The sequence below is a fragment of the Myzus persicae genome, unplaced genomic scaffold (genome assembly GCF_001856785.1).
Source record: "Myzus persicae strain clone G006 unplaced genomic scaffold, MPER_G0061.0, whole genome shotgun sequence".
Classification (NCBI taxonomy): domain Eukaryota; kingdom Metazoa; phylum Arthropoda; class Insecta; order Hemiptera; family Aphididae; genus Myzus; species Myzus persicae.
In genome coordinates, this window is record NW_019102620.1 from 1,026,700 (window position 1) to 1,080,828 (window position 54,129).

General features: G+C 28.9%; 4 protein-coding genes and 1 long non-coding RNA gene across 9 annotated transcripts; 1 reads left to right on the forward strand and 4 right to left on the reverse strand.

The window, feature by feature from the left end:
* Positions 1-11,389: 11,389 nt before the first annotated feature.
* On the reverse strand, positions 11,390-15,714 carry LOC111032778 (myotrophin-like). Its single transcript, XM_022313235.1, has 5 exons — positions 15,473-15,714; positions 15,271-15,410; positions 13,061-13,171; positions 11,993-12,076; positions 11,390-11,929 (listed from the first exon to the last, which is right to left on the reverse strand). The coding sequence occupies exons 2-5, from the start codon at positions 15,394-15,396 to the stop codon at positions 11,828-11,830; spliced, it is 423 nt and encodes a 140-aa protein (XP_022168927.1). The 5' UTR covers positions 15,397-15,410; positions 15,473-15,714; the 3' UTR covers positions 11,390-11,827.
* A 2,874-nt stretch (positions 15,715-18,588) lies between these two features.
* On the reverse strand, positions 18,589-26,510 carry LOC111032750 (protein msta-like). Its single transcript, XM_022313197.1, has 7 exons — positions 26,218-26,510; positions 25,059-25,640; positions 20,721-21,086; positions 20,347-20,641; positions 20,193-20,288; positions 19,832-19,914; positions 18,589-18,923 (listed from the first exon to the last, which is right to left on the reverse strand). The coding sequence occupies exons 2-7, from the start codon at positions 25,551-25,553 to the stop codon at positions 18,834-18,836; spliced, it is 1,425 nt and encodes a 474-aa protein (XP_022168889.1). The 5' UTR covers positions 25,554-25,640; positions 26,218-26,510; the 3' UTR covers positions 18,589-18,833.
* A 1,293-nt stretch (positions 26,511-27,803) lies between these two features.
* On the reverse strand, positions 27,804-34,549 carry LOC111032763 (rho GTPase-activating protein gacK-like). 3 transcript variants are annotated; one of them, XM_022313217.1, is made up of 8 exons: positions 33,810-34,549; positions 33,427-33,579; positions 33,054-33,361; positions 32,050-32,334; positions 31,529-31,975; positions 29,732-29,984; positions 28,941-29,077; positions 27,804-28,858 (listed from the first exon to the last, which is right to left on the reverse strand). In XM_022313217.1, exons 1-8 carry the CDS (start codon positions 34,306-34,308, stop codon positions 28,781-28,783), a joined length of 2,160 nt encoding a protein of 719 aa, XP_022168909.1. In that variant the 5' UTR covers positions 34,309-34,549; the 3' UTR covers positions 27,804-28,780. The 3 variants fall into 3 exon arrangements, with proteins under 3 accessions (XP_022168909.1, XP_022168908.1, XP_022168910.1); XM_022313216.1 differs by having other exon boundaries at positions 27,804-29,077; XM_022313218.1 differs by lacking the exons at positions 27,804-28,858; positions 28,941-29,077 and adding an exon at positions 29,305-29,671.
* Positions 34,550-34,679: 130 nt separating this feature from the next.
* Positions 34,680-37,959, forward strand: LOC111032764. Of its 3 annotated transcripts, XR_002604340.1 has the most exons (7): positions 34,697-35,101; positions 35,617-35,833; positions 35,901-36,020; positions 36,712-36,810; positions 36,975-37,126; positions 37,193-37,280; positions 37,356-37,959. It is a non-coding gene; the product is annotated as an uncharacterized LOC111032764 (long non-coding RNA). The 3 variants fall into 3 exon arrangements; XR_002604341.1 differs by lacking the exon at positions 35,901-36,020 and having other exon boundaries at positions 34,680-34,788; XR_002604339.1 differs by lacking the exon at positions 35,901-36,020 and having other exon boundaries at positions 34,703-35,101.
* Positions 37,960-39,086: 1,127 nt separating this feature from the next.
* On the reverse strand, positions 39,087-40,372 carry LOC111032786. The gene has a single exon (XM_022313242.1). It carries the CDS (start codon positions 40,362-40,364, stop codon positions 39,105-39,107), a length of 1,260 nt encoding a protein of 419 aa, XP_022168934.1. The 5' UTR covers positions 40,365-40,372; the 3' UTR covers positions 39,087-39,104.
* Positions 40,373-54,129: the final 13,757 nt, after the last annotated feature.

Genomic DNA, 54,129 nt, shown 5'->3' on the forward strand with positions numbered 1-54,129 from the left:
TATAGATAAAGTTCTGTTTATAACTTTCAGTTGTATTGTAGTTTGTGATTCATTAACTAGTTTGATTTTTAAATGTCTTTTAGCTATGTTATTTCGGCGACCCCCCTCGCAAATTCTTGCAAATCAAAACGAAGCTTTAGGCATTGGTTTGGTGAAAATCGGGTGAAGTGGGTGGGCTCCATGAAGTTGGCCCACTCGCCATTGAACTGTGTAAAAGTTACTCGCAAATTCTAGGAGTATGCTCTCAAATTACTCAAAATTTTAATACCATTTTCAGATTGATATTATGATGTCAAGTTCATGGACGTATGTTATTTTATTGTAGCTATTAGTTATTTAATTATGCTTAACCATTTCAATTGTATAAGATAGTACTTTAAGTCTTTAAATAATAGGTACCTATACCTAAATAGCTATTTAAAATGATATAATTATAAAAAAAACCATGGACTCATCTCAGACCAAACAATTCGTTGGGAAACAATTAACTCCCTGCCGGACACAGCAGTAGACGAGGAAAAGAGGGTGATCTACCAACCATGTGCTCTCACGCTGAAGAACCAATAAAGAGTTAACAACTAGGATGTCGTGGGTTCGGTGCCCGTGGAACCGCATCTTGTTTTCTGAGAAACTTTTCAAAGCCCATGGATTAAACATCTCTGATCTAGTGAAAATAAACTTGTATATTCTGAAAGACACTCTTAATATTATAAACTACACTTAATTTCGTAAGACTACCACTTTCTGGCACACCTGCAATAAACTGTGTTATTATATTTTTAATCTTTTTTTTTTTATCAATTTTCATATTTTATATATAGGTAATCTGTATTTATCTTATGTTCTCAATCCTACCTAGTTGATATTTTATTATTTTATATTTTTATAATAATTATAATTATATTTATATAGTTATTTTATACTTACTATAATTTTATAATTGTATAACACCTATGTATATTAATATTGATTATGACGTATACTGTGTCTTTTGGCAACCCACAAAGTAGGTAGTCCGCTCAATAAAGTTGTTATGTAATATATTTATAATATTTTTCAAAAAATAAATAATATTGTGTAATAAAAAAGTGGGGCTTTTATAAAAAATGTTGGGCAAACCATAGTTTATAAAATTATATGTGTATAAATCTATTTCTATTGTATTCTTAGTAGTTTTAGTTCCTATATTTTAATCATACTCATTTCCTCAAGACTTTAGTTTGTAATAAATGTAGTAAATTTATTTAAAATTTGTATTGGTACCTGCCTACATAAAATGTTAAACATTACGATTTGTCATTAGGTTTAGATAGATAATTATTAAGTCGGTCAATGAAAATAAAATTTAAGAATAGGGAAAGTATAGATAACCGCTCTATTATACAGTAGTAGTTAGTAGGTGTCGGTTGTACCTCGTCATTGAGTCAGTCACTATTAAGTATTATGTTTTTATCTCATTGCATTCGAAAAACGATTCTGAGCAAAAATGATGTGCCGGCCTATATCTATTAGTTCATTACTAAATACTAAGTACATTTTATTATATTAATCTTATACTGCTTTTATATATATTAGTATTAATAATCAATGCTATTAGTTATTACCTGCTATACTAATTTATTAAGTAATGCATAAGGAGTTTTTCGATATGCATATTAAAAGTAAGATATAAAATTTATCTAAATATTTTGAAATAGTAATTGCATAGAGAAAAATAACAATTATTATACGTAAAAGCTATTTTTTGCGTATGTACTTAATCCCCAGGAATAATATTTTTGAATTACAATTTACAAAAAAATAACTAAAATATTTATACCTACATATATGTCTATATATATATATATTAATTATTATGTAACATGTAACTTAAATGTTTTTGAATAGGTAACTATAATAATAAATTATGAGGAATCTTTTATTACATCTTTAATAATTTGCTCTTTGCAAAAATGTTTATCTGCATATAAAAAAACAACTAAGGAATTAAACAAAATAAGAATACTTCAAATGTCAATATAAGTAGCTTAAAATTATTCAAATTATTTTAAAAATTATACCGTGTTTAGAAAATTCTAGTATAAACATTTGGTGAATCATTAATATAAAAGTGTATGTCATCATTTATTACAATTATTGGTTATTTGCTTTTAAGTTATACCAAAAAGACAATATTGTAAATTTCGTCAGAACTGATGCTGGGTAAAAATTCGTATTTTTTCTTAATTGTAGATTTTAGATTTTCATAAAATGTTTAAGCAACCATATTTTTCATTCAAAATAAAATGTTCAAAATATTTTCTCTGTGTCAAATAGCTTAAAAATTTAGTATATAAGGTTCCTAGTAAGTTGTTATAAATTATTATGATGGCAGATCCGAAATATTAAAGATACTATTATAGATGCATATCCATGTTTTTTTTAAATTTATAAAATGTTCAATTTGTATTGCTATAAGGATTTAAAATGTAATTCATGGTTATTTGAAACTTTTAAAGTATAGATATATCGTTATATTTTAAACACACAATGACGTGTTCAAATGCAATGGTTTCACCAAAAATGAATTCTACTGTATTTTTACTAATTATTATTAATTATATATTACTTATTTGCAATATACTAAACCTATCTATGCTGACAAAACATTTTCACTCAAAATCATTTTTCGTATACAATGATTTTACATAGCTGAGTTATATTAATACATTATTATAGTGACCCACATGAAACCTAATTCATAATAGATATGTCATATGTATCCATTTGGCACTTACCCACCTTTTATTAAATTATTTTTATTTATAATTTCAATCATTTTTTACATTTCACACCATTTCATAATTCTTATTTCTAGTTGAAAAGTAAATCTAGTTGTTACATTTTTTTAAATTTTTAAATTTTTTATAAGAAATATACCATCTGTACCCAGAGACACAACAAGAATATGGGCTAATTTACAAAGACGTGAATGGGTTGTTGGAAGAAGCCACCCAGTAGTGACACTTCCTATTGACTTATTATTATTTTTTTTTTAGTTAAGGAGATCTCTGCACCATTTTCTTTTTAGTCGTCGATGAGGATTACCAGGAATTTCATTTGACGCTAATTGACGGATTAATAGTTGTTACATTCGAGTTTTTAAAATTGAAAATTGCAAGTAATTTTTAATAGCGTCGGGAAAAAACAAAGATTCATCATACGTTTTTCTGCCTTAAACAAAAAGAAAGTTTATCGAAAAATCAAATTAATTTTTTATAAGCGTTTGAAGTTTTCACGATTTCCTTATTTTGTTGTAATTCAAAAACTAATGATCGTAAATAGATACCAACTTGAAATTATTTTAAACATTTTTATTAGCTTTTTTATTAGGTATACATCGTATATAATATAATTTTAAGAATATTTTGACTCTTTTAGCTATTTATAGACATTTTAAATTTTTTTCTATAACTATGGATACGCTTTCCAAAAAAATGTTTATACATTTCTTGTTATATCCATATAATTTTTTTTAATTTTTTTGAAAAGTAAAAGACATTTTCTATTTTGATCTCTCAAAAGTACCAATTAGATCATAATATTATATATCAAAAACTAGTAACTACCTTTAATGTTTTCAATAAAAAAAAAAATATTTTCACAAAAAATACCACATTCACACATATCATTGTAAGATCATTTATAACTCCGCTTAGCATCTAAAACTAAAGGAGAAAATCTAAATAAATATTTTTTAGTAGTGGTTAGGCCATTTAAAAAAAAAAAAAACAAATCAATTTTAAAAATATTGGAGTCTTAACTTTGAAGAATAACATAAGTACACATCTAAACAGTTTTTGTATAATTTGTAATAACAAATTATGGAGTTAGTGAGTTAGTCTCAAATTTAGTCAAATTTTGAGTGAGTAACTAACATAATAGTCTATCTTCAGGGTGTCATTATAAATGAGATGATAATCGATGTTTAGCAACGAACCCGGACATCTCGCGGCGACCGATTCGCCGCAGCCATTTTGCAGCGACCGTTTCACCGCTGGACTATTCACCGCAAACCCGTTTAGCAATGTTCTTAATCAGTCACAAAAAAAAACTATCTATGATCTGTGTTATTGCCACTTTACAATTGATTTTATATGGTTCTACGTACTTTGTATGTTCGAATATTAAAAGTGCGAAACGCGGACACTTTTATTACATAAATTTATTTATAAAATACAATTTGACATAAATTATTCTTGTTGGTTTTATATTTTTAGCTAATTATAAAATATAGATTTCTTTACCCAAATATTGAATTAGGTAGGCATCTTATAGAAATAAAAGTTAATTTGTTTGATAAATATCCAGAATATAAGAAATTCATGCATATATATATTTTTTTATTGAGCTAAGGCTTCAAAATGTATGGTCATCACTCATTAGTCATTACTCATTAGCCTGTAGGTTATTTGTAGGTTTTTAACCTTACAGGAACATACAGTTGGTAAGATCAAGTGTATATATGGCGAGGATTTTGTCACTAAAATCCGGGTATTCATCCATCCGGGAATTAGTTGCACCGGCTGATGGTTGGCCTCAGAACACTTATGTGACTGAAGCCAACCACCTGGACCACATCTGTCCACAGTTCAATATTTATACATACATTTATTTTAAGTAAAACCTCGTTAAGACGCTCTCGGAGGGAAAATCGTAAAACCGCGCATTATGCAGGATAGCGTTATAGGCGATATCCCGCCTATTAAAAGCGTTTTAAATGTGAAAATAGATAGAATAAATAAGAAAAATTTTCATAATGTGACTTCTTATGTATTATACAGTAACATAAGTTGTACATATGTATTTAAAATTAATAAAAAAAAACATCAAATATACATACAAAAAAATTATTATTAGGAACATATTTTTTAATTATTATTTTTTTATACTAAAAAAAGTGGTAATGGTTGGTTGTTCTAGTACATTATTTCTATAATTATTCAAAAAGAAATCGTCCATCCTGCCTGCATATAGAACCATGTTTTCAGAGCCATCATTTGCAGTAAGTACCTGTCTCAATGTAGATATTGATTGTACAGTGCTAGCGATTGACGGAAGTGGTGGAAAATATTCTTCCTCATCATTTGGCTCATCTGGTTTATCGTTAACTGCAGCCTGATTGATAATTTCTTCAAGTTCTAGGGCCTCGTTCGTTATCAATTGGTCGTCAATGGATGTGTAGCCTGGATAAGCCTCTTCAAAGTCCCGAAATTCGAGTTCAAAACTTGGGGATCTTCTTGTGAGACGTTACCAAAGTAGGCTTTGTTGAAACAGTTTTTAATTACTTCTGGTTTTATCTCATCCCACGTGATTGAAACATAATGAATATTGAATACCATCTAAAACATTGATTTTGGAGATTTCTTCATCGATCACAGATTCCATTTCTCGTAAATACCGTTGAACTAATTTCTTACTCTAAATAATTTATTAATCAAATTATGATGTTAATAATAAATATCAATTTCTCTATCGATAATAGATAAACGGTTCAACAGAAGTTAGAGCATGTTATGCTGGATTTTGTATTATGTAGTGGCTTATTAAGCGTGTTTTTTCAATGTTAAAAGTGTACAAGTACCTGGGACTGGGAAAAATCCACGTGTTAAGCGGGATGGCGTATTAAGCGGGAGCGTCTTAACGAGGTTTTATTGTAGTATATAGTACTGTATGTATAATGTATAATTTATATTGCATAATATACATCAATAATCCCAAATGTATAACTATTAATTATTATTACATGTGGGTGGGTATTACACTGGATATACGGCTACAAAATTGAAAATACCTATATGTATATTGTGTATACATCAAAGTATCAAACTCAACCGGTAGTAATAATTATTTATTTATTATACATTTTCTCATTTATTTTCTATGATATCTAATGTTTCTCAAGCCAACAAAGTTATAAATCAATGGGTTATATTAAATTTAAAATTTAACTTAATTTTAAGAAATCTGTGCAAAATTGATTTGAAGTTAACACGTTAAATATGTTAAAATTTAGTTTAAAAAAAAAAGTAACTAGTTACTTAACTTAGTTAAAATTAACTTGACTTTTTAACTCTTTAATGCCCAGCCTCGTGTACAATACCTACAGCAATATTTGAATATGGCTATATACACAAAATATGCTTATAAAAAGTTAAAAAATAACCTTCTTCATTTTTGTTAATAACACATAGACAAATAGCCATATAGGTATCACTTGTGAATTTTAATATTACAGTAGAATAGTTTAACACCATAGAATAGTAGGAATAGATTTGTGGTACCTATAAATAACTTTAAATAATTGAACATAATATTTAAGACCTATACTTAGGTATGGGGAAAGTTCTAAGTTTCTGCGATTGTTATTTTTTGAATTAGATACAAGAAAACAACTGAGAGTTTTATTTTGTCGAAATTGTCTCTCCCAGCACTGCGACTGTACCTGGTTTGAACCTCCTCTCCGTCCGGCCAACTGGCCAGGCTGCACAGAGACTCATTCAAACCACAGGTTCCATCACGGCCCCTTTTTTGTCATTTACAGCTGTGATTATTATCGAACGAGTATTGAAAGCTTTAGGTACTTAATGGCTATTATATTATAGTAAACAGTCGATTAAGTTAGACTCGTCGTATCTATATACTATATACTAGCGAGCAGGGGTGGCTCCAGAGACATGTTTCTGGGGGTCTAATTTATTTTGTTCTTTTCGATTAGGTATTTTGTAAAGAAGTTCGTGCAATAAATATGAAAATTAAATTTATTTCAGGACTTTAAAGTTCAAAAGTACTTGTTTACAACTTAGTTGAATGTTAAAAAAATCAATTTTTTTTAGAATGCTGAATTTTAGTTTACAAACATTTTTTTCAATATCGATGTTACCCAAAAAATAGCTCTTAGGTTAAATAGGTCGTAAGAAGGTACTACTCACCATTCACCATCCATTACAATATTTACAAAAAAATTTCTTTGTCTAAAGTAAACAAAAATAAAACAAAATAAAATCAATAAAAAAAGAGGGTAAGTAGATGTCGCTCTGCTGTACAGTATTATAAGTGTCTATAGAAAGACGCTGTAATGGATGGTATTAAATTTGAATTCGGTGATATAATATCATTGTATACGAAAAACGATTCTCAGCGGAGACGGTATGATCAGTCTAGGATATTTTTTATTTTGTTATTATACTTTGTATTAATATGGTAGCCGGTAAGTTGAATTAATATTATATTCATAATATTATTCTTAAATTATCAGTGATGCTGGAAAAATATTATGTATACTTATGTAAAATTGGCATGTTTTGGAACCAAACTACGACAAAATGATAAACGTTATTCTTTGTGTTAATGTGCAATTTTGTAAAATTAGAACTTAAAATGTCTGTAAAAAATAACTCTACTTATAAATATCTTAGATTTTTTAATTATGAAAAAAATTGCTTGAGTGGAACCTTGTTTTAAATTTTCAATCCTTAGCTTTAAAAATTGAAAATGTATACTTTTTTAATTACAAAATCATTTTCAATTTTCAATTTGATAAATATTGTCAAAATTTGAACTTTAAATTCTTATAAAAAAAAATCATGATTATGTTTTTTTTAATAATTTTCAACTGATATTGTAACAATATATCAACAGTCAAGTATTAAATGTCATGCTTTTTGACCCAACCAATAAAATTTGATTGACATTTATAAAGGAAAAAAATGAAAAAAAAAGAAAAATTGAAAACGTCCGTCGACAACTTAAAACGAGCTAACATATTTTGAAAAATTTATTAAGTTTATTAATTGATGAAATAAACATATGGTGTAAATTCCAAGTGTCCACAGTAATTCATTTTTGAATTACAACAAAATAAGAAAATCGCTACAAGAGAAATCGAGTTAATATCCAATGTTGTAGAAATTTGAACTTAAAATGCTCATAAAAATTTAATTTGACTTTCCGGTAGAAATTTGTATTTTACTAAAGGTAGACAAGCCTATAAAAATTTTAACATGAGTCAAAATATTTTGAACATTTTATGGTGTATAGAAAATGCTAACACAAATATTAAGTGAAAATTATATGTATCTACTGTCATTTTTTTTACAGTTACATTAAAAACCAAAATTGATTTTTTTTCAAAAACTGGTTTTGCGTAAAAATGTCAGTTTTTCTTAATTTTTTGTTTGTTTTTCCTGTCTTTTTTTTAAAACTATTGGGAATCAAAAATGTTGACCTCCCGAATTGCCCTATTAGATTCACTTTCCTACCAGAATAGTTGCTGTTAAAGAAAATCGAAGCACTTTTACTGTCCCAAACTGTGATGACAGACACAAAAAAAACACACATCGTTGTAAAATCAAAACATTCATCGATCCGTTCAGAATCCAAAATATTTGTTTGTGAGTGTGTACAAAGTTGTGAACAAAGCGGGTGAAGTGAAATACTTTTTAGTTTTTTCTGAGTTGTTGAGTTGGAAGTATTTTATATGTTTTAAGTACATAGCAGTGGCGTAATTATGGGGGGGGAACATATTGATATAGGGATATATTAATCCCCAAAGCTTTTTTTTAAAACTATTAAATTCTTGTGAGCACCTGATTATAAAATATTTTAAGATTTAAAAATAAAAATTAGTAGATGTAGTTTGATGTAATTATGATGTAACTTATCACAGTTAAAAGATGCAACTGATAAAAACGTACAACTTACAACTTCTGATATAATTTTTAACCGTTTATAGAACTATTACTTATACCTTCTAATAAAACTGTTGATATTGTTAATAATTATTATTTTTGATTGCCTAGATTTAGATAACAGTTCAAAGTGCATAGGAATCTCAGCTAAATTATGATTAATAATTATGAATTTTACTACCTAACTTAATAGGTGGACTACCACTACTTAACAACGATGCCATTTTATCGGGACATAAAATTGAACTCTCAAAGACCCCAAAAAAAGATGAACTTTATAATATTATGAATAAAATATTTTATTAAATTGTTTACCTTATTATCTTTGAAAACCATGAGTGAATCATTTATCTCATTAGTTTATAGTAATAAATTAAAATAATATCATAGTGTTCTATGAAATTTAACGACCTTACGATTATAAAAACTTATTATATCATCCCACCCTGGAACAGATTCCTTATTGGGCCACTGGTGCATAGTATAAGTAATAAAAACATTCAAAATCACATAGATACCTAGTATTTGAGTAAAAAAGAAATGTTTATTATGTATTCGTAAGTACATTTATTTTAGTATTTTAAGCATTTACGATTTACATGAGATATGAAAAAAACCAAAACATATTACATTCAAATACTTCTGTATTTTTTTCTTTTATTGGATTGGCCAATTAACAAATTTCTAATCCAACTAAAATAATTCGATAATTATATTATTTTAATAATTTAGGATTTAGTTTTAGATGTGAAACATCTAATACGATGGGTGAGACCGGTTGTTGGCATGGCAACACTCGCATGAGCGGAAAACACTCAACACGCTTGTAGCCACACCCTATATGAGTAGGTAATGACAATGAGCCTTTAAAGTAAATAATAATTTTTCTTAAACATATCTGAATTGTTTTGTAAATAATTATGCCATGCTTATTTCTTAATAAGCCATCCTTTCAATTTTAATGCATATTTTTCATACAAAATAATTTTTATGTTTCACATCTGCCAGGCATCCGACGACGGCTAATTTTTTATTGTGAATGTAAATAATGACTTAGTTATTTTTCAATTTCCTTCATGGATGATATTATAATAGTTTTACACGTGTGCTCAAAAAACCTATTAAAAATGTCAATCGCAACAATATGCAGGCCCATACTTAGATAAAGCGAAGATTTACTCTTTTACTAGTTAATATTTATTTAATTTTGCAGTCTCCAACTTCTTTAAAAATTGTATGCTGCCCTAACGCAATGCATGACTTGTTTGTCCCTTATAATAAGGCCGTGCTAATGTACTCCGCCCAATTAACCGAGGCATGGTAATTAATAATTCTATTATTATATTAAATTGTTTTCTTAGAATTCTGTGTTCCATGGGTGTGTGTAACATTAGTTAAAAGATGCCAAATTAAACGACTAAATATTTTAGGGTATAAATTATATACTGTTTATAGTTTACACTTAACACATTTAATCTAACATTCCTGTATACATAATGTAAAATAATGTGCACTTTGCTGAGTTCTAAAGATAAATAAAAAATTTGGATTATACTTGGAATAGTAGATACTTCAATAATAATAAGCCAAAGAATACCAGGAAATCCAAAAACATAATTTACAATAATACAAAGATTCTAACTTCTGAGATGTTAATTTTATTTTTACTAAATAATTTTCCAAATCCTCATGTGAATGTTACCATATTAATATAGCTAAAAATCCACAATTAAATAAATTAAGTAAATACATATTTTCAGAATGATTATATTGAAAATATGCTAACTTCTATTTACATTTGTAATAATATTGTGTAAATTAAAATAATATAGAAATGCTGATACTATTTATATTTCGATGATATTATAAAACAATTAAATCAATATCAGTTAATTGAAAATGAGCTACATTGCTACAAAATGATTAAATGTATACTAGCGATAATTTAAACACATGTGTAACAACAAGAATAATAACATACGTTCAGACATTAAAGAAAATATAAAAAACTCAAAAATATTTAGATGAAATAAATAGATAGATATATTAAAAAAAATGAAATAGTGTAATATGAAGTAATGACAATAATAATTTTAAAAAAATACAGTAGGATAAATGTATTATATGAGTGCTTCTAAATACTAATATTAAACAATATTCATTTATATAATAATAATAATAATAATAATAATAATGTTTATAATAAATAATACAGCATTATAACATATAATTTCAACAATAATTTTTAATTCGTTCACTATCAAGTATCAATCACAAATCCTATTCATATTAAAGGTATATATACTTAAAATTATGTTTAAAAGTGCTATGCTTGTATTAATAAATATATAAATGTATCGTCAAAACTTAAACATGCAAAGAATAAATAATTTCTGTAAACAAGCGTAATATATTAATATCTTATATAGATAATTAAATATTAATTACCTATAACAAAACAAACTGCTGGAAAAAAATTAGCATTTGATTTATATTTAAACATAAATAAAATAAATAGTAATTATTTATAACAATAATAATTTGATTATAATATTGTATTACTTTAAAATGATTAACATATCTATTAATATAAAAGTGTACGTATCTAAACATGCTAAAAATTTAATTTTAATATTAAAATACTTATAAAACTGTTTCAAACTTCACAAAAATTATTTATTGGATTAATTTTAATTGATCATTCATTACTTGATTGACACACAATAATAATTATGATAATAACAATGAAAACTTTATCACTTATTGTCAAATTATTCCACCAACAATTTACTATAGGAACAAGTGTTTATAAATATTATAATTCCAGTCATTATTTTATAATCGTTTCATTCATGAATCTAGAATATTTTATAAGGATAGTAGATGAATAAATGTGAAATGTTATATTATAAGTCTAATAAATAATAACAATGATAACTATCCATTAAAAAAGTTATTTTAAATAAAAGGAATTTTTAAATGTAATTAGTTATTATGTTATTTAACTATCCCAAATAATATGTGAATAACATTAGAGGTACATAAAGACAGATAGATTATTCAATTATTAAATTGTTGAATTAAAGTAATATAAATAACTATTGAGTTTCTAGTCGTTTTAATAAGTTGATCATTTCAGAATCTTCAATGCATTCATAATACTTCAATCCTTGTGGTGTTAATAAATTTGTAATTGCTCCCTAAAAAAAATTTTAATTAATACAAATAAAACAATTCATATATTTTATTATAATGAAACTTACTTTATCAATTAAATACTTGGCAACTTTGAAATGATTTTCCCACAGAGCACACAGCAATGGGGTTATACCAAAATTGTCCTTCTTCTAAAAAATAAATACAATTTATAATATATATAGTGCATGTAATACATTTTATATTTTTATTCAAATATTGATGAACTGTGTTATCTAATGCTCATCTATGTATAAGGTCTAATGAATAATGGTCTATCTCTAATTTATTAATACTCACAAACTACCGAACTGTTTTCGATAAAAGTTATATCAATAGAATCCTTGAACTTGGAGAATGTTAACAGTTTTTTTTCAACCCCTATATGTGGATACAGGGTAATACCTCACACATTAATATTTTTTCAGATAATGAAATAAAAAATTGTTTTGTGTTTTGTTTTTGGGTTGACATTGGTTACATATTATATAACAATTATAATTAGTAACAATGTGGCATATACATTTTTTTAAAATTTTTCAAATTGGTTTTAAGATATACATAGTTTCTTTAATTGAGGCCATATGTAAAAGCAACAATTTAATACAAGTTTGTACCTAATCTGCTAGAGTAATCAATGTCAACCATTTACATTTATACATAAAAAAGTTTCAATTTCCACTGTGAATCTCAAAACTATTGTTTCAGGACCTCTTTAAAATGTGCATTTTATATAGAAAATCCTTTCTTAGTGGTCTCTACATATTAAAAAATGAACGGACCAAATTTCATGTTCATAGCTTTGGGGGTCGAGGAATCAGTCAGGGCAAGTTATTTTATAAGATATTATATAAATATAATCATTTATGATTTCAAATTCCTATGTCTAAAATCTTTAAATATTGAAACAAATAAAGACTTCATTGTTCTATAATACATTTTAATCTAATGTAAAGCATAAATATCTTCAATTTGATAATATATTATAAAATCAATAAGTAATAGTACTGACAAATAAATTATATGGTTATGGGTTTGGTACATAACATTTTTGCTTTTTAATAATAGATGAAAAATCAGAGGTTTTATATTAAAAATAATGATTTTACGGTTCGATTTAACAAATAACTACTTACATTTATATCAGCACCATTTTGAATTAAGTATTCGACAATATCCAAATGACCGTAATCACAAGCCTTATGTAACATGGTTCTTCCATTTGAAACATTGTTTATATCCCAATCCTAAAATACACAAATACAAGTTTAAAATATTGCTAAATGTATGTAATTAAAATTATATTATTAAATCAATATTAAATCAAATTTGTAATGGATATGTTAACCTAGAACAAGGGCCTCAAACCTACAAAGCTTTTTGAACTGGATTGCTAAACTGAGTTCTGACGGGGTACTGACTATTTTGAAAATGTATACCCATAACATATAATTATGTTAATACTTTCTTATATTTATTTAGGTTTTTTTTAACAACTTATAACAATAGTACATTGCAAGTCTTTGGTCATTAAATAATGTTAGCGTATGTTACAACATCAGTAATAAATGTATTGTTATCTTAACGATTGAAATAAAGCATCGCTATAATATCCGAGAGAAAAAATTTAAGTTCAATTTTATTATTCATAAAGTGTTGTACTGCTTTAATAAAAGATGAAAAATTGATACTGAGTGCTGTGTTTTTAACAAAATCTGTAATCATGATTCTGTACATTATCTGTAATGAAAGATTCAATGAGTTGCTGTTTTGAAAGAATTAATATTGGTAGACATTTTGAAACCAAGCATGCGTCTTATATTACTGGCTGATTGGTAATCTATGATCTGATATGGTTGAAGTCTTAAAATTTGGCCGTAGCTGAAAAAAATTCTTATTGACGGTTAAAGTAATGCATTTTCTGAGACTAAAGAGATTTGTTGTAAAGAGCATTTTTTTATTCACCACTGTTAATTTGTCATTAATTCAATTGCACAACGCTCGAAAAACTTCTAGCACATTAAAATTTTTCATGGAAAAAAACATGACTACTGAAGTTTAAGCTCAAAGTTATCAATCTACATTAAATAAGCAGGTCAGACTGTTCGAAGGAGACATGGCTACAACAGTCTTACATATTTTAACAGAAGGAGTCTTTTCGAAATTAAAAAAAAAATTTTCCCCAGGGATGATCCCAAAAATATTTAAAATTTTACCTATCTACATGATCAGACTTTTTAAAAATGAAATATGTAAAATCTTAGTACAGAAACAACTCATGTGACAAACATTTAGAAGCATTTCTGCAGCTTGAAACAATTAAATTTGATGAAATTCCTAGAAATGTTATCAAAAGAGTCATTCCAAACTTATCATTAAATAGGTATCTTAATGATATGTACATGCACTATATTATTTCCTCTTAAAAATATAGTGAAACAAAATAATAAACAATTCTTCTCCATCTTCATTCTGAATACTTCCCTACCATTCTTCCTCAAAAATTTGCCCACAATTGCAAAACAATTCTCAGATTTTGTCTGATGTAAAAAAAGGTGAAGATCCCCGACTTGGTAAATATCCTGAATACATTTATTATGATAAAATACAATTATAAATTTTAAATTAAAAATTTTAAAAACATGATCAACTATTTTATTTGAAAAATACATTTTGATTTATTCACTTTTAAATGTATTATATTTTGTGATAAAATGTCCAGACTACTAAATTGAATAATGAATTACGATAAAACACCAACAGATTTCAATAAAAAAAAACTTTTTTAACAATAGTGATCACCGAAAACATTATTTTATGTCAATTATAAGAGTATATACATTTCTAATAAGAACCCTACAGTTTGCATTAAAAGTATGTTTTCCATATTATTCTAATAGGTATGTTAACTATAATTGTCTATTGACGACATTCAACAGAGCTTCAAATTAATTCAGATCTACTTTTTTTTGTAAGGTATTCTGAGGTGCGTACATGTAATAAATAAAAAAAATATAGGTATCCACTAATATACTATAATTTGTTTTATTGCATCAATCAATTTATTGTTCACTTTGGAGTATGGACATTATTTAAAGATAATTAAATACGATTTTTTGAGTTGAAGTTGTGTACCCCGTCGTAAAATTATTTCAGAAACAATGTACCAACTAAATAAAAACTAAAAAATGTAAATAGCTCTCAAATTATAAAAATTAAAAAATAGTTACCTAGGTACTAATTAGGTATGTCTTAAATATACTACAGGCATATTATCAATAATAATGTAGCTACTGTTAATACATTTATACAACATGATTAGTGATATTGACTCGAAAACAATTACCCCGTTTTCTTTAGCAAGTCTCTGCAACTGTTCTTTGACCGTGTCAAGATCTCCAATTTGCAATGCCCACGATAAATCTTCACTCGCAACCGCACAGTTCCCATTCTCGTTGGTGCAAACTTCCATCTTTAGGTAGGCACCTATACAATAGGTTGGTAGATATATTATAATGAATATCTTTTTAGACTTAACACAAAATTACCTTTTAATGGGCGGAAAGTCAAAGACAACGACAAGTAATATTTAAAACCGCTTACAAGTCGGCAAACTTCGACGGCGAAAACGAATATCGTACACGTAATAGAATTAAACGGACATAAATTATTCGGTTGACGGTAAGTAGGTAAAGTAGTCAAGTTTACGATTCACCGCTTCCACTTGCAATATTATTATTATTCATCTACCTTATCGCGAAAAAGACACAAAATCCTGAATCATATATTTTTATCAGACCAATATAATTCGTTGTTTTTCTTCGCGACAGAACAAAAAAGTCTGGCTGCTGTTAAATATCCAAAGAGGTTACAGATAGGTATCGTTGGATGTATGGAGGTAAATTAGATAGTAGATACCAGGTAGGTATTATCTATTTGGCGGAGCGGCAAATATAATTTTTCATACCCAACGTTTTGGACTTATGGTGTAGTTTTAATAACAGAAAATAATTAGTTATTAATAAGGCATGGATGTTGTAACTTCTATTAGTGAAAAAGTAGTAAAATTGATTGCAATATTGCTCTAAAAAAATACCGAAAAATGGGATTGAAAATTGCAATTTTAATTTATTTGACAAAGTCTTACAGAGTTTAAACTAAAAAAAACACCTAAAACATATGTTGCTTGAAAAAATGTGTTACCTACATTGACCTTATTCTTTTTTAATTTTTTAACTTAAATGCTCTTTTTGTTTCTGGACAAAATATTTATTTTGATAATTTTAGGAAACCGTTTAAGTAGTATTAGAAAAGTGAAATTACGAGAAGAAATAGTTAAAATAGTGTTAAAAATGAAAAAATTCCCAAAATTGCGAAAAACATTTTTAAATTGCGTTTGTAATTTGCACCAGAATAAAGATTTTTAATTTGCACCATCTTAGGTAGTAAGAAATAGGAAATGTAATTTGACTAAAGAATAAGTTAGTATTTGGTTGAAATAATAAATTGACGCATAATGCAATAGTACTGTGTTATAACTTATAATCATGTTACACGATTACAAAAATGTTTATTATTCGAATAGTTTGTTGAACTATTCGATAATTTTAACTACCGGTAGTGCTCATCATTTATAGATGCTTATTTTGGTGCAAATTAACACTACTTTTGACTGCCAGCAGTGGTGCAAATTACGGGTGGTCGGTAATTGGGCCACATTTTATCTACCTGCTTTGTATAAAATATTTGTTTACTTCTTAGTTTTTTACTTACCAGAGATTGGGTCACATAATAAATCTATATTTTTTAAGTGCGCTCGGAGATTGCAGGGCCATACATATTATATAATACAAAAATATACAAATATACAGCGTTTAATGACTAATTACTATTATTTTTTCTAATACATAAAAATACTATTAATATACTTATATATATAACCGAACCACTTATAATACTAAACGTGGATTGGATAGTTTACAATCACCTAACGATCGCAATGATCTTTGTAAATTACGCATTTAGCTGTTTTTATAAATCTCTTTTGATGGCAACCCTTGCTAATTCTATATTATTTCATTACCTTTTGATAAGGCACGCGATCGCTTTATGTTAAGTTTAGTGTGTATTGTAGTGTTAGGTATTGTAATAATTTATATACGACATGTTAATTTAACGGTGGCCCAATTACCGGGTACAATAATAAAATAATCGTTGAAAATAGTAGACCATCACCGGGTCTACCTGTTATAAATGTAAAACTTTAGGGGCCCAATTACCGACTTTTAACGTAAACTTTTTTGAAAAAAGGTTAATTCTAGCCCAATTCCCGGGTGCCTCAAATAACATATCTTTATTTTGGTGCAAATTACTAACCTCCAATCTACTACCTCCATAACTGTACGATTGCACGCACTGTACTACTACTAATATTGCGATATGTCGATATTATAACATATAAGTACAAATAAGAATGATAACAATATAACATGCTATCTATATAATGACTCCTTAACAAAATCTTGAATTGTTTTTTGTATACAAACTAATGGTAGATGGATGGGTACTCTACATTTTTATTAAATGTTTATACTTGCATTTCTTATTCACCTTACAATTTTTAAAAAATATTTTGAATTTTTTGAGCTATTTATAAACATACGAACATTTCGAATTTTTCTAGTTTTTTTAAATTATCGACGATAAAAATTCGCTCTGTCAAAAAAATTAAAATTTGAATAGAAAGTTCCTATAAGTTGTTGGTGGAAATTCAAAAAAAAGTTGAGCATAAATCCAAAATATTTGTATTTTTCATGAGAAACTGAAGTTAGAATTTTGACAAAAAATGTTGAGTAAATGTATTGTGGGTGCTGTATAAGTATGATAAATGGTAAATATTGTTATCTTCACATGAGCTACTCAAAAAATATACAAATATCTTATTATAGGCCGCTTTATAATGTTATATGTAAACTAAACACTAATATAAATAAAAAATACATTTATAATGTATACTATTTGTTGGTTATAGTTTCCGAGCAATGCAAGATTTATTAATAATTACAGTTTCGTATTTTCTGTTGTAATAATTCATAAAATATTATAAGCCACTTTATATTTCACTAAGTTTTTAATTTTTGACGTGTAAACATTGGTATACATGCCCCTCCTATAAAATATATAATGGCTATAGTAATTTCGTGCAAAGAGCCAACGCCTTACAATAAATACAATTTACTCAACTTCGTCAAATAATTAACATGACAATCAAACAATAAAAAAATATTGTAAAATTGATGAGTACTGCAAAAAATTAAACAACAGTATATTTTTGTACACAATAATTAGGTAACAATATATAATCCGTTTCACCCAATAAGCTTTTAGATATTTACACACATTATATATTATTAATTATTAACTATTAATAGTACTATTTATTATGCTTATACCTAGGTACAAGTATACAACTAACAAGTAGGTACCTATAATATTACTACAATACGCCTATAATAATTAATAACTGTACCTATAGTAGGTATATTAATATCTGTAAAAAAAAATATTAATATCTTCATTACCATATGGCTATAAATTAAACATAGATATGGCTATAAGTATACATAAACGTATTATAATATATTATTACTGAGGCCGACAAAATATTATATTTTACACAGATATGGATAATAAATTATTATTAATATTTGTATCTGTGATATTTTGTGAATGACGTCTGGCAGACAACAGTTTAAACTTTAAACATAAAACAAAATAATACTGTATTACAAATTTAAAACAAAGTTGATTATTAATTACAATGAACGTATTATTATTACAAAATAAAACTCTACATAAGACGTTTTAGATTCAATATTGCCAATAGCTACTTATACTCGGAGAGTAAAATTATTTAATATTATTATTATCCAAGTCTGCATCTTCATCCAAAACACTAGAATATATTTCTTTCAGTTTATTTATTTGTTCTTCGAAGACCTAAAAAAATTGATTTTTTATAATCAATACCGAATTCAGACATGTCATGCCACGGGATAGGCATTTTATAATAAACCTAAATGATCATTTATTCACAATAAACATATATAAATATAAACTGTAAGCTATGCACGTTTTAAAATCTAAATCAAATACAGTTAAACACTCCGGCAAATCGGAAAAAAATAGCCTATTATTTCTACCGAAAACTAAAAACCCTAACAAAAAAAAACATTAAATGCATATTTTAGCGATTTTAAGAGCATATTTCGATTGTTTTTAAGGCATGCAATTCCGGGCCCTAGTTTAGTATTTACAAAATTAAAATTTTTAAGCAAGTTATGACTTTATGAGTACCTACCTACTCCTAGGTATGTAAAATATTTTAAATTATCATTGGTTCATGTTTCAAGGAGAGCATTAAGTCATCCCTCTTAGGCTAGAATATAAATAAAATGCCCCCCTCCCATTGGGAGTGATGAGACCCGCCGTAACCCAACCTTAACAATTTAACATGTTCTATAATAGTTACATTTTTTAATGATATAAGCTATAATAATACAAATTGTGCAAAATGTTTTTGTGGGGCCTATTTAGTGGTTGTTAGCAGTTATTTATTTATTTGGATGAATAGAGATTTGGTGGCCAAACCCATCCGTTTTTAATCCGTATATTAAATTAATATCCCATAATTTATTTATGCAACAGACCGCGGCCCGCGGGGTCTTTCAATGAGCGGGGCCCTGTGCCAGTGCACAGCTCGAACCGCCTTCAAGCGGGCCCTGGTTATAGGTGTTTGTTAGATAGAGACAACGCATGCGGCTATGTGGACGTAAAGCTCTAAGATTTTCTTAAATTTAAATAAAATATATGTATCTAATAAAACCATGACATTTTTTTGTACGTACATTCAATGTTTTTGTGTTCCACTTCGGCCGGAAACGATAAGTTTTTTCTCTAATCACCTTCAGAAGTTCTTGAGATATTAAACCTTTCAAAATATAATGGTTTATAAATATAATAATAATTGCATTGATTTAAAATGAAATAGATTGGTTTTTAAATTTGTAGGTATTATTGTATTCAACACTAATACTGATAAAAAAAGCAAATAAAATATTGTTGTCTTTTATTAAAACGTACAATAAATCAAAATTAAAACATATTTATACTAATAAAAATTTGATTAATATTTTTTTTTAAGTGATGAAACTATTGTTATTGTATTAGTGCCTCTAGTATTATTATAATAAACAATTTTGTATTTACCTAATAATCGACATTGACCTAATCTTAGTTTTTGTACCAAATCCAACATTTCCAAACACAATTTTTCTTTATAAAGCAATTGCTCAAGATTCAAACCTATATCAAAAAATAAACTTCAAATACCTATATTTCACCTCTTAAAAGCAAATGTTACTGTTGTTTTTTGACTTCCAAATAAATTTCAATCTTAAATCAACTACAAATGGACTGTTTCTATAAATATTAAATGACTTTAAGATTGCTTCAAAGCTTTTTGGACAGAATACACTTATGCTTTTCATTAAAGTCTCGATATCTTTATACAAACATATCATTTCTGCGCTCGATACTAATTTTGTGCAAGTCTTGCAATGCCAAATCGACATCTTGTCTAATGGATTGATTGGTAAAATGCGACCGTCACAATTTTTAACTATGCAATTCAGTGCTGCTAACTCAGTTCCAAATTCCTATCGTAAAATAAAAATTATTAATTAGTATGTAGGTACAACGTAACCGTGACTATGATCGTATATTATGTAAACTAACTTCTGTGTCACAACATCTACTGCAGGTGCAAATAAATTGTTTTGACGTCAACAAGTGGTTCTGTCGTAGTGAAGTAGGCCAAATTGAATATGTATAACTAGTAGTAATTTCCTGTCCTTTATATATCGGTAAGGAAGCTTTTGCGATCATCTGAAGTTTTTCATTAAAATTGTGCATTGTGTTTGGAACACAGCAATGGTTCATAAATGCTGCTACAGGGTACAGACCTTTCAAACTTATTAATTTATTGGAACGATTTACTATTGTTTCAAAACAATTAGCATCCATTATTTTACAAGTAGTTACCATTATTTTTTCATCTTCTTTGTCTAATTCCATACTTATGCTTCTTTTCAGTTCTTCTACCTATTTATAGTACGAAATATCAAATATAAACGTAGGTATAGCTATAACTATATTTTGGTAAATAGTAGGTATACATTGTTGAAACATTGTTAGAAATTAATTATATTTTATTGAACACTATTGGATAAGTTCTAGGTATTTCGATTTGAAATGTGTGTCTTTTCTGTTCATTGATAATTGATATACCTAATACAATTAAAGATAATACAAACATAAAAAGTATTATAGATTTAATAAATAGGGCGATTGTAAACTCTCCCGGGTCTGCAATACTTCAGTATTACTAAGCTAGGGGAGCATGGGGTATTATTCGTATTCAGCAGTTGATAAGGTTGGACAACTTGAGCTTTTATAGTCAATATCGTTTTTAATATTAAAATTAAAAATATGTTGGCGGTAATAAAATATTTAAATATTTAAATTACAAATACAGGTTAATGGCAATATAATTGATAATATAAATTTAAAATGATAATCACAATCCATGCACTGTACCCAATTCATAGTGTAGCAATTTTAAAAACAAGCAAGTAAGTAACATTTAAAATAACTCAGTGGAGCTTACACATTTACTTCAGGTGAACAAAAAGTCGACCCGGGAGAGTTTACCCATTTTCTTCAGGTAAACATAATACTCGGGCGATTTTACCATTAGGAGAGTTTACTAGTTTTAAAAATAGGGAGAGTTTACTCTACCTACTATTATAGCAAAAATATATGTGAATTTACACCAAACTTTTTTTAAAATTCCAACATTAAAAACTTATGATGAGGAATCTTCTATTAAATTAACTTAGGTATGAATATTAAAAATTGTATGATTACATTTTGAAATATACAATTATTTTAAAATTTTCGTAATTTTGTCAAAATTTTAACTTTAAATTTGTATACAAAAATAATTTAACAATAAATACTTTTGATAATTCTTGATTGGTAACTGAAAAAGTTAAGAAAAAGCTTATATGACAATTCAAGCTTTTAAATCCAGCAATAACAATTTATCGACATTTATAGAAAAAAAACTAAAGACATTTCAAGTTTCAAATGTTTATAAATAGCTTAAAAAGAGAAAAAATATTTCATATAAAAACATATTAATTTAAAGATTTGGTGAAAGTTTCATGTTTATCTATCCAAAGTTATTTGTTTTTGAGTTAGTTTAGAATAGGTTATCTATGTATAATAACAAAATTGAGTCAGTTAAAAACTGTTTTTGCAATTTGGTCAAAACTATATAACAACTATCAATAATATGATTAATGTGTATACCTACTATTGTCTATTATAAATTATAATAATTCAATAGTTATAAGTAATAATAATATAATCAATGCAATTGTTTTTTCAGAGAAAAATGTAATCAACCAAGGTACTGTAATACTAATTGGAAAAAAAAATTACTGTAATAGCTATATTAAAAAACACATCATGGAATATAGTTAGTAATATCCTAATATAGGCTGACAACCTGTTTTTGCTTTAAATTTCGTATTTAGGTAATAATTGTTCATTGAATTCAAATTCAATGCATACATTACAATTACTTACCCAATGACGAGGTATACAATCGACACCTACATACTGCAAGTACAGCAGAGGGGTAGTGCTTTCTTTCTTTTTTTAAACTTCTAAAAGACTAAAATCTTAGACTTCAGAAGCAGAACATTTGTTTTTACATAAAAAAATTACAGAACTGAATATTGATGATTACCTAATATTGTATGGACTTTTACGGGACTAATTTTTATTATTTTTCATTTGAATTGACCTTTTCAGGGCACATATATGCATAATAGGCATTTTAATTGGAACGATGGATGGTAGGGAAGGAGATATAGCTACCAATGATAAGATTATCTTTCAAAGTATTTTTAGTCCGTAGGTATGAGGTAGGTAGGTATTCATATGTTGACTACCCACATTTATATATCACACATTTATTAACAGGCATAGGGTCTAGTTAGTTTAGGCTGTTTAGAGTATACACTGTATAGTAACCGATGCGAGCGGAGAGGACTATTTATCAAATATATCAACCTATATGAAACTTTAAAAATATTTGTTTTGAACTATTCCGGTTGCATGCTGCTCAAGTGAAAGAAAATTCTTTAAATAAAATATGATTAAGGGGATTCGAATCAGACGGTATTTTCTACCAAAATAGAACGTTCCTATCGTATGCCAATTTAGCATAGGTAGGTCTACCGAGACTTCTACCGACAATCTTAAAACTTCTGTAAACATATAATATGTATTTGAATTCGTGGTGAATTTAACTCGAAAATGTTCTTCTTTGAAATTTTATTCTTAAAAATTGCTTTTTGAGTTTTTGATCTTTCAAAATTAAATTTTAACTTTTGAATATTAAGAATTTTTAAATGTTTTTAATAAATGAATAAATTGATTTTTAAATGTAATAAAGTCGATTTTAAGCAAACTTTATGAAATATTTAAATATGTTTTCAGAAATTTTATCGGATGCCTAAGTTGGACAATACAATTTGCAAAAGATTGAAACTTTTGACAAAAAAAAACTAACAAAGCAATTAATATTCGTGTAGCGTGTTATTAACATCGTGAGTGTGCATGCTACGCTTTTTCATAACACAGCCACCCAATATATTATAATAATTATCACGCCTTACATGTTTACATTTAGGCAATCAGCACGCAGTCACCACGTACACGTTTAGAAAATTGCCTATACAGAACTCCTGAAAACGGGTGGTTCTGACTAAATTCATAATTAGATGTACTGTGAAGCAGAATCGTTAAAATGGATAATGGCAATATCATATATTTAATAGTTATGACTTATACTCCCATTGAACAAGAATCAGACTGGAATATTAACTTCGAAAATGACATAGAATCATTAAGAACACCTTAAGGTATTGTTGTATTCAAATTTTAAAACATTTTGCATTGATTTTTACATTTTTCATGATATAAATTAGTATAGTTATAAATAACCTATAAATATTAATACATAGTATACGTACTATGAAAATTATAATTTGTTGTGATATTTATACACTTAAACTTTTTTGTTGCTAACTGCTATTATAGCCTGTAGGTAGGTATGTATATTTAGAAACTACAATTTTGCTTCTATATTATTAGTTTTAATTGCCATGCCAGTGTGTGGTTTGTATTAAAAAAAACATATATCAAGTCAGACTATAAGATAATAAGACATAGTATAGGTTTAAATAAGTTAAATAATTTAAATATTTATATTATTACTTCAGTCATAGGTGATAGTAGTTTAGGACTTTGCAGGGAATTGGGGAAATAATCTATTTTAAAGCTTATATGTTTTATGATTGCACTTATTTAGGTACGAAATATCTTTTTTGTCACGCCTGTACCAAAAGTGTAATTGTTTTGTTGGTCGAAGTATTAAAAATGACCCTTTACCACCCAGTGGACTGTAAATAGTTTTTTTTCGTTGACAAAAAGTTCTGTCGATAAATCAGATTAATATACATGGCACATGCACATGACACGTATCGATACATTTTATCTAATACATCAAATACTATATTGGCCAGGTGGGTTATTCACATGCTGCTCTATGAAAACCCTAAATCCAGCTTTGAGATTAGTACATTATGGAATACCATAATATATTGATACCAGCATTTTCAGAGGCACCATAGTCGTGACAAAAGTTGTATGTAGAGAAGGCAGCCTTTGTCTGAAGTCACAAACGTCGTCTTAGACTGAAAAAGCTCACTTCTAGCCCTTGTCGCACAATGTATTATGTTTCAGACAATAACTATACATTAAGCATCCATCATCAACACCTATGCAAGTAGATACAATAGGACAAATATTTCAACACACCACACTCCCCAGCTATAGGTAATATAATATAGGTAAATAACAACCCTGCTTGTGGGCATTTTTAATTTTGACTTTTCTTTTATCACATATATTTTTAATAGGTATAGCGTTCAAAAATACCTCAAACATTTTTTTGTCCGTCAATTTCTTTTGTAACACGTCCAGGAAGTACTTGTACTCGCCATCTCTGATCGACAGGCCCCGGACGGCCGTGATCGCATTGTAAATGCCCACCGACCATGTTTGGCCATCGCTTTTGGTTTTCGGTCGTAGTTTCCGTACATACCTGCACTCGTCTCGGTGTTCGGGACTGTCGGCACACTGGCGTCCACACACCGGCCACTGGCAACCACCCGGACATCCGATTGCCGTAATCAGTATATCGTAGCATACTGGACACACCGGGCTTCCGGTACTGTCCGTACCCATCGCTCTAGGCGAAATGATCAGTGGCACATCCACGAATATCACGTCACCCACACTGTAGTCTCGGGTGGCCACGATGCCTCGACCGGCCACTGTTGCGGTTCCAGTGCTGATCGTCCACCCACCAACCACGACATCACCACCGCTGTGGGATAAGTAATTCTTCACGCAATCGTTGATAGCGTCCATACCTATATTACTCGTATACCGTTGGAGTTCCACAGAAGTATAGCTTAGGTGTTTTCTAATCGTATTCGTTTTTAAAAATCTAAAAAACTAAAAAAAGAAAACTTTGTCATAAAAATAGTATGCCTGACCTCACCAAAAGTGGGTAAGTTAATGAAAAAAATTATTCAACTTTAAGAACATTAAATTATAAGTTAATGATTAAGTAAAAAGAAACCAAATATTCAACATAAAAGTACAAGTTTAAAGTTAATGTAGAGAAAAATGTTAACTTAACTTAATTTAAAGCATTTAATAAATTGTTTTAATTTAAATTTAAATCATACAGAAGTACAAATATTTATTAAATAATAGTATATTACCCACACATTAATACATTATCTTATCATGAAACATAGGTAACAGAAATTATAGTATTAGATTATTTTTTATTAAAAAAAGTGTGCACTGTAATTTACCAATGTAAAATGTGTAAAACATTTAAAACCAACGATTTCAAAAACTGAATTAATTTAATAGTCATTTAAATCAGTTTTTTAGTTACTTAATTAGAAAATTAACTTAAAAAAAATATGTTTTTAACTAATTCATATTGCCCACCGTTAAACATGGGTAAACGTTGCACCAGGTATATTATTATAACATACCTTCAGAAAAAAACTCGTACCTATGCGTGTCGTCAAATTACGATGGCTGCTTAGGTCACTTCACGATTTCTTCGGTATTAACAAACAGACGTAGATTCATCAAGTGTATGAAATAAAAATCTCTGCTACAGCTGTATTCAAATATGAGGTACCTACACCTAAATAACAATATACAATATATTTTGGTCTATTATAATATATTATAACATAACTATTGTCTATTTGTATAACAAATAAAACGTGATCACACTTTGAATTATGCTTGTAGTAGGTATAAATGTATAATTTATTATGTAAGCAGCTAATCTTTCTATTAGCGGTATGAAAGTATACTGAAATTACTCGTCGATTCATCCCGAGTCATAAATCGTCACGCGAAATGGCAAAGTGTCAGTTTTCTGGGCTGTATATAAAGCCGCAAGTGTGACCAGGACTATCGATATCGAAATAGATCGTCGCCAGCAATAATTATGTGCTACGATGAAATAACTGTTAACGACGCCTGGATGATGGCCAAGCACTTTTCACGTAGATAGGAATCTACCAAGGGCTAAAATTAAATAAATTAACCGACCAAAATTGTTTTTTTTATGAATGTATGTCTTATCAAACACACAACCAAAAAATAAAAAATAAAAACTTATAAAGAACACGTTTTCTTTTTTTTCTTCAAAATACAGAGTGGGTGTATGGACTTTCTGGCAATAACCTGCTATTGATAAATATATAGTTTTAATTTACTTCTGTTTGGAAGATTCATCACATTTAACAGTACCTAGTCTTTATAGATAATAATAGCTATGCAATTATCTGGGTTCATAAAATACATAAAAGAGGTACAGTGGTACACATAAAATTCATTTAGATTATAATTGATAAATCAGTAATCACAATAGTTTATTATTAATAATTAACATTCATAATCGTACATAAATCAGTAATCACAATTTTAAACATATAGATACATTCATAAGTTATCATTAAATTGTAGTAGGTATACTATAATAATATTATCACACAGTTAAAAAAAATAAAAAAATAAATACAACAACCAAGTAAATAAAACAAATTGGCAATGATTATGATATTACATGACGAATAAGGAGATCATGAAATTATTAAATACTTAAATTATATATCTTAACATAAAAATGTATTAACATCTATTGCGACTGATATTGTTAGTTTTATATAAAAAAATAATAACAACAATTCAATAAATATTAATTAATAATAATGAGTTCACAGTTATTGTACTATAAATTAATTTAAGGCAATGACTTTTCGCATTGGACACAATCAATCAAAATATTATTAATGTTAAGTAGTGAAAACAGTAATACCATTATTATGTTTTAAGTAGTTAAATTTAATGTTGTTACATTAAACATAACTTTATCACATAAAACAAGTTTAAAAACTAATTAATTCATAAATGAAATATTAGCATAGATGATTAGATAATCAATAAAAATTTTTTTTTTCATAAAACAACCAAATAAATGTTTATTAAGAAATAAATTTTTTTAAGACAAATAAAGTCTATAGGCAAAGTAATCAATAATTAAAATAGAAATCAACTGTTTATTTTTCAAATTATGTCCTTCAATTAATCATAAGTTATAAGTTGAGATTAATTTTTGAATAATATTGAGTATATTTTTTAATAGAATATCATATTGATTGTCAACATAAAATGAAAAGTGAAATTGTTTATTTATATAAAAAGAGGCAAAGAACATAATTTGAATTAATCTTCAGCTAGTTAATATTTTAAAAATAAGTAAATAAAACACCAATTCCAAAACTTACTTTAAACATCAGTTTAAGTTATATTAGCTTAAATCAATAACATCTGATATGCACACCATTGCTTTTTAGATATTATTTCCACACAAAAGAAATCACAGAAAAAGTTATTTTACCTTTAAGTATTGCAGTGGAATATACAATATTATGAAATTGCAATGCATACACTCTGATTTCAAAAGATATTTAAAAAATCTTGTTTAAGTTTTTGAAATGAAAATCCTGAAAGAAAAGCGTTTGTTTGAGTATATAAAAAAAATAGTTTTTATAAAACTATTATCATTACATCTTGTTAATTTAATTGATAGTGTTTTTAATGTTTACATAAAATAATGTATTCATAAGTTTTTTAAATCTGGGATTGAAATTAAAGATAGAAGCGATTAATTTTTTGAGATTTGAACTTTACAATACAATGATCAACAATTTCTAACATCAAAGACCATAATTATTATTTTTTACATTAATGAAGTAAGTTTGTGTGAAAATATTTTTGGATATTTGTGTTATATTTGATTATGTAGATATTTTAAAACAATAAAATGATTACAAAACTTGAAACATTTGTTATATCTGTTTATAGGTAATAATTCATTAGGTTTTTATTGATACATTCAAATAAAATATGTTTTTTAATAGTTGTAGAACTCACTAGTAATAACTCAAGAGTCAAGAGACATAAACCTAAACCTATAGGTACATCATAAATCAGAGTCTAAATTACAATAGGTAATTTTGTATACGTTTTAAAATTAAAACTTTTGATACACAATTTTATTCTTGATTACTCTGTTTGTCGTGACTGAAATATTGTTGATGATATTCGTTTACTTGCAGAAAGCATTTGATTTTCTATTGGAATGTTCATAAAACGATGCAATGATGGGATAAATACATCGTCATTTTTTTTTGAGATTATTTTGTTTATTGTTACTTGATCACTATTTGAAGATGGGTAAAAATTCTGAGATGTTGGTTGTGGATTTTGTAACTCATCTTCATATAGTTCTTCAGCAATATTTTGTAATTTAGGTAATAACGGATTTTTGTTTATCAAATTCGAACAAAGACCTGTAAAACATAATATAGTTATTTTAATGTGTGTGTTGTATGTTTACATTTAAAACAATAGTAAATCATGTGATAGTTTAAAAAGCAAACTTAAATTTAAAGCAAAATTTATGGATAAAATATTTTTACACAAATAATAACTTAAAACTTTTTTATAATGATTATCTAAAGAACATTTAAAATTATTTGATATAAGTTAATAGTATAAATATTGCATACTGAATAATAAAACATATAAGTGAACACATTGGTAACAAGGAATACAATTTATAAACATCAGAAATCATTTGATGGCTATAAAAACATTGAAGGATCTGTAAAAAATTAAAAAAATTACGGTTTCTTTTTCCAAAGAGTTAAATGGCTGTATAGTAACAAAAACCTGATTGAAAAACCCTCTTTTGTAATACCAATAGTATTCCGGCTTCAATGATTATAGGAACATAAGTTTGTTTTACAATAATCTGATTTATAACTTACATTACAGTCTAATACCTATCATAGTTTACACAAGATTTAAATAATTGTAAAATATGTACAAAGGTGTCATGCCATTGATGATGTGGTAAGACCACTTGATTTGTGAACCAGTTCCTATTGTATATATGAAAAATAAATAAATAATTATAAATTATAATAAATAAAGGGTCTTACGTTTTTGAATGTAACTTGGATTACGAAATTTTGGATGTTTTAGCCATCCAATAAGATTAACATTATTATGTTTTCTAATCCAAACTCTATTTTCTTCATCATCAGAATATAAACCATCTTCAGTCCATTTTAAACAAAATAATGGCCACAGTTTGTTACCAAAAAATGTACCAAAATATTCAGCACATACTTGTCTTACAGCTTCTTCCGTTAAGACACTTGAACGACTTCTTATTAGAAATTTTTTACATTCCTGTAACATATATTTACTTATTAAAATAAATATTTTTTGATATTCAAAATGCAGTTTAATGTAACTAAAAAAAACTATAATTTATTCTTGATTAGTTGAATTATAGTTATATTTAATGATTTATGAATCAGTTGTTTGAAACTTCATACAATTAAAACACACTATAATACAATGTACCCTCATAATTAATTTATTAATAAGTTACAACACTTATTTTAGTATAATACTAATGAATACCTACAACAATTGTGTTGGAACATTTAATAATGAATAATAATGACTTTGATATATTGTCGGCTTGGAACAAAAAGTCACTAATGACTAAAAGTTAAATGAAGGGAAAAAATATAAAAGGTTTTTCATTCTCTAAGATTATTTTTCCTATCTTCCTACTAATTCAATAATGAGGAATTTTTATTTTTTGGATATTGAGATTATTTTATCTCATGGTATTTGATAAAAATATTAATAGCATTTTATTATTTATAATAATAATAGACATAAATGTGCTATAAATACCATTAGCTAGTTTTTACAATAGTAAGAGTTGGAACATATTTAGGCTCATGGGTTGACAAAAGTAAAAATCAATAATGGCATATTTGACAATAGTAAATTATTAACTATTAATACATCTCTATTTTGAATTAAATAATTGTAATCTTATAATAATAGTAATTTAAAACATATTACTATAGTGCACAATATTATTTCAAACTTATTTGTGTACTTTTCTATATACTTATGAATGTCAGTATTTTCTCTGATGGATTAACATTGTTTACTGTTTAGTATTGGCTAACAAATTTTAATATGGCAAGAGATCTATTATATTTTTGTATTAAGGAAATAACAGTATAAAAACTTGGAATAGTTTATCTTATACAAATTTAAACAAGTGTTTTAATTATCTGTAAAGAAATAATGATATAGAAAACAAATAATACTGATTTTATTCGAAGTAACTGTATATTTTTTTTTAAACTTATAATTCTTACTTTAAGTTTGACTGAAATTTTATGAGAAAAAAACATCAATACTTATGAATACCTAAATAAAAATAAACTTAAAAGATCTTTGAAATGATCATACACTAGAGGATATGAATAAATAAATTAAATGTATTTTAATTTAATGTTAATATTGGTAGAACATAATTTATTAAAAGTTTCATTAGAAGGTTCTACTCATTGATAATTATAATCAATCAATCTAAATATGCACAAAAATTATTCATGGAGAAATTAACTATATTCATGCCCATTATTATAATTTAACATTTACTTAATATTATTTTTATCAGAGTCATTCGAAACAATAACTCATAATCAATTAAAAAATATGTTAACTATCATATCAGTTGGAGGTTGAGAATAAAAAACTTTAATCCACATCATTTTAACTTTTTGTCATTAGTGAATTTTCATGCTAAGCCAACAAAATTGCATAAGTTCTTATAGAATAAGTAATAGTAGTTATCAAACTATATTATGGCTTAAGTTAATTTAAATAAAAAATATTACTAAAAATTATACTTTTCTTACCCTTAACAAATAAAATAACCTATAAGTAACTTCGGCTTGTACAGTTTCCAATGCTTCATCAGTTAGGTCAAGACTTGGATTATCTTTATGAGATTTGCTATTGATTTCATCCATACAAATTTTTATAGATCTTTCTGTAATAACTAGATGACTAAGTCTTTCACTTAGTGGAATTGGATTAATTTTTGAATTGGCAATTATTTCACTATGAGTTCTAGATACGGGTGGACGAGTTAAAGGAACACGGGTTGGGAATGAATTTGGGCGTACAGGAAGTGGTGTTTGTCTGGGCAAATTTTGTCTTGGTAAACTTTGACGTGGTGAACTTTGCCGGGGAGAACTTTGTCTAGGTGATGTTTGCCGTTGTGTAGTTTGTCGCGGAGAAGTATTTCGCGCTGTATTATTTCGTGGACCTGGAAGTCGAGGAGGTGGCAAATTTCTTATTACCTGTGAACATAAATTAGATAAAATTAATCAATCAATGATAAAACATATTTTAAATTAAATCATGTTTGACTTACTTGTGATTGAATATTTACAGGTTTTAATATTAGTCTATAATCAACACCTCTTCGTGGGGACGAAACCATAGTTGCTCGATAGTTTGATGGTAAGATAACTGATCGAATAGTTTGATGTTGTCCAATACGTATATTATTATCAATACTTGGTTGTGAGTTATTACGAGTAAGTATAGTTCCAGGTTTTTGAGATATTGGAATTTGCATATAATTTGTATTGTGTTGTTGAATATTTGAAACTGGAGTACTTGATGTGCTAGGTTTACTTTCAGTTGAATTAATTCCCTTAAGAACAAAATAAAATTAAAATTATTAAAAAATGATATCATGAAAATTGAATAAATATAATTAAATAATATCATGCTTTGATAGAATATTTTTATGCATAACACATAATAAATAAATAATTAATGCACTGTAAAATGTTTATATTATTATACACAAAATAATATTTAAAACTTAATATATTAAGTTGGATACATATAGTAATACTGTACTTTTCATAAATTGTTTGTTCAAGCTGTAAGAACTTTATTAAATAAATAATAATACCTAATAAATAAGAAGCTTAAATTTTATTTTTAATAAAAATACTAAATCGGTATCCAAAAATGTAAATAATTACTTCTAATTATTAATTAAATAAAAAAATACAATTTTTTAGATAAAATCTATTAACAGTATTTAAAAACCAAATAATTGTTTTAAAAAAATATTACACTGTAAAATTTTTTTAATGTATAAGTATTTTTATTCTGCATTTAAATATTAAAATAAATTAATACTTGTATAATAATACAGTGTATTCCTATATTATATAAATAAAATAGGATTTATATCAATTGTTTTTAATTTTTATAATAATTATTATTGTAAGAGTAAATAAGTGTTATTGGACTAATATTAAAAATAATATGATGTAAGTATAAAATCCCTAAAATAATAATTATTTTAATCTACAAAATGAATTAATTAATGTATATACTTCTATGATTTTGTCTTACTTGGGTTGTTACATTAACTGAGTTTAGAACTAATTTACAATCAGTGCCTTGCTGTGGAGAAACAGCCGTTCGGTAATTTGATGGCAAAATTACTGAACGAATTGATTGATGCTGAGATTTTTGTTGTTGAGCATCAACATTAGATTTTAAAGTGTTAGTAGATAACGCAGTCCCAGGCTTTTGCATCAATGGTATTTGCATATAATTCGTATTAACTTTTTGTAAACTTGATATGGGGACGTTTTTAGAACGGGACCAATCATTTGATGTTAGTATATAACTTGTGCCGGGTTTTTGTTCATTCAGCTCTAAAAAATTATCATTACATACATTTATTGATTACTTGACTTTTTAATTGTATTTAGTTACTTACTAGGTCGAAAAGAAATCTTTGTTGTGTCATTTCCTTTTATTTGACTGTAATATGTGGCATTCAATCTAGGAAAATTTAAACCAGTCCTTTGAAATATTGGAGATGTACATGTGTTTACACCAACTGTTCTAGACATCGTAACACTGGACCCAGCTAAATTAATACATAAGTATATTATAGTAAGACATTTTAAAAATTTCTATATGTATTAGGTAGGTACTTTAATTATAGATATTATATTATACATTATTAACAATAGTGAACATTGCAATTAATTTAAGTTGGTAGATATAAGAAGTTTATTAAACAATACAAAGTTAAATAGAACCAAGCATATTATGTACATAAAAGCTTCTTAGTCTTATGAAATATTTTTTACTCACAATTGTTTTCTGTGTCAGTTGAAACACTAGTTATTGAAGATTGTGTTACTAATGGCGATTTAATACTAGAATTTGTTTTTTGGGTACTCGATGTTAAAATGTATTGTGTATTAGATTTTTGTTCTCCGGCTACTGTGGTGGTTACAATATTGTTCATCCTGACAATATGAGCACCAGATGGCAACATGTAAGTAACATTTGACTGTTGAGTGCTGGGCGACACAACGTGCTTAACGTTGTTTGTGTTCACATACTGAGGTATAGTTGTTCGAGTAGTTGACTGGACTACATACTGATGGGTGACAGGAACCTGTGAACTTGCAACAAGCGTGTAGTTGGTAACAGGCCTCAGGTTACTTGACGTCAGCACATAGCTATTGGTTGGTGGGGAAATTATTGTAGATGCCATTTGAGTCGTTTGTACTTGACAGTTGACTGTCGTGGGTGTAGGAAACGTAGAAGAGCTACAACAGCTTGGTCGTGGATTTATTTGATCCATATCTTACAGTCACTATCAAATGACAGTGGATATTGTATCCACCGAGAGAGCTGATTCGGACATATTAGTAAAATCAAATTAAAACAAAGAAAAATAAATACGTTGACCAAGTATGGTCGAAGACATTGAATTTGCGTGTGCCAAAAACGTGAACAACAGGCGTTGAGACAATAATAAATGGTTAAAAAAATTCGAAAGGGACGAATTAAAATGTTGTACGAAATCGACGTATACTGTAACCATTTGAAATGTTGTAGTAACTTGCACATGACCGATACTGGTATCACACGTTGCGGTGTTGTTGATAAGAGGCTCGTCCAATGAAAAGGTATCGTCTCGAACGCACCGGCAATTAATGTAGCATAGATAAATGCTTTATTGATAATAGCCGGTGCAACTACAACAGGACTGTATCCATAGTTAAGTGTGACGGCAACTTTTTGCTAACCAAAGTCGTCGTCGGGTAAAAAACTAAAAAAAGTAATGCCCAACAATATTATCTAACCTAAATAGATATTAAGCACTTATCCGTTGTGAGCTGCGATGCCTAAAAAGAAATAATAAACGATAACAAAAAAAAAACAAGTATACTTATCTATGAAGAAACTGTTCGTTCTGTTATTTTAAATCAGTTTGGTCTTTACGTTTTAATATTTGTCTCTACTCATAATATTTTGGTAATTACCTTCCTAAATATTTTACGAAATTTAAGAAACATCCGTATATTGCAGAAAGACCATACTATTATGGTATATTATTGCAAGTTACAATGGTTATAATATCTATTATCTAGGTAAATATTAAAATATGTAATATTAGAACAATAATATTTTGGTGATCTGAATTTAATTCTGTATACAATTACTATAATATAATTTGTTTGGTACTTTATAATATCTTAACAGATGAAACTATTTATACCTAGCCTTTTGTGGACGTTCTTGTCTTTTTACTTTTGGTCAGTGCACAACTACTAAGTGTGCATTTCACACTGGCCTCCATCCCCTTAAACTTTTTAGAGGACTTCATAATGATCCATCAAAAATTTAAATGTCGGTATCATGGTTAATGACAAAAGTGAATAATGTGTTTAATTTATACTTAGTTAACCGCTTTTTACATTTTATACAATTCTAGAAAATAAATCTTTTAATAAATAAATAATATGTAACAATAATTTAAAATTGTTTAAAACTCGCCCTTTAGCACATATTTACTTATATAATTATTAGTAATTGAAATACCTTTATTAACTATTATTATTATTTAGCACTTGAAACTTGTTACTACTTAATTATTTTTCTGTAGGTACTATGCATGCCAAATGTTATAAATGGAAATAACTATGTATCAGCAAAGACGGGTATTGGCGTGGAGAGCAGCCACCTGAAGTCTTATTTTTTAAGGTGGACACCAAAACATGGGCCAAAAAAGGCTCACCTAAAGTTTTTACCACCGAAATGCTGGATTTGGAAGCATTATCACAACAACGTTATCACATCCCAGAACTCAGGAAATGCATTAAGTATTTAATCTATATATTCAATTTTAATTTTCTGTTTGAGAATATGTTTTATTTTTTAATATTCTAGTGTGTATACTTTTCAAGTGAAGCAGTTGAAGGGGTGGTTGTTCAAAAATAGTAGTTATATCAGTTAAATAAGTCTGAGCACACCTATGTGTATAAGTGCTGTATATCACGGGTTTATCCAGTAAACATTTAATTAAATTACTACTATAATGTGTCTATGTATAATTCAATAATTGTTACTTGTTTAATTGTTACTGTATTTTAAAACATTTTATTGACACACATTTGAGTTTTAGTCAAAAGTTCATGTCAGCCCGTGTAGGCCATATTTTATGTGAACAAACAAAAATTATCTATCTTTATGATCCCTTACTTACATTGTTCTCCACTTGCAATATGTTTTTAAAACTCTCTTAAAGTTGGTGATGAACCAACCCCAACAGTAAATTTTTAACTTATTTTTACAAGGATGATTCAAAATTAAATTTTAATTATTTCCAATATTCACCAAACACGATTGTATTTTAGACCTAGATAGTATAATAGATTATTTAAATCCTGAGCAAATAAACAGTTCAAATGTAATATTACTTAAAGAAATACCAATTGTTTCCTAAACTTATGGTATAGGCTTAAAAAGCCTGAGAATTATTACTGTGAAGTAATTTTTTTCTCGATATAGTACACCATATCAATCCCCCTCTCCCCATAAGAGGTATACAATTTTAAATAACATAATTGTAGAAAATACATACACTAAAATACTGTTGAAGTATTTTACTTTTAACATTTAAATATATATTTAAATATTAATTAAATACTAATAATTATATAACGTATGATTATTGAAAACAATAGTTTTGATTTTATAGACTGGTAACACTATTGCTACTCTGCAAGATGGCTGTCACGATTTTCGTACCATGCTGCATGTGTTAATTTTTATCGACTCGGCCAATTGTCCAAATTGTGTAAGCAAAATCATTTTATTAAATCAAATTAATTTGTTCTGTGGTTGAATAAAAAATGTAGCCTTATCTCTCATGAGTCTTGTGTATTTATACTGCAATGTTCATTAAATTTGGCTCGGGAGATTCATATAATTTTTGTGATTTTTGTCTATATATAACTTTAGTTATGGATCACAGTCTGTATTATAACAAAACATTCTAAAAAATTTAATACATAAGCCACACGGATACATACATATATGCAGGAGGCGTTAAATGAAGCTTCTATAAATATTGATAAACCAACATTTTTTAGTTTTCCAAATGATTCTGCTAGGTAAGAAATATTTAACTTAATTTTAAGTACCATTTTAATAATATTAATATCTTACTAATATTGCAGATGTGATATTTGGATCAAATCTTGAACATTTGATGACATTAAATGACTATTTCTGCACATATGTCCAATTCTCAATGTTCAACACCTGGTAAGTACAATGATTAAATTATTAATATTAAAGTATCATGTTATTATTATGACTCATTGTTAAAATTTCTTTTAGTACCATTTCTTTAGCTATGTAATGTATCAGAGTCTGTTTTTGAAGTGAGAACTGAAACGGTTTCTTCAGGCGCTCAAACTCCGAATTCTTTATTTGCCCAATATTTCTACAGAATCTTTAATTGCAAAAAAATCGATGCTCTCTGCTCAAATACAGAAGTTTGAAAAACAATTGGCAAAGACAAGTGCAGTAGATACTGCTGATCTCAACCACGGGGCTGTCAAAAAATAAGTTACAATAATTTTATTAATATAAGTTATGTAAGTAAAAAATAAAAATTAATTAAGAGTAAGTTAGAGTTTATCTTAAATTAAAGTTAAATTGAAAAAATTAAAAAATGTAAGGTAGTTTGAGAGGGTGGGTAACAGTGTTGCCAGGTTTTGATAATAATATTATCGCATACTGTCTTCAAAATTATCATATTTTTTAACAAATTATCGTACATAAAAATTTTTGTTTGTACCATGAAAATAAGAAATTCACACAACACACATTTTAAAATAGGTAGGTAAGTCGGTATTACTACTCTACTTTAGGCATTTTGTTATTATTACTCTGAATTTTTAACAACAATTAAATTCTTTCACCTTGAAATCTTAAATTTAATTATTTTAAGTTATTATTCTTAATTTAATTTTTATACCTACAGAAAAACACAAATGACCAAAATAACATATTTTTATTAACAAATAACTGTTCATTAAAATATTAATTAATAATAATACAACAAAAGAATTAACTTTTTAGGAAAAAATATAATTTTAAAATTAACAAAGGTACACTTGAACTAAATTATGTTGGCATATAAAATAAAAAATAACATGATATTAAATAATATAATATTTTCAATAACAAACAACTGTTCATTAAAATATTAATTAATGATAATACAACAACAGAATTAACTTTTTAGGAAAAAATATAATTTTAAAATTAACAAAGGTACACATGAATTAAATTATGTTAGTGTATAAAATAAAAATTAACACATATTATTATTTATGAATGAAACAAAGCACTCGGATCAATGAAATCTTCATTCAAATTTTGTTTGGTATATAAATTATTTGTATTCATTAATTTTAACATTTGTTTTGGTGGTTTAAATGTAACACGGGTATTTTTATTGATTTTTGTACCGTACTGTCCATACTGGATACCTTCACTTGCCATAAGTATACTATAAACAGTTTTTTGAATGAGCTTATTTCTACCTTTAGTCTTAGTTCTATTTATTTTGCTAAATATGCGCTCACAATCAGCGTTTGAGTGAGGTAAAGAGAGAACAGAAAGTGCAAATTGAGCCAAGTCACTAAATATAGTAGTATCGCTGTCATCTTTAAATAATAATAATGAAGACCAAAAATGGTCTGTTTCTTCAACTTCGGTGATATATTTAGGAAAATCATAAGTTACTAATAGTCGCCATTGGTCATCTAAAACTTGAATTTGGTCTTCTAAATTTGGATCAATAATCCTTGGCAAGTTAGAAATTAGTTTTAAAAGTGATGGTACTTTTTCATGAGTAGCATAATATGCCAATGCATTTGTAGGACTGAAGATGTAAAGGTGAGGTAGTATTTTATCAGAAAAATCATACCTTTTTTTTATTTGAATACAACCTTCTACAAGGAAATTTGAACATCGCTCATAAAAGTCGGATAACAGATCTGGCCTTTTGGTGATCTCCGGTTTACTGATGAAATTAATCACTTTAACACCTTTATAAAATAAAAATGATCAATAAGTTTAAGTATAATGTGTAATTTTATATTTCTTACCTAAATATATATCCTTAGATTGAAGATAATATTTTCTATCAGTTATATTTATTTCTTCTGGAGGTGTGTGCATAATGTAAGAGCTTTGCATGAAACATAGTAGCAAATCTTTATAAGCAGCCATTATTCTTTCATGTAATTTATCCAATATGACTTTTTCAGATTGAAAATATTTATTTAGTAATGTGAATTTAGGCAAAACCCATTCCATAAATAGATAAAAAGCTTTTGTAAATGGGTCATTTAGTTGCTCACAAATAATTCTAGTTGATGCTAATTTTTCACTCAACCATTTGTCATTAAAGAATAATCTAAGAGCATCCCATTGTTCTATGATTCTATTAACTACAGATGTTAATGATAACCATCTTGTAGCTGAAGGATGCAATATTTTATGGTCTTGTAAGTCAAGAAATGACTGAAATTGATACAATTGGCTTTGCCGTTTTGAGCTATGACTGAAAAAGTTATAAATTTGACGAACCAAGTCTTCACATCTTGTAGGTAACTTTTTGCAGGCTTCACTACATGCAAGATGTAAACTATGACATATACATTTCATTAAATATACACCAGGAAAATTTAATTTAATTTTTTGTGATACGGAGTTATGAGCTCCAAACATAGTATTGCAACTGTCCGAACCAAATCCGATTATATTTCTAAGTGGTATGGTATGTTGAGTAAATGTTTTAATACATGTATCAAATAAATTTTGTGCAGTTGCTCCTTTATCTTCAGAGTTGGTTTTGTCGTGTAATTGAACTAAGTCCCAAAAACGACTAACAATTTCATTTTGACTAGGACAGTAAAACCTCACAATTATACACATGGTAGACGAACAGGAAATATCAGTAGACTCATCTATCATCACAGAGAATTTTGTATTTTTTAAAGTATCTACTAAACTATTTTTGGTAAATGGTGAAATAACATTAGTAACAACAGCAGTAGCTTTAGTTCGCTTAAGTTTAATGTTTTGACATATTTGTGAATCGGGAAAAATACTTTTAAGTAGACTGTCGAGATGTTCCGTGGCATTAAAAGCAATATTATGCTCTACTAAAAATGCGCACAATTTAATTTCAGCCGATTTTACATTATCATCTAATAATGTAGATTCATTTGATAAAAATGATTCTTTAATAGTATTTTTAGTATCTCTAATATTTTGTTTATGTTTTTTTCCCTGGCTATGATTTTTTATAACTGTTAGTTCGGATGTCATAATAACATTGCATTTTGAACAACAAGCTTTATACTCATCACTATCAGGTCTTAACCAATTTTTGAATTCTGGTTTAGTTACCCAACTCTTTTTAAATTTTTGTTTTCGATGCTTTCCTTTTTCTGCTCTTTTCAGTTCACCACGAATCGATCTTTTATACTTCGGAGTAGTACATCTAGCATTTTCTTCTTCCTCGTCAGAAATTGGAGTTGAATTATTTAAAATCTAAAAAATTTAAAAGTTTTAATTTAAAAAATAAATATTCTAAAATTGTTGAAAATAGTTTTCATACTTGCTGAATTTCCAAAGTTTGGTCTTCATCTGAACTTTCGATGACCATAAGAAATCTATCCATGTTCAAAATCAAAACTCAATAAAATAATTAACAAAATTTAATAACGTCAGTTACTGTACGAGTACGCTAAACACACACAAGTCCACAGTGCAACACAGTAAAACAGACAGTAGACACGCGTTTTAATGATATAAATTATAAACCAACTAGTCCAACTATGTAGGTATTTAATACTTTTATATATATTTATTTATATAAAGTACCAATAGCGAATAACGATAGTGTTTATACCGTTTATGGTCTATGTTATCGTTATTTTATCAATATACTATATAGTGTTAAAGTGTAACCTAAATACTTGTAACCATAGACAATTATGAAAGAATAAAGTCTGGGAATTATTATTTTTATTTTAAGAATTTGAAAATTATCGTATTTTTGCGTACGATACTGAAGTTGCTATCGTACATCGTATTTGACCTAAAATTATCGTACAAATACGATATATATCGTACGACTACCACTGGGTAACCCCACATATTATGGACATTAATTTTAAAAGTTGAAATTCAATGGTTTTCACTATTATTTGTTGTCTTCAAAGTATTATATTTTATAAGTATTATATTTGGTCAGAATGTAATAAATGGTTGTAGTATTGAATTATAAAATAAATAAATAAGCAAGGAAAAAACATCGCCTTTAGATCACTTTAATAGTTTATTTTTATTATAACATAATAAGACAACCATTACTTGTAAGACACCATGGACTACGTAACAAAAATTGTAACGAACAAATTACAACAAGAAGTAGGTACATCATAAAAAAAATATAGAAACATAACCTCATAAAATAAAACGTTTTAGGAATTGTGTCTAACTTCAACACTCCCCTTCAATTCCTGCATTAAACAATACAAAATTAACAATATACATTATACAAAGAATAGAAATAATTAAACATGTAATCCAATTTATAACAAATTATCCTTGAATTTATTTGTAGGTAAGGATTTTGTTGGCATATCAGCTTCTTGATCTGTTGTATGAATATATTTTAACTGCACTGTTCCTTCTTGAACTTTTTCTCGAATATAATGATGTTGTATATCAATATGTTTAGTGCGTTTATGGTATTTAGGGTTTGATGCTAAATTTTATGCAACTTTGATTATCTTCATAAAGTAATGTAGGTTCACTAACATTTAAGTTTAAAAATGATATAAGACTCCTTATCCATAGTACCTCACATATCGCATCACTCACAGCCATGTACTCTGACTCTGTTGACAAGATTGCAACCGTTTGTTGTTTTCTAGAATACCATGAAATTGTACAACCATAAAGTTTAATCAGATATCCTGTAGTAGATCGGCAATCATTGATATCATTACCCCAGTCAGCATCAACATATACAGACAAAACTTGAGGCATATTTATGCTTTTCTTGTAACAAAGTTTGTGATTAAGACTACCTTTAATATAACTTAGAACACGTTTCAGATGTATCCAATGTTGTTCAGTTGGATGAGATTGATATCTCCTAAAATAACTAACAGCATGACATAGGTCTGGTCTTGTCCCAAGCATTGCATACATTAAACAACCAATTAATTGTTTATATGGTTTGTCACAAATTTCATCATTTTTATCATAAACTAGATTTAATTTGTGTTCCATAGGTGTTGATATTGGGTGGCTGTCTTCCATGTTAAATTTTTTTAAAACATTTTTTAAATATTGTATTTGATCAATTTCTAATGTGTCGTGATTTCTTTTTATGTGAATGCCAAGAAAAAAATTCAATTCACCACCATCAGTCATATCAAACTCCTTCTTAAGGTTATCTTTAATATTATTAACTTCATATAAATGTTTACTGGCAATTAATATATCATCAACATATAGAATAAGATAACTCAAACCTTCATCAGATTGGGTATTAATATATAAACAATAATCATTATCTGATCTTTGGAAACCTAGTTTGGTAATATATGTATGAAATATTTCATTCCAGCACTTACTTGCCTGTTTCAGTCCATATAGAGATTTATTAAATTTATATACATATTTTGTGTCCTTATTGTCTTTGAATCCTTCTGGTAATGCCATGTAAATTTCTTCATCTAGGTACCCGTTCAAAAATTCTGTCTTTACATCCATTTGATGTTGTCGATGTTGTCTTATTCCTTTTCAACAGCTATTTTATAAGCAAATGGTATAGTACCGTGTTAACAGAAAATTGGATTCACATCACCATTCAATTCTAAATGAATTTCAAAATTTTTATATTCACCTAATTTATTATCAAAAACATCATTAAATTAATTTAGCAGTTGATTTATTTTGTCATTTTTAATACTTTCCACACTGTTGATATTTTTACCAATTTGTAAAAAGGAAATATTAAATAGTTTCATAAGGTCTATCAAATAAAGAATAATAATTAAGTGAATTTTTTACTATCAATAATTTAGCTTCTACACTCTTGTCTTTAAATTTTACTCTTGCATTAAATTCCCCAATTGGTCTTAAAGAAGTGCTATAAAAAAAATTGAGTTTAGTATCAACTTTTTCCAATTTCATATTTGGCCATTTCTCTTTGAAAATACTCTCAGTCAATACTGATCTCACCGCACCTGAGTCAATCTCCATTTTAAAGATCTTATTATTAATTTAAACTGAAATTAATTCATGGGGTATGTGAGTATCGGGTTTCATATTAAACAAATTAAATTCATCTAAGCCGTCAACACGGTTGCCATTAGTAACTTCTACATTCCCTATCAACTTTTTATTTTTACATATAGTTGCCAAATGCCCTACCTTGGAACAAATTTTACACATATATGACTTATACTTACAGCTGGTAAATTCATGATTTTGCTTGCCACAATGGAAACAGGAACTTTTACTGTTTTTTTGGTTCGCATCTTTCTGTGAATGTTGATGGTTGTGTTAACTCCCTTAAGTAGCCTCTCCTCCCTAAGTAGGCTAACAGAAGAACAACATAAATTGAATAACACTTTTCTTGATATTGAAACACATTTATTAGTATAAGTATACACGGTAAAGTAACGGTCTGGCCTGGGGACAACCTAGTCTCCAACAGTCTCCAACGCAGGTCTCCAACCAACTGTCTTGTTATACATAATTCTTATTACATGAAATTATCCCTGGGTATTGGAGAAAGATATGATAAATAAATATATAGGTATTTTACACTCAGTCCCCCTAATGATCTTATGTCCTCATAGGGTTTTACTTGGTTACTACATAAAATAAAAGAATAGTGGAACAATTACAATTTCAAACCTAACCATCTTATACCCCTCATTTTGTAACATAAAAAAAAGCATAATAATATAAATATATAACAAAATTATAAATCATAGAATACAAACATAATAAATAATGATACATCCCGGCCACCTTGAAGCTACTGGCTTCAAATTGAGGCTGGTAAAGGAAAAATCTTCACAACTGGTCTGGTTATTTCAGTGCCGCTTGGTGTCCGTAAGGTGACACTACTCCATCTTGTCCTATATGTGTTGTTATGACTCTGGAGAGTCGCCAAGAGAGTGGAGGAGAATTGTCTTCCTTCAGCACAGCCAGAGTACCAATTTCGATCTGGGAGGGTGATTGTATCCACTTACTCTTGCCTTGAAGTGAAGACAAGTATTCTTCTCTCCAGCGTTTTCAGAACAGTTGGAATGCTTTCTGTACTAATTTCCACCGTTTTAGTCGGTTTGAGGGCATCTCTGTGACATCCTTATCTGGCAGTGTTAGTAATGGAGCCCTGCTAAAAAGTGACTAGGTGTGAGGTGTTGATGATCTCCAGGATTTGAAGATAAGGCAGTTAAGGGCCTTGAGTTGAGGCATGCTTCCACTTGTGTCAACAGTGTGGTAAGTTCTTCGAAGTTGAAGTGAGAAGAGTTCATAGCACAGTATAAGTGATGTTTGCAGGACTTCACTGCTGACTCTCAAAGCTCGCCAAAATGCAAGGCGTTGGGTGGGATGAATACCCATTGGATGCCATCGTCCACTAGTATTTCAGCTACTGATTTAGTGTTGGGTGTGCTTGTTAAGTAGTACCTAAGTTCCTCGCGAGCACCAACAAAATTAGTACCGTTTTCAGACCAAATTTGGCTAGGTAGACCGCGCCTTGAAGTGAGCCGGCGTAGAGCAGCTAGAAACGCTTCACTGGTTAGGCTGCTCACAAGCTCGAGATGAATAGCCTTTGTAGCCATGCATACAAATACTGCTATGTATGCCTTTACTAGTACAATCTTCCTCAGACCCTTCTTGACTTGGATGGGTCCTGCAAAGTCCACTCCGGTGATAGAAAACGGTTTGCTTGGCGTGACCCTTTGCTTTGGGAGTTGGCCCATTGGCTGTTGTAGTGGAATTGGTCGGGCTCTGAAACATTTCTGACATAAGTGAACAATCCTTCTGGCGTTGTCTCTACCACGGAGAAGCCAAAATTCACTTCTCATGTTTGATAGCAGTCCTTGAGGGCCTATGTGTAAGAGTCGTAAGTGAAGTGCTTGAAATATCATATTTGTGATGTTGTTTTTGGCTGGTAGCACTGCAGGATGTTTGCGTCCGAATGGTTCATCTGAATGCTGCAGTCGACCACCTACGTATAGGACACCATCCTTCATAAATGGAGAGAGATATTTTAATGGACCCTTGGTTATTAGACCACCACTAGATAGAATTTTGATCTCGGCAGCAAACTCCTGGTTCTGCACAAACTGTATCCAGCGCCACTTCACTACTTGTAGTTCTGCTACTCTGATTGGCCCTAGAATTGATTTCACATTCCGACTGTTTTGTCTCCACTGGATCCATGAAATAAATCTTAACCATATAGCAGATATGCGCAACAGCTTATTCCAATTAGAAATGAGATTAGACAGACTAAATTGGTTTATTGTAGTAGCAAGAGTGAATTTTAGTGGTCTTCTTTCTAGTGTGTTGTCATCTGGTAACTGAAATTCTTCTTTACTTCTATTATTGATTAAGCGTTTTTGCAAGAACTCTGGGCCTGACCACCACAAGCTTAAGTTCAATAACATAGTGACTGATACTCCAAGAGATAAAGGGTCCGCTGGGTTGAGGCTGGTACTTACATGAGACCAGTTCTGTTGCTTAACAGCTTCACTGATCTGCGTGACTCGGATAGCTACATACGTTTTCCATTGTGAAGATTCTCCCTGAATCCAAGTTAGGGTGACTGTGGAGTCGGTCCAACAATATGTATTATGTAGCGATAATCCCATTGATTTTGCTACCCTTGATATGAGCTCAACCAGCAGGTGGGCGCCGCACAGTTCCAATCGGGGTATTGTTTGTGTTTTTGTGGGTGCCACTCGTGACTTGGCGCATAGCAATTGTACATGCCACAATTCGTCGCTGACCTGCTGCCGAAAATACACGCGTCCACCATACGCTATTTGTGATGCATCGCAAAACCCGTGCAATTGGATTTCTCCATGCGGGCCAAATTTTACTGATCGTGGAATGAATAGTTGGTCTAGGTTTTCCAAATCCTTGATGAAGGTCTCCCAGCGTTTTTGTACAGACAGAGGTAGCTGATCATCCCAATTGACCTTGATTTGCCAGAGCTCTTGTAGAAACAGCTTGCCACGTATCAGAACTCGACCTAAAAACCAAGAGGGTCAAATATACTGTTCAACGATGAAAGTAGGCTACGTTTAGTCCTGGTATCAACTTGTTTTCTTTGTGATATGCTTTACGTCAGTTGATCCCTTTCTGGGCACCAGACTAATCCTAGTGATTTGACTGTGTCCTGATCGCCTAGATAAAAGGAGAAATGTGGTTCGTCAGATACTTCTGAGATGTATTGTCTGACTTGTCTTCTTGAGCTGCATTGCTGGAGCACCATTTCCGTAGCATCATGCCTCCAGTATTTAGTGCTTGGGATACATCACGGAATAGTGTTAGCGTTTCTTCGATTGAATCTGACCCACTAATGTAAAGTATGGATGTAGTTATTATCCATATAAAAGTCGCTTTTAATTGATTGAGCAGCTGTTGGACTTTTTGATGCTACAGATGATGCTATTTCTTGCAACACACGGATAGAGAGAAATGAGGCAGATTCCGTGCCATAGGTAACAGTGTTCAATTTTTAGTGCTGTAACTCATGTTCTGGGGAGGCTCTCCACACGATTCATTGGTAGTTACGGTCTTGTGGTTGCACCCAGACTTGTCGAAACATTTTTGCCACATCTGCTGTGATAACAACTATATAGCTTCGCAAGCGTAGCAAAATGTCAAACAGTTCTGGTTGGGTGGTTGGGCCTGGAGCTAAAATGTCATTGAGTGATTTGCCTGTGGTTGACTTGGCAGAACCGTCAAATACTACCCGCACCTTAGTAGTTGTACTTGGTTCTTTAACCACAGCATGGTGTGGCAAGTACTGGTGGGCGACTGATGTGATGACATCCATCCTGTAACACTAAGTAAACATGAGTTATGAGGTTTCGGTTCTTTATTAACTTTTAATTGTTGGCCCTTTGTTCTTCCGGCTATAATTCAGCCTAGTAATGGTATGTATAACCATGGTGAGCCTCCATGTAATGCAATCTTTTCACTTAATAAAACTTCAAAGAATATTTCATTCCCAAGTAGTAGGTCAATATTGGACGTTGAATGAAATTGTTGATCAGCTAGTGACTGTTGAATTGGTGTTGGTATAGACCAGGAACAGTGGCGTTTACTGACTTTCCGGGTTAGGCGTTAATGTGTGATTGGTTAGAAAAACCCCCTTTGTGGAAAACAAATTCTTATCAACTGTCAACATATTATTATTGAAACTATTTATTTTACATACTTTTTTAGTGTATTAAAATCTATAAGCTATATATAAATTATAAAAATTAAATATAATCAATTCTTATATAATATATCTATTCTAAACTAAATTTTACTTGAATTCAAATTCCACTCTTCTCTCTTTCTCGATAAATTTGTTTATAATATCTTCATAAAACTTATTTCTGTTTGCTCTTAATTTTAAAACCAATTCTTTTTCGATCGATATTATACTTAAGTTGTTCATTCTTCCTTGTGTTTGAGTTGAACGACAATATGTGTGTATTCTTTTTAAAGATGAAAATGATCTCTCTACTGAAGCGGTTGTTGTTGGTATAGTAGATATTAATTGTGCCAACTTATACACTTCGGAAAATCCACTGTTTAAGTTCATTTCAGAAAGATAATTCATAATTTCAATAGGACTTTTATCGGCTGATTCGCTTAAGGTGTACCATACATGAAGTTCATTTTGCAGTTTCTCATAATTGAAAAAATCCCCATAAATGTCTTGTAAATTTTTAAGTAAATTAGATGGAAAATTATCTTTTTTGCAAAAAATTTAATTTTTGTAGGATTAAGTAAATAAAAATATTGCAATTTTTCAAACAATTATAAACGGATATCAATTTGAGTTTGTATATTGTCGATAATTTCAAAATAAAGACGTCTATAATAATCATTTTTGTCGATTTCTGTCCGTCTTTTGCTTACAGAAAGTTGGTTAGAATTTTGCGTAAATAATGCCCATATAGTATCAAAAATTTCCCTTTCTTGGTTTAATTGGTTTTTAAAATCAAGTATTATTTGACTACAAAATAAAATATTAACATTTTTTGATTGTAAAATATTGAACAATACGTCAGTAAAAATAAGAAGATTAGATAATATTTGTATAATAAAAATGTTTTTATTTTCTTGAAGAAAGTTTGCAAATCCTTTTGCTGTCATTCCCGTAACATTATCAAAATCACCACTTTCATAGACAAAAATAAAAATAATCAATCAATGATATTCGATGATTATGAACTGTATGAACTAATCGTGAAGTAAAGTTCCAACGAGTCGTAGCCAATGTGGGTAATTTTTTAGACATAAATTCTGAAAGTGCTTTTAGTCTTTTAGGAGAATGAGAAAAAATACAGGTAAAGAGTTAGGACCTCGAAAAAATATTTTAAGTTCCTTGTTGCATGTTGAAGTATTAAATTAATAACATGCGCATAACAATGAGTAAACATAGCTTTAGGATATTTCTCTAAGACTTTACTTTGCAAACCATTTATATGACCAGACATTACTGCTGCTCCGTCATATGTTTGTGCCACTAATTTGATTTCAATTTTCAATTTTGTTACTTCTTGATTTACGTGATTAAATAAAGAGGCTGCAGTTTTGTCAGCACTCATGTCATCAAATCCAAGAAAACGTTCAACAATTTTGTTTTCATTTTGTGAAAAATATCTCAGTACTGTCGATAATTGTGATTTATTACTAATATCAGTTGTTTCGTCAAGCATAATTGCCACGTATTGTGTATTTTGAATTTCATTAAACATGTTATGTTTAATAACATCAGCAACAGAATTTATTAAATCATTTTGTATAGAAACAGAAGTGTCTCGAAAAATAGTAGATTTATCTAAATGTTCTTGTAATAATGGATCAAATTCCTGGCTAGTAATCAATAACTCCATATGGTTTCCCATATTAACTGAATATTTGTTCTCGTTATGTCCCCTAAAAGGTAATTCCTGCTTAGCTAAAAAACATACTGCATTTATTAATATTTTTAATATTTCTCTATTTTTTGCTACTTTTTCATTGTGTAATTGAATATCTATTCTTCTTTGTTGATCTAATAATGTATCAATTCTAGCAGTTGATGATGATAAAAATGTTTTAAGTTTAAAATATCCAGAAATATGAATTTCTGATTCAGTATGTTTTTTAACAGCTGTATTTATATGATTTAAATCATCATACCCTTGATTGTTCCAAACAGTTTTTTTTGTAGAAAATAGTAAACAAGACCAACAAAAAAATTTATTCGATACTTCACTACCACATAGCCAATCAGATATATTATAAAGATCTTTACGAAAATGTCGAGTGCATGACGTATTATTGTCAGTCTTTTTTATTTTTACTGTTGTTAAAATGTCAAGATCTGGACAAGGTCTACCATTTTCAACTATAACTTTTTTTCCGCAAATGAAAGTCTTGAAAAGCAATTTTTTTTAAATTGATTTACAACTTCACTATGATTATACATTATATTATTATCCATATGGAATAAGTTTAATTTAGTTTATACTAAATATAGGTATTTTAATCAAAAATAAATACCTCACCGTCTTGGCGTCTTTAATTAGGTATCAAACAAAATAAAAATGATAAAAACGATAAAAATGCACGGATACACGGAAATGGACAATACTACAGATGCCGGCAACCCGCAACACATAATCTTATACAGTCTACTATAAGGTAGAGGCTGGTCGTTAATTCCATTTTCAACGCCTTGATCTAGAATTAACATTGCGCCGTAGTTAGCCAACTTTATCACGAGAAAATACGATTATGGGATATTAGATATCACGAGTCGTTGTTCAAAACATTAACGTCCTACACAACATATTACATAATACATAATATTATTTATATTATATATTCCGACTGCCGCGCGCCCGCGTAATTGCAGACGGCGGGCGGTCGAGTTATGAGTTAAAAATAGTTTATTAGTTTATCGTTATTTTTATTTATAGATAAGAGTACCAACAAGACAATATTATTAACAGATTTTGTAATTAAAATTATATAAATATATAATCTGCCATAACAGACAACTGTCATATCACACACATCAATGTTATAGGATTTTAGGATGTTATAGGGCGTTAACACACAACTTGCACACCCAGAGAAAACACCACTGACCAGGAAGATGTATCTAACTTGAGTGCTGGCAATGGCATTGTTACGACTGGTAGAACTTGACATTTTATAATAGATGAGAACTGCGAATGACGAGACTTAATTAATACTTGACAGTATTTGGAAGGTTTTGTTGAAACTCAATTTACACCACTAATTTGGAGTGTACTGCGTTGGCTAGGCAACTCTAACAACGTTGCTATTTTTTGTGATAATATGTTAATGTGAGATCCACAATACAGAACTGCTCTACATTGGTGCAGCTTACCTTTATTATCTTGTAAGTAGACAATCGCAGTAGATAGTAATACTTGAGATGATACAGCATATTCATGAAGTGTGGTTGTGGCCATTTGAAGTGCTACTGTTGACTGTATTTGCTTATCACCTGGTGATGATATGTTGTTGTCAGTAGAGGCTGATGGTTTGGAGGGTTAAATTAGATCTGAGGCTGACTTTTTTTTGTATGGTAACCCATGCAGCATTGAGTTATGTTTGCGTTGACAGTGTCGACATAAGGATGCTTTGCATTCATATACTGTGTGTTCAGCTGAAAAACAATTGACGCATAATTTATGTTTTTTTATTGTGTCATACCTGTCTTGAATCGACATTGTCTTAAACCGTTCGCATCGATAGACCTTGTGTGGTTCTGCAAAGGCTGGACACTTTTCATGACTGGCTTGAGTAGCTATAAGAGATGTGGAGTTATATCTTTTCTTTTGCTTAGGTGGCTTGGTACCTGTGTAGGTTGATGTTTGACTTTCAAAGGATTCCAGAGACACAGCTTTACTTTCTAGGAATTCTGTAAGGAGTTTGATACTGACTTCAGTGTTTACTGTAATTGACAGTTCCCACTGTTTTAGCGTTGTAGTGTCTAGCTTTGCTCTTACGATACCCACCAATAGATCGTCCCAGTACTTGACAGGTCGTGATAGGGTACGTAGTGCTTCTAAGTATGTTGAGAACTTAAGTAGAAAGCTACGCAGGTCGCATGCTGTTGAATTGATAAGTTTTGGCAGTTCTAATAATGATCGTATATGTGATTCTGTAATTAATCTCTTTCTGTCGAACCTCTGCTTTAAGACGCTCATAGCATTATCATAACATAACTTGTTTACCTCTAATGAATTTATCAAATCGAGTGGGGGTCCTGACAGGCATGATCGTAGGAAATGAAACTTGTCTATGTGCGTTAACGATGGTTCGTTATGTATTCGAGATTTAAAACAGTTGAAAAATCGTTGCCACTTGTTATACTGTTCCAATGATAGCCGTGGTAAATGTGAACGAATCGACATCTTACCACTCGAACCTTGACTGAGAGGTGTTTGTTCTCTATAAGTTGCGCTTGTGTCATAAGCATCACTAATTTCTGGTCGGCTTGTTGATTTTATTAATCTAGTCATAATTGTAAAAATTTTCTAAATGTTTTTTGTCTACTAAATCTTCATTAATTTTCAATGAATGTTTAAAAACATGTTACGTGTTGATTTCAGCAGGTGAGGGGGATCAAACATATATATAACAGGCTGCCCATCAACTTCAAACAATGGTTCCTTAGGGCAAACTTTATTAGTATTTGAAAAGCGAATAAAATTTAACCCTTGATCAGTAATGAAACATTTAAAATTAAGATTTATATTTCGTAATCGGCGAATCGTTGAAAAAATAATTGAATTAAGATTTGGCCCAGAACAGTTATTCGAAACAAGGTAATAGGCAATAGGTTGTTTCCAGTTATATTTGGTTCCTCTGAGTTGAGTCCTCTTGATTTTTCCTCTAATAATATGTCTGCTTCATCACTTCATTTTTCCTTGGGACACAATATTCTTCTAACGACTTGAAAATATTGTCTACAGTCACAACATCAATCTTAAATGTGTTGTACAACTTTAAGCCATCTGGTCCTAATAAATTGAGTAATCTTGCCAATTGAACCTCCTGACTCTTACTGTTTGTCTCAGTAGCCATAAAATAAACTTCAACTTCTTGTTTAAATATTTTAAAGTTGTCATTTAAATTACCAGTCAGTTTTAAATTTGCAGGTCGGTTAAATTCCATGATGCCTTTTTATCCGTTTCAATCCGGCGAATAGGTTACTTTATAAATTATATCAAAATATAAACGACTGCGCCATGTTTTATTTATTTATTTGTACATCCGTTTTACAATAAGACACAATTCATTATTTGTACAATAACTTTATTTTACACTTCATGTAATTTATATAACATAATAAAACTTAATGAAGAACTAATGTGTCATGGTATACACTCACACAATCACATAACGAAAACATAACCTTAGTTTTATGAAATAATATTAATAATAATAATAGTGCAGTGTGTACAACATATACAACATAGTCTAACCTTTTCATGAAAATATGCGAACACTGTCTCGTCCCGTCTCTGGACAAGCTCATTCATACTTTTCCACGTTTCAGTGATGCTCCCATGACCCATGAATGTCTCCTCAAACATAGTCGCAAATTTCTGGAAACTCTCTAATTCGCTCATGTGACTTAGATACCAGTTTCTAAGGTTAGGTTAGGTTAGATTTTGATAACAAAGTCGATTGTGACCATGGACTATTACAGGGGAGGCGGGTGACGGGGGCCGGCCCGCTTAGTGTCCGCGAGAGAGGTGTAGAAAGGAGAAAAGTACGTGAGCGAATCTAGCGCTGCCTGGCTTACCACTGGCATACTACATAATATTATTCCTTCAAACGATAAACGTAAGCCTAACCGTTGCGTACTAACGTATTATTTAAAAAAACCAGCTATTTTTTATAATTGATAATATTTACTTTTGTATGATAATAAACTCTGTTTACAAGATAACAAAGTAAAAACAATTATGTAAACTTAACAAACTTAACACTTCCACTTAAATTAGAGTTTATCTTAATTTTAATTTTATAACACAAAAATATAATATAATATAATCAGAAATAAAGTATACTGTATAGATATTTTATACAGGATAAAGTAAATACTAAATATTCATAGTTTTTAAGATTAAATTACAATGGCAGACTTATAAAACTAACAAACTTGTAAAAATGTCAGCAATTTGATCTGTGGTAGGTATATACTTGATCAGAATGTTCCCATTATCACAGGCTTCTTTTACAAAACAGTACTTAATGTCTATGTGTTTTAGCCTTAGGTAATAGTTATGCATGACTGATTATCTTCATAGATTTTGGTGGGAACAGCAAGGTTCAGTATCTGCATTTCATCTAACATACTCCTAATCCATAAGCATTCACTTACTGTGCTTGCTAATGCTGTATACTCTACTTCTGTAGTTGAAAGAGCAACTGTTGATTGTTTTCGACTTGACCAGGCAATTGTTGATCCAAATAGTTGAAAAATGTAACCAGTAGTTGATTTCTTTTGCTCAGTGTCGCCAGCAAAATCAGCATCACAATATCCTACAATTATATCACAGGTATTTTTGACAAAGTATTCTAAACATAGTTGTTGAAGTACACAGATATACAGAAGCTAAAGGTAAATAAATGTAAGATCGGATATAATATGTAATAATATAATAATATGTATAATTGATATGAATAACTATAGTGCTCCGATGCGTAATATAAAACAACGACTAATCGTCCTACAGGCTAGTACATATAACGAATACGCTATAGAAATATAAAATGCCTATTCAGCGTC

Bases quoted from the DNA above. Each gene is read 5' to 3' on its own strand.
- LOC111032786 (XM_022313242.1), bottom strand. From the start codon at position 40,364: ATGACATCCGAACTAACAGTTATAAAAAATCATAGCCAGGGAAAAAAA.
- LOC111032778 (XM_022313235.1), bottom strand. From the start codon at position 15,396: ATGGAAGTTTGCACCAACGAGAATGGGAACTGTGCGGTTGCGAGTGAA. The intron at 13,172-15,270 runs GTAATTGTTTTC...TGTGTATTTTAG, and splicing joins GACTTGCTAAAGAAAACGGG to GATTGGGATATAAACAATGT. The intron at 11,930-11,992 runs GTAAGTTTCATT...AATTTTTTTTAG, and splicing joins CCAAGTATTTAATTGATAAA to GGAGCAATTACAAATTTATT.
- LOC111032750 (XM_022313197.1), bottom strand. From the start codon at position 25,553: ATGGACGCTATCAACGATTGCGTGAAGAATTACTTATCCCACAGCGGT. The intron at 20,642-20,720 runs GTTAGTTTACAT...ATTTTACGATAG, and splicing joins GTAGATGTTGTGACACAGAA to GAATTTGGAACTGAGTTAGC. The intron at 18,924-19,831 runs GTACGTACAAAA...CAATTTTTTTAG, and splicing joins GGAACACAAAAACATTGAAT to GTCTTCGAAGAACAAATAAA.
- LOC111032763 (XM_022313216.1), bottom strand. From the start codon at position 34,308: ATGGATCAAATAAATCCACGACCAAGCTGTTGTAGCTCTTCTACGTTT. The intron at 33,580-33,809 runs GTGAGTAAAAAA...GTATTAATTTAG, and splicing joins AACTGACACAGAAAACAATT to CTGGGTCCAGTGTTACGATG. The intron at 29,078-29,731 runs GTAAGACCCTTT...TATGTTTTACAG, and splicing joins TCCAAGTTACATTCAAAAAC to GTCTTTGTTCGAATTTGATA.